The following is a 72,089-nucleotide window of genomic DNA, read 5'->3' on the forward strand; positions in this document are numbered from 1 at the left end:
GATGCATATGTTACATTATGAGTCGTGTTATTATATATATATTGTATTTGTACTTCGTTGTGGCAAAAATTTGGTGTAATAATGTAACATAAGAACCTTGGAATGTTGGTGTATTTAGACTCAAGACTTGACGTCGTTTCATTATTGTATAATTAATGTATCCAATATCAATATTAGCACTCATTTGAATATTCTAGATATTTTCAAATATGGGTGTTACAGCCCGTTTCGATTATTTATTTATTTTAATGAGTTTTAGATCATATTTATATGATTGGCATGATTTATATTAGATTTATGTGATTTATATGATTTTAGAGAAATTTATGAGACATTGTGACTTATTTTATTGTTTAATAAAATAAGATTCGAAAATAAAATAAATATTAAGTTGTGGGGTTATTTTGTGAATTTAGAAAGTTTAGTGGTAGAAAGAGGAATAAGATAAATTAGATGAGGGGTTATAAATAAGAGAAGTTAGGTTAGAAAGACATAGAACACGTACGATCAGTTTTTGGTGAAAAAGGGAGAAAAAGTCAAGAGAAGTGGAGAAGACCTAGAAGTGCTGCGATTTCTACTTTCTAAGGTAAGGGTGAGACTAACATTCAGTACTATTAAGTCTGTAATTTTGATAATTAGATTTAACATGTTGTAGGTTGAGTTTGTGAGAATTTGAGAATTAGGGTTTGAAGTCGTTATAGGTTGTTAGTTGAATAGGAGTCTATCAAATTCATGTCCAGTTGGTGTTCAGTTCATAGAATAATCATAGGTAGAGTTTTCTAGCAATTTTGGAATTTGGTTTGATGAGAAGCCCATAATCGGCCACTGAATTGTCAAAATCGGCCACCAATTTCTGATCTGAATTTCCAGTTTTAGTTCTGCAAAAATCGGCCCCGATTTGTCAAATCGGCCACCGATTTTCTGTCAGGCCAATCTAGAAAACATTCACATTTTTCACCCTTTTTCGTTTTGAATTTGCCTTCGGTGTAAACACGAAAGTTTTAGATAATTGTGTTAGCTTTCTAATGGTCTTGGTTTGGCTCAAAAATGATTTTTAGATTTTGAGTTATGATGAAAATACTCCAAGTGGGTCTTAGTAAAACTTTATGAAAATTCAGCATAACTATTTCAAAGTTAAACCAAAACGTATGGATTGCCTCCAAACTTCAAAGCTTGTGTACTATGAGTTCAATTAAGGTGTTTAAGAGTATTTATCCTATGCTGTGATGAGTCTAACTAGTGGTAGGCTACCTTGAATTGTTGCCTTGCGAACCTTTCGCACGTGTAGTCATGAGACGACCTTGGGGTAGGAATGAAAGTTATTTATGATGTTAGAAGCTGTCCAGAAAACCTGAATTAAGATGATTAAGATGAATAGTAGTGAGATATTGTTATATATGCACTTTATGTATTGTTTACGATGCTTATGATGATGTGATTTATTCTTTAATGTTGATATGATATATAAGAGCTGTTTATATGCTGCATATGTTGCTGTTTTGCTGTTGTTGACCATTAATGTCATAAAGTTGTAAATGTCGGTCTAAGTTGTAAAGTTGTAAGATGTTGTCCAAATTATTGGAGTCATAAAAGATGTTCATGATGTTCAAGATGTTTAAGATGTAAGATATTGAGTCCATGCATACTCATTCATGTTGGGGGCTTGATGCCCTGGAGCTTTTGCTCAAATATGTTGGGGGCTTGATGCCCTCCTTTTTACGCTCAAATATGTTGGGGGCTTGATGCCCTAGAGCTTTTGCTCAAATATGTTGGGGGTTGATGCCCTAGAGCCTTTTTACGCTCAAATATGTTGGGGGCTTGATGCCCTGATTGGTACCACAAGCATTTGCATTGTCAAGATGATTTAAGATGTTAAGAGTTGCATAGTCGAGTTGAAGTTGCATAGTCGAGTCAAAGTCGTCAAGTTGTTAAAGATTAATTTACGAAGTTGATTATGAAGTTGATGTTGATGATTGATTATGAAGTTGATGTTGATGATTGATTATGAAGTTGATGATGATGATGTTTATGTTGTTAAATGTAATTGATGAATTATATGCTTAATATTGTTGTTTGTGAAATCTCACCCCTTCTGCTTGAAAATGTTGCTCTTCGTATGGGTAACTTGCAGGTAACCAAGATTAGTTGCGGTCGTGAGTGGACTCCTCACAAGTGTGTGTCTTAGGTGCTCTGATACGTAACGGGATGGGAATTTTGTTGTTGCTTTCTGTTCCTTACGTATTATTTTTGAAGTTTTCAAGAATTATTGTTATACTAAGATTTTATGAGATTTTATGTTGAGGCGGCCCTTGTGCCAAAGATTGTTTAAGATGTTGAACTATTCTGCTGCGAAGCTTTAAATATTATGTTGTTGGATTTTGAAGGATTAATATTTATTTATTCCGTTTATGATTTGATGAAAGAAATGTGACATTCCGTTTGTGTTGAGAAACTCTGATTTATTTTACGAAATTTTTATGTTGGGAAAACGGGGTGTTACAAGCCCCACTGGCTTTGAGAATTGGTGAGGAAGAGAATAGGAAGTAAAGTGTGGTTGAAAGCATGAACTATCTTCTCAAAGTCTGCCCCGCTTGAGCGAAATTGGTAAGTTAATCAACGCCGGAAGTGGAATGAATGAGGATCTGAGCACCCTCTCAGAAAGGTATGTCATTTTCAAATTTGTGCAAATTCTAACTTTGGTCTATTTTGTTACTTGAGGATAAGCAACATATTAAGTTTGGGGTTGTGATAATTTTTCAATAGTTAGTATTTTTACAGTCATTTTTAAGTAGTTTTAAGTTAAGTTGAATCAATTCAGAGTGTTTTTTGGAGTAAAACTGATATAAAAGAGGGTTTTGAAAATACTTGGTTGTGTTGGTTACTTTTGTTTCTAATTATATTTAACCGAACAAATTCTTGGAGTTTTTGTTCTCTATTTATTTTTGACAGGTTGAGTTGATAAAGTGAACTTAGTTTCGAGAAGTCATGAATGATTAATTCGCACGTAATCGATATTTTGAAGTATGAAAGACCGATGAGCAATGTTCAACATGAGGCAAATTTCCAGCAAGTGCATAACCATTTTCTATACCAGCTTTTTGTTGAAGTCAATGTTGTTTTGCATTGGTCAGCATATAGCATATATGATGTGTAATTGGCCTTCCTATCTTTCTACTCATGTGGTCCCCTTACACCAAAATTGGATACATTTGCATACACTATATGGGCCCACTCCACTACACTAGTTCAGCAAAGGAAAGGTCAACGTGAAGCAAGTGAGCAAAGCCCAAAAAAAAATCTGCACACGTGGAGGAGGAGCATTGGACATAGAAGGTGTGTATAAAGGCAAATAAAAGAAGAAAAGAAAAGAAAAGAAAAGGGTTGGAAAACGCAGAGGGAGATTGACGAGAACGATACACAAGGTTACAGTTGCAGTTTTGGGAAACCAATTGGAGGGTGATTCAACTGGCTTTGAACATCATTTAAATGCAATTTTATGTGTAATTCTCAATTCTCTTTTAGCTTTTGACAAATAGCTAATTTTCATGTTGTTGGGGATGAGTAGACCTATATGAATACTTTTGTCATGTGATTTGATTATGATTATTGATGAAACCTATTGACTTATTTTTCTCCATGCTTAATGCTTTTATTGATTGATCACCTTTAAATTGATTTACGGTTTATATTTTTATTGATTGATCACCTTTAAATTGATTTACGGTTTATATTGTGAAACGGAAGTGAAATTTATAAATGCTTTGAGATAAGAAATTCTTGCCTTTGTGATAATAGATGCAAACCCTTGAAACCACTTGTGAATTCTTGTTCATTCATGCTTAATTCTAATCTTAAATTCACTAAGGAATTAGGAGTTATTTTAGAATTAATGGTTCTGTCACTAAGGAATTAGGGCAAGAATAAATCAGAGAATTCGGTAATAATTCGATAAGTCGATTCAATAGTCATATTCAAGTTGTTGATAACTTAAGAAAGTCACCTAGCAAACCTCATCCCTGACAATTTTATTATTATAAAGTTCAAACCAATTTTATTCCGTTTAATTTTCATTATTGCTATCAAACAAATCTCGTACCTTTTTTGTTCAGTTAAGTTATAAATATCATTCGACATTATAACGCGATCCTCGAGTTCGACACTCAGTCTTACCGTTTTAAATTTACTACTTGAACGATTTCGTACACTTGCGAAAATCGCTATCAAGTTTTTGTGCATAAATAATTTTATTTCATCTAAATTAAAGGAAAACAAACAAAAGATGCGGGTACGATTCACAATATATTACATACCTTACTCGATCCACTTAAAATGAAACTATGTGTTGAAGGATACGAATAACGACAACCACACGTATATGACATGTTTCTTTCCTCTCAGCGATGGCGAATCCAACATTCTAATCGAGAACCAGATTTCGGAAGAATTTTCCTGGAGCTAAGTTGTAAACGACTTTTGTTTTGAGAGGGAAGATATTAATGTAGTTTTTGTGTATAGTTTTAAAAATACTTAACCGACCATGTAATAATAAAAAGATTTGATTGAATATACTTGAATCTCCCTTCATAATAGAAAAATAGGAATATACTTTAATATATATAACCAAAAAAGGAAAAGGATTTACGGATGGGAGAGAGAAAATGTATTGACAATGATGGCATGACTTGCTTATAAAATATTGCCTTCTGATTAGTTGGGAGTAGTGACAAATTTAAATTCATTAAAATGCAACGATATGGTAGAAGCACCCAATTTATATTCCTCATCGCAAATTTTCTTTGCTATTTTATCTCTATCTAACAATTTCTTGCTCCTTTTCATTATTTAAAAAATATTGCCTGTAAGCATAGATTGAAGAAATCTTGTAAAAAATAATGATATTTTTTTAAATGCTTAAAATTAACTTTTATCAAAATTTCATTTTTTTAATTAATTTTCATGATATTGTAAATTATCATTTTAATTAATTTATTAATGTTATATAAAATAGGAACAAATATTAATTTTATATATAGTTACATAATATAAAGCAAGTTTATACCAAAAAATAAAGTAATGTATAGCAAGTGCAATAGGACAATATTTAGGAGTACAAATATAATATGATGAGCTAAACTCTAATGCACAATTAATGCAGAATAGAACTATTAACCAACCATTAAATTTCTTACAAAACCAACCATCAAGTTAGGAAACGACAATTCACAACCAACCGATATTTTTAAGTAAGAAAACCTCAACCAAAAAACAATTTTAAGGTAGGAAGTGAATCTAATCATTGACATAAATCAATCCTTATCTGATTGTATGGATATCATCCATAATACGTAAATAAACTAAAAATAGAAAACTCATGTATGAAATTGTGCCTATAAAAAACTTGTATATTGACCCTAGATGATACATTCAATCATATGGTTTGGAAACTTCTTATTGCATGTTTGAAAAATATGTCTAATCCTAGGTTTAGTACATTTCTTACTGCATGTTTAGCATTATTGTGTACTTGTTCATTAGGAAACCCACTCAAGTGGGAATGGGCATCTGAACCAATGCAAGACACCTTACTAGGCAAAGGGACATTTACTGCATCTAAACTTTTAGATCAAAAGAATGTTACTGCTGGAGCTAGTGATTATTTATGGTACATGACCGAAGTAGTCGTAAATGACACAACCATTTAGGGGAAATCAAAACTGCAAGTGAATGCAGTAGGCCCTATTATTTATTCATATATTAATGGATTTTGGTGGGGGTGTATATGATGGTATCCCGAGTACACGTAGTTTCGTATATGAAGAGGATATTTCCTTGAAACGAGGTACCAATATTATAAGTTTATTAAGTGTTACACTTTGTAAATCAAATTGTAGTGGGTTCATTGATATGAAAGAAACTGGTATTGTTGGGGGTCATGTGAAACTCATTTCAATTGAATTTCCAGACAATGTTTTGGATTTATCAAAATCTACTTGGTCATACAAAGTTGGGATGAATGGTATGGCGAGAAAGTTCTATGATCCCAAATCTACCAATGGAGTTCCATGGAAAACACATAATGTTTCTACAGGAGTAGGCTTGGCAATGGGGCGGGGTGGGGACGGGTTTTACATTCCCCGTCCCCATACCCGATTGTCATGTACTTACCCGTTACCATACCCATACCCAATGGGGATGAGAAATTGAACCCCAACCCCGTCCCCAACGGGTTCGGGTATCCCCGCCCCATCCCCGTCCCCACATTGAATAATTTTTTTAATAAAAAAAAGAAGTTTTTTTGCAACCCTTAGAGAAATGTTGTAATGCATTGTTCAACAATATGCTCACTTTAACATTTGTTAGATCAATTGATTTAGTTGCCTCTTTAAATATCAATGGTAGTTTTTATAACACGACAATTATTAAACAAAATAACATGACATATTAACATAAAATAGTTTTCTGCATTCGGGAAGGGTTTGGGTGTGGGTTTGGGGTAGGTACCTATATACCCGTTACCCGTCCCATACCCGTGTTTTGGAATCGGGGAAAACCCAAACCCTTACCCATACCCAGTCAAAACGGGGAAAACCCGTCAAATTGGGTTTGGTTCGGGTGGGTAACCACGGGTATGGGTTTTGTTGCCATGCCTATACAGGAGTACCAATGACTTGGTACAAGACCACTTTCAAGACCCCTGAAGGGTCAAACCTTGTAGTCCTGGATTTGATAGGCCTTCAAAGAGGAAAAGCATGGGTTAATGGTCAAAGTATTGGAAGGTATCGGCTTGGTGAAAATTCATCTTTTAGGTATTACGCAGTGCCAAGGCCATTCTTTAATAAAGATGTAAACACGTTGGTCTTGTTTGAGGAATTGGGTCTGGGTGAAGGCCCTTTCAATGTGTCTGTCGACATAATCAGCTACGAATCCAGAAATTTCGTTAAGTGGGATCAAGGTTGCTCATCATGAATATTTATATAAAAATACATAAATTCATAACCAATAAATGATGACACCATTATATTTATGCAAAATAATTAGAGAAATGTTGACAGCTTAATATCGAATATTATGTATGTTATCAATCCATCATTAACAATATATATCTTCCATATGGTTGCGCATTTGACTATCGATAACGTTTTTAGTAGAGAAACTTCTTTCATCATTTGCACTCGCCACAAGCAACAATAATGCTAGCTTCAAAAGTAAGTGCAACATTGGATAACCAACATGTTTTCTACTTTTTCTCAACTTTATTGAAAGATCACTAATCCCATCACATTATAAAAGTAACCATAAATAATGAACATCCATGATATAATTTTCAATTTGATTGTTGAGTTCCTTGATCTCTGAAGAAGAAAATTATGACGGATGAAATCGATCCAATTTAATCAACTTCTCCTTCTCAAATGCAAAAATTAATATCTCGAATATAAGCTTCATATTACTAAGCAATTTGTCTTCCACTATCTGCTTCAATTTTCTTTATTATCTTTTTTGGAGCATTTCATCTTGGGTTTAACATCTCCCACTAGCTGCTTTGATTTTTTTAAAAAAACTTTTTTGGAAAATTTTATATTGGTTTTAAGGAAGAAGAAAAACAATGGTCTTTTTGCAATTTAAACCCCAAATGCCATTGTCAAAAGGAGAAAGACAAATGCCTTTACGAAAACAGAGATAACAATTATCCTTTTTTTTAAGTGCAGTACAAAGCAATAATAATTTAACAACTATAATACGTTCCTTCAAAAAAAAAACAACTATAATACGTATATACTACTCCTTTTGACTCAAATTATATGAATTGTGGTTTCTTTTTCTTCTCCTAAAACTGAAGTCACTGTTCAAAACCTGATAGATTTCAGTGTAACTCCCCGGATTTTCATCCAAGACATTAATTAAAATTATTCATTTATTTAGAAAATATGAGACTATATTTTTTTTTTCTTAACAAACTGTTTGAATAAAACTAATAGAAAGATAATCTATTAAAAAAATAAATCAATAGAAAATTACTCTTTAAGATAAATAATAGAGTTCAAAAATATTTTAAGAGTTACAATTACAAATTAATGAAAAGTAGTCTTCTTTTTCATTGAAAAACCCAATTTTCCCCGTAAGCGTTATATCACACATCAAGCTTCTTATTTAATCTTTGGTACCTACACCCTTATATAATTTATATTAATGTAAGGGTCAATTTCCTTATCCAAATTGATTCATACTCAAAGCACAAGAAACAACGCTCTAATATAGATAGCATAAAATCTTCTCGATCAAAAAGAAATAAAATTACACTCGAACCATATTTAAAAAAAAGAACTCAAATAAAATTATGCATGAGATGCATGCTCTTAAGTACTACATGATTCGGATATAAACAAGCCACACAGGCTAAAAACGAGCCACACAGGCTATGCATATGCTAGGAAATGCAAAATAAAACTCAGCCATTAAGGCAACCACACAATTAAATCTTTAACAAATTAATCTTTTTATTCTCAAACATCACAAAGCATGTAAAACAGAACAAAAATCGACACCACATTCTCATATATAAATTTCATAAATAAATCCAAACTTTAATAAATATATATTTTAATTATTATTATTATTTTTTCAAATGACAAGAGTTTCTACTACTATTTCATAACAATGATCATAGCACTTAGAAAGAACGTATGGGGAAAAAGCTCTTACCTTAGCCAATTCCTTCTCTAATAACACGACATTTTACCGTCGAATAAGGGAGAATACCGAAAGCTTAGTCGCACGAAATTGGAGGAAGTCTTAGAACTATTCTTATTTGGATTAACAAAACAGATGGTGATGAGTGAGGTTTTAAAATGTTTATGCCATATGAATATGAAATGACAGTCGAGAGATATTGCACAAAACTGGATGTCGCAGGGATTTAAAATGTAAGGCTTTAAGACAAGGGAGCTTCTATGAAGAAGTCGGGCAATTGACTTCTTCGGTGCAGTCGTTTAATTCAGCCAATCAGATTTTAAGTGATGACACGTCAGATGTAGAACAAACTCTAATACAGACCACTTGCTCCATATGTTCCACCATGGTCTTAACAGTTGGATTTACTTGGTCTCTATGTTATTGTGGTACACCATCTACACATGATTTTTCTTCTAGTACCAATTCTCTCTCCTCTTTATTTCCCTTTCTTTATTTATCCATATTCTGTCTCTTCCAAGTTTTTGTTAAATAACCATCTTCATCTTTCCTTTATCTTCTTCATCATATCTTCATCAACTTATTCATCATTTTCATGAGAGAAAAAAACCTAGAAGATTAAAAAAAAATGAAATTACATAATAAAAAAAAACATTACAGTTAAATACATTTCCATAAAAACTTCCAATTTCAATTCCTCTTTATTTCCCTTTCTTTATTTATTTATATTCTCTCTTTAAGATATTAACTAATTAATCAAGCAAAGAATGATACTGATATGCAAAGAAACATAATAAGGGAATTTAAGTTACTTGGCATTGTGTTTTTAGACCTGCAAAAAATGCATGGCTTAATCATTTTCTACCAACGTTCATACACTGCCCCTCAGAAGGTATTTTTTTCAAAATGCTACAGAGTACTTTTTAAAAAGCTTTAATTTATGTATGTTGTCAAACTTGGTACAATTAGATATTGGCACGACTATGAACATATAAGAATACTAATCGAATGATGTTTCTAATTGTTCATTTATCAAATCTGTTGGATAATTCTCAATGATTCCTGATCATCTATTTGGAAACCGTAATGAATCAATAGATATTTATCTGATCATCCTCAGGTTGTTAGTTGCAGATTGATTATTAAATTGGATTGAAATGTTTTTAAAAAAATGTTTTGGTGAGATTTTTAGTGTGGGAAATATAAACAGATAATTTAATTCTGTTACCCTTCATGATTAGTTGTGCGCATTTATTATGAATGCCATTGGTAAACTGAACTATCTCGGAGCACTGTGTATGATGTATTAATTCTGATATTGAGAATTGTATAATCTTTTTTTTTGGTTACAGTGTAATCTTTATTTTTTTGTAACACAGTGTAATTTTTATGAGAAATTCTTGCATGGTCTCTCACCTAACACCTCATATTTAGTCTCAACCAATGAAAATAAAACACATCATTTAAATTTAATGGAGGTGCACTTTCAATTGCATATCTTGTTAATGGCAACCACTTGAAAAAAATGGTTGAACATGATCTAGAGAGACCACAAAAAAGAAATGGTTGAACATGATCTAGAGAGACAACAAAAAAGAAATTGATTTTTTTATTTTACAGTTTTTTAAATTTAAATGATGTGTCCTATTTTCATTGGTTGAGACTAACTATGAGGTGTTAGGTGAGAGACCATGCAAGAATTTCTCAATCTTTATTTGTGCCTGCATCATGTAATATCCCGCCTGTCAGTATCGGAATATTACCAGTCAATCGTGTCAGAGGGTTATTTTTACGGAAAGAAAGTTTGATGGAAATGTTTATTAATGGCATAAGTCAGGTACGAGTTAAGTATCAATGTCAAGTTGAACGCGTCAAGACGAAGGGCATTTAAGTATTTACGTGCAAGGGAGTACATAAGTGTTTTTGGGGCCAAAATATTCATTTTTCACTTCTCTTTCTCTCTCTAGGTTTGAGAGAAAGAATTCTCTCCTCTCTCTCTAGGAGGCCGCCCCCTTTTTCCTCTCCCAATCCACTCAAACTCTTCCAAGATCACCAAGTGGTAAGCAAGCATGGATCAAAGAAGCTTTGGGAACAAGAAAACATCAAGAGGGAGAAGTTTAGCATGATTAGAGAAACTTGGAAGTTAGGGTTTGGGCTTGATCAAGATGGATCTAAGCTTGTTAGATGCTGCATATATCATGTGAGTTCTTAGATAGAACCCACCCTTCACTACTACAAAATATATATTTTACATCATGGGGGTTTTAGTTTTCACATCAGTCGCAAAATAACTGAAGGGAAACATACACACTGTGAGTTTTTACATCAGTTGATATATGCACATGAGGGGAATTCTTAGTAGCATGTACCATTTACATCAGTGGATATTTGGAATGAAGGGAAAAAAACGCGGTGGCATTTTCGCAATTTGAGCGAAAGCTTTGTCTATTTTTTTCACATCAGTGGTTTGAACGGACTGAAGGAAAAAACAAACTTTTACTTTGACCAATCCATTCATCTATCTAATTCACTTTCCCTTCCTCATTTTTCACTATCGTAATCTCCTTTCAATCTCACTCTCACCGTTCCAATTGCAATCATCGCAAGCTCACTCTCTCCTTTCAATCTCACTCTCAAGCTCACCAATATCGTTTCAATCTCAGTTCCCAATCTATCGTCCAAGCTCACCATCTATCGTTTCAATCTCAATTCCAATCACCAGCACAGCCTCACTTGGATTTTGTTAGGGTTCCAATCACCACCGTGAACCGCCACACTTCTCCGCCGTATCAATCATCACAAGGTACGTCTCCTCTGTTGCAAAATACATATCAAACCCTAATTTATTTTCTCGTCCCCAATTTCGTTTTTATTTCCGTACCTAGGACCCAATCTTTCATGAAATTCTCATAATTCTCTAATTGCTTGTTCAATTCACGTCGTAGATAGTAAAGTTGGTTAATTGATAAAAGGTGATTTTTTTAATAGAGAAATTTTTTCATAATTTTTGTTTTTTGAATGTTAATTGTTTTTCATTGTTCATGTTGTTTGATTCTGTACACTTAGAATCAACAAAAAGAGAAAGCGATGATATCAAATTCGCAAATTAGTTAGTTGAGTAAGATTAAATACATGATTTGGGAAGCAGCGGCAGTGAGAGTGAGAAAAGGCGAAGAGAGTACCTGATTCATTGATTCAATTAAGATACTAGCTAGAGTATAGAAGTAGTAGTTAAATAAAATGAATGAATTGAATTGAAATCTGCTTGCTTACATGTAGTAGTAATAATAATAATAATACAACAGAGGTGGTGGTGGAGGAGGAGATGTTGATGATACCAAGAAAACCCATAATCATCATCTTCTTCTTCTTGGAATTCATTTTGATGATAAGGAAAATGAGAAACTCATGTAGTAGCAGGACAGACACAGGGACGGGCGGTTTACACGATCAAAAACCGAATAACACACATACTTTAATTAATTAATTAATTAATATGCTTTTCATTTATATACCAAATGTATAAAGAAAACATTTTACCAAAAAAAGAGAGATTAAGAATGCATTATTGGTAATGTTGTAAACTCTTGAGTAACGAACCGAGTTTGATTCCTACTCAAAAAACACCATATCCACCTAAAACATCAAAAGAAAAGGAATGAAAAATTCATATTCTGAGATGGCCTCTAGCGCTCTGCTAGGGTTTGGCACAACTACTCATGAACTTTCCAAAGATGAAGAAGACTTGAAGGAGAGAAGCACAAAGAAGTTTAAGGAGGGAGATCAGAGTTCGAGGGAGGCAGATCAGAATACTGGTGACAAGGTTGAAGGCAACATCTCTTACAAGGACAAGGTTGTGGGATCTGTTGGAAGGGATGAGGCGATGATGGGTGAATCGGAAGAAGAGGAGGATGTAGGGAGTGATGAAGGTGGAAGGATAGTAATTGAAGAACAAGAGATTGGTAATTATGCCTGCCCAGCTTTTGTTCTGTCAAAGGAGGAAGAGAAAAGAATTTACCGTCCATGGAGGAGAGGAGTTATAGTGAAGCTTCTGGGGAGGAAGATCGGATACAAAGCTTTGGAGACTCGGTTGAAACAAATGTGGGTTAAGAAAGGAGTTATCAACATAATCGACTTGAGCAATGATTATTATCTTATTAATTTTACTAATGAAGATGATCACTATGCTGCACTGATGAATGGCCCATGGTTCATATATGATCATTATTTGACAGTGAAGGAATGGAGCCCCAACTTTCACCCACAAAGTGACACCATTCAAAAAGTTGCAGTGTGGGTGAGAATCTCCGGATTGCCGATTGAGTATTATGATTCTAAAGTACTCAGTTTCATTGGGAATCGGATTGGTAAAACAGTGAAAGTGGACAAAAATACGTTGATGCATGAACGGGGTAAGTATGCTCGTATTTGTGTGGAAGTGGATTTAACAAAGTCATTGTTAGCCATGTTCACCATTAAGGACAGGAAGTATAACGTGGAGTATGAAGGTCTTCATCATCTTTGTGTCAATTGCGGCAGATTTGGTCATTATAAAGAAGGTTGTCCGGATAAATCTATAGTTGTGGAAGAGGTTCAAGGCGGAGGAAAGGGAGATGGGAGCGTAGGGCTAGCTGGAAGTAATGTTGACGGGCCATGGATGGTGGTGCAAAAACAAAAAAGGGTTAGGAAAACAGCAACAGGGAGTGGAAACAAAGCTCCGGCGAGAATTAATTCTTCAGCACAAAATATGGGATCCCGTTTTGATTCTTTGCGTGATGATGGTATATCAGATGTGGAAGTATTAAATGGTGAATTTAATGGGAAGCCACATGAGCCAACAGCAAGTGGATATGTGGAAGGAGTAAGGAATGTAGCGGTTAAGAATGTGGGACAAAATAATGACAAAATCATTGTGCCTAGGAAGGAGATGCTAGAATTAAATGGAGAAAGGGGGATCAATATGAGTCAGAATTTAAATGGTACAAACAATCAGGAAAGAGGTGTGAAGACCACCAGGCTTGCAGCTCGTGGTACATTCAAAGGGAAAACAAGTGGCAAATCAAGTAATTCTATGAGATCAACTAGGGAGAAATTGGAGAATTTACAAGGAGCACATCAACTTGAAGAATTCTTGCGGCCACTTTTAAAAAAGGTGAATAGCAATGGAAGCTTAATTAAAAATGATGGTGTGGGCCCTCAAATGGGATTGGAAAGCTTTACCATGCCTAATGTGCCTCGACCCCCAGATGGTGAAAATACATTTCCTCCTAGTAGCAACTCTCTTATGCAACACGTTGGGAATAAGGAGCAAGAAGGAGGAGAAGAATTTCTAGATGCTAATGACCAAGGAATTGCTGGGTCTTCTGACTCTGAGATGGAAACAGTTCATGAAACTCCAGAGGGGGGCCAATGAGTTGAAACTTGTGTTGGCAGGTTTTATTTCTTTCTACTATAATTGTTATTATGAATTTACAAAGTAGAATTTTTGTGTGGAACTGCAGAGGTGCAGCCAGCACATCTTTTTTTCGATATTGCAAACAGTATGTGAGTACTTGGAATCCTGTAATGATGGTTATTATGGAGACTAGATGTGATCCTAAAAAATTGAAGAGAACCTTCAATTTACTAGGATATGATGGTTTTCATGCGACTGATACAGATGGATATTCAGGAGGTATTGTCGTGGTTTGGAAGGCTGACAAATTCATGGTGCAATTGGTTGATAAAAAATTTCAATTTTTGCATTTGAAGGTTAACTTTCCAAATAGTCGTGTATGGTATTTTTCTGCTGTTTATGCCAGCCCTCAAGAAGTAAATAGAAGTGCATTATGGCATGACTTAAAGATTATTGCAGCAAGTATGAATGAGCCATGGTTGTTAGCAGGTGATTTTAATGATATTTTGGGACCTCATGAGAAGAAAGGAGGAGCTTCGGTTTGTATGAGGAAGTGCATTAAATTCAAAGAACACATTGATGATTGTAAGTTGATGGATCTTGGGGCTGTTGGTTCAAAATTTACTTGGCGGGGTCCTCTGTATCATGGAGGGCAACATATCTACGAAAGATTTGATCGAGCATTGAGTAATGATTTGTGGCGTGTGGAGTTTCCTGATGGTCTTGTTAGAACACTTCCAAGATTGGATTTCTCAGACCACCATCCAATTTTAGTGTGTCCTATTGAAGCTTTGCATGTTATGGCTCCAAAACAATTTCGTTTTGAGAGTGCTTGGCTTATGGAAAATTCTTATTATGACATGTTGAAAGATAGTTGGGAAACTAATGGCTCGATAGTGAATAATTTGAAGAGTGTTGAACGAGGTATCAAGAGCTGGAAGTTTTCACATTTTGATAAAGTTCGTCATAAAAAGAGAGAACTTGAGGCGAGATTGGGTGGTATACAGCGGCGGATACATCTTGGCAGTCATTCGAGAGGATTGATTGTGCTAGAGAAAAAGTTGCAGCATGAATTGAACATTATTTTGAAAAAGGAAGAGTTGATGTGGTTCCAAAGGTCTCGTGCACGTTGGCTTACAGATGGTGATAGAAATACAAAATATTATCATGTGAAAACAATTGCTAGAAGGAGGAAGAATAATGTTATAATGCTTAGAGATGCAGCTGGACAATGGGTGGAGGATGCTGATCACGTGAAACTCATGGTTAATGACTTTTATAAGAAATTGTTTGCTTTGGAGAATGGTCAATGTGTTTGGCAGCAGTCAGAAGTAACCTTCCCTGAGTTGGCAAATGATTATATTGTTAAGTTGGGTGCTCCTGTTAGTGATGAAGAGATTAAGAAAGCCATGTTCAATATGAATCCTTGGAAGGCGCCGGGGCCGGATGGTTTTCCAGCCGGTTTCTTTCAAAAATCATGGGAGGTAGTTGGAAAAAATGTTTGTGATTTTGTTAGAGAGGTTTGGTTGAATCCAAGTCATATTGCCACAGTTAACCAAACAGATATATGCTTAATTCCCAAAGTCCAGCAACCGGAGTTCGTGAATCAATTCAGGCCTATCTCCTTGTGCAATACCATTTACAAGGTGGTAAGCAAAATTATCGTTGAACGTCTAAAAGAAGCCATTCCTTTTATTATTTCTCCATTTCAAACTGGTTTTGTACCGGGGAGAAATATTCATGAAAATATTGTGGTGGCTCAAGAAATGATACATAGTATGATCAAAATGAAAGGTCGTAAAGGATTCTTCGCTATTAAAGTTGATTTATCTAAAGCTTACGACAAGTTGAGTTGGGAGTTTATTTGGCGTATTCTTACGGAGCTGAAGCTGCCGGATAATATTGTGAATATTATTATGCATTCAGTGACTAGTGTGGAAACAAATGTGAAGTGGAATGGTGCAAGAACTGAATATTTTCGTCCTCAAAGAGGTATTCGACAAGGTGATCCCATCTCGCCGTATCTTTTTGTCATGTGTATCGATAAATTATCTCACCTTATTTCTCATGCTGTGGAAACTGGAGAATGGAAGGCGCTCAAAGCCGGAAGGAGAGGGCCAATTGTGTCGCATCTTATGTTTGCCGATGATTTGTTATTATTCGGCGAGGCTACTGAGGTTCAGATGCGGTGCGTTATTAGTATTGTGGAGAAGTTTTGTAGCTTATCGGGACAGGAGGTTAGTCAAGAGAAAACTAGTATTTTCTTTTCAAAAAATACTAGTAGATGTGTTAAAGATAAATTGTTACAATTGTCGGGATATCGTGAAACAAACTCTCTTGGAAAGTACCTTGGTGTTCCGTTACTTGGTAAAGCTCCAAAAAAAGAGGATTATAGTTATATTATTGATCAAGTGAGCATGAAGTTGACGAGTTGGAAAGCGAATCATCTCTCCTTTGCGGGAAGGGTGACTTTGGCTAAAAGTGTGATGGAGGCAATCCCGATATACCCAATGATGACTACAATTATTCCAAGAGCTTGTGTTGATGAGATTCAGCGAATGCAACGAAGGTTTATATGGGGAGATACCGATGAAAAGAGACGGTATCATGCTGTTGGGTGGGATACATTGACCAAGCCGAAAATTAGTGGAGGATTGGGGTTCAGAAGGCTAAATGTGATGAATAAGGCATGCATTCTGAAGTTGGGAAGGAAGTTACAAACTGGTTCTCAAGACCTTTGGTGTTCGGTTTTGTGGGGTAAATATCGTAGAGAAGCAGATCAAAATAGCGATATTGCTAGAAGTACTGATTCCCATCTGTGGAAGGCTATTGTGAAGCTGTGGCCAATGCTTGAGCAGTACAGTTTTTGGTCAGTAGGTAATGGCATGAGTGTGAACATTTGTAGTGATGCATGGATAGATAAAGGTTTTCGGATCAGAGATCTTGAGTTGGATGTTCCCGAACAACTGCAAGATGCTAAGGTTGTTGCTCTTCTAGATGAGTTTGGCATGTGGAATATGGAGCTGTTACATGGATGGTTGCCAACATACATTATCAACAAAATTGCAGCGCTGCCTCCTCCTAATGAGAGTGCTGGTGCAGATGTGCGTTATTGTATGGAGAATCCAATGGGTGAAATAGTGATAAAAGAAATGTACAATGACTTGTGTGATTTTAATGATGATTATGGTTATGATTTGCATTGGAAGAAGATCTGGAAGTTGCAGGTGCCCGAGAGGGTAAGATGTTTAGTTTGGTTTATGAAACATGAAAGACTTTTAACAAATTCTCATAAGAATATGATGGGTTTAGGTTCAGCTATGTGTGATTTTTGTGGAGATTTACCGGAAACTATCTTGCATGTGATGCGTGATTGTCCTTTAGTTATGCCGCTGTGGTTGAGTGTGGTTCATAATAATGCTAGAAGTGAGTTCTTTTCCTGTAATTTTCAGCAGTGGATTACAATGAATTTATGTTTGGAAGTGGGTTGGAATATTGAGGAAGGTTGGAGGAACTATTGGGCTATGGCTTGTCACTCTATTTGGAATTGGAAAAATAAGGAGAAACATAATGATAGTTATAGTAGACCTTATAACCCAGCTAGTGTTGTAAGGGGTAGTTTACGCAATTACCATTTGGCCGTTAATGCAATAGCAACTCAGAGAGAGAATCAGTCTCATGTGGTGTTACTTCGGTGGAGTCCTCCACCAGCGGGCTGGGTGAGATTGAACACAGATGGATCCTGTAGAGATGGGGGTCATATTGGTTGTGGTGGCATCATTAGAGGAAGCGATGGTGAGTGGTTGGGAGGTTTCTCCAAGTATATTGGAATAGGAAGTGCTTATTTGGCAGAATTATGGGGAGTGTTGGAAGGGCTCATGTATGCCAGAAGGTTGCAATTTCGATTTATTGAGTTGCATGTTGACTCCTTAGTTGTTGTGAAAGCCATCACTTCACATGGGCATGGTAGTTGGAGAGGGAGGTCGCTAGTTGACAAGATTCATCGCTTGCTTGCTCTTGATTGGGAAGTTGTTGTTCACCACTCTTACCGTGAAACAAACCAATGCGCAGACGCTTTGGCTAACTATGGTTGTTCGATGGATTCGGGGATCTGTTTCTTTGATGTATGTCCTAGCAATATTAGGCTTCTGTTACTTTCTGATTTGATGGGGAATTCTACCCCACGCGTGATATCGTTGTAATCTCTTTCCTTTGGGCTTAGGCCCTCATAGTTATCAAAAAAAAAAAAGAATGCATTATTGGTTGGATTTTTTTTCATTTACAATTTTGCTTATTTTTTAAACTATAATATTAATAAAGACAAAAAAAACATTTTTAACTAACAACCATACATGTTTACCTCTATCTATTAAACACTTCATTTTATATAAATTTTTCTATCTCTTTCTCTCTTTCAAGGCATCGAATATTTTGGATATTCATAAAGATCTCAAATTAATCATTATTTTGGTGGAAAAAATGTAGAGACGACCAATATGTTTATTATTAATATTCATCCATGAATCGAACTCATGTTCTCTTCAACCATTCGCTCTTAATCATTTTTTCAATATAGTTTGTTTTCAATTTTACTATCAATGATTTTTTTTCCCTTTTTTCTCTCACTTGGATATGTAAGCCTTCTTCTTCTTAACTTCTCTTCAAGGTTTCCATCCCTTCTGAGTTTTCTCCGATCGATTTTGTGTTATTTTGTGTTCCTTCGTAAGATCTGTTTGAAATCCATGTTATAGGTTTTGTATAGCTTAATTGTTTATACGCATGATTCCTGAACACAATCTTTTGTATGAACACAATCGTTGATACGAATCTGAACACAATTGTTTATACGCATGTTATATACGAATCTTTTGTTCATCGCAAAATTCATCAGATCCATACTCAAAACGTTGGTTATTATTTGTAATATATGATTCAATTCAATTTCTGGTGATAGATTCCGATTTATTTGAAACTTAAAACAATAATAATAAATTGTGCAATTTTAAATTTAAAACAAGCAAGGTTAGAAAATTGTGCTCTTAATTCATTTATTATTATTTTCCCTCATTTTATTTCAATTCACGAGTTTGCTTATTTCTGTGATATGGATTTGTATACCATTTTTTGAACGGAAAATTGTATATCTTTGTTGTGTGTTTTGAGTTCCATTTATGCTTTCAATTTGGCATCGCATGTTTCTGAGCTTTCCAATTTCCGGAAAAAAGTATTAATACGAACTCTTCATTGCTGAATAGAGTTAGAAACATGTGAGATATACAATGTGAGTTTTGTTCTTTCAACTAGATTTTATTACGCGCAAGAGTTAAAAATCGAATCTGTGACTATATACACACATGTTTTAAGTTCATCGACCAATCCGGTGTTTATATTTTAACATTATTATTTCTAACAGATAAGCATCTATGTACAATGTTTTTTTGCACTTATAGATCAGTGTCATGAAACACACACTTACACACACTCTTTTGTTCTTGTTCTAAAACACTCTCTCCCAGAAATAGAAAAAGAAAGAAAGAGAAAAACAGTGTGTTTGTTTCAGAACAGAATCTCCTTCACTGCACCTTTTTCCCTTGCTTTCTTCACCTTTTTCTTAAGGTCAGGTCCTCTTTTTATCACTATTTTTAATTAATCAATCACACTCATTATCATTATTTTTTATTATATTATTAAATATACTATATATTATTATATTATATGCTACAGAAAGCTTAGGAATTCAATGTGTATGTATGTAAATCCATGTGCTTACATACATTCTTCTCCACTACTACCATTCACACCACTGATTTCACTCCTAATCTTAGCCGTTAAGTTTATTTACACACTCCACATACCTTTTTCTTAACTACTTTCCTTTTTCAAGCTGAAAGTTTTTTTTTTTTTTTTATGACTCTAGTTTTCTTAAAGTTATTATTTTCAGCATTATCTCTCAAACAACTTATTCACTTTCTAAAGTAAGTTCACTGTACAAGATTAAAGAGTAAAAGGTTTTGCCGGTGATTGTGATAATTGTATCTGATAATTGGTTTATAGTCTCACTGTTGTCAATCACACTCTCCAATTAAGCATTCTGACATTTGTAATCTTTAATTCTGTATTGCAAGGCAATTTTGGCACCATCAATTTTGACTCTATCTATTCTTGTGCATATACTGTGAAGATCATGATGTTTAAGTTTCATTGTTTGACCATTGCCAATTATCATTATTATGGCTTAAAACACTTTCCCTTCCTCACTTTTGATTTCATTTTTGTAGATTTCGTTTAATTTGACCGTCCTTCTCAATTTACAAAAAATTCTTCTCGATCGAGCACTACCTGTACGAGAAAGGAGTATCAGTGATCTTCATCGTCCTTATATTCTCACATCAAGCAAGTATCAACTCAGATAAGGTTTGTGTTTTTTCTTCTTCTTACTTCACCATGTATGTTGGAGCAGTTACCCATGTTCAAGGAAATCGAATACCTTGTGTGTTTCAAGTATTGCTTACAAACTGTTCGACGTAATGTCTCTGTTACTAATTTAATTACTAAGAACAATCAATGCTCCATTTCTTTGAGTCCCACCATTGTTGTGCTTACAAAGTGTTCGACGTAATGTCATTGTAAACTTTGAATGTGAGCTATAACTGTTCTGTGCTTTCACGGGTAATTAAAATTCTTAGCACAACAGACAATGAACTTATGTGCTTGTTGTGTTAAAATGTGGGAGATGATGTCAAAGTTTAGTTGAAATTAGCAAATATGCCATGTCAAAGTTTATTTTGCATATTTTCAGTTTGGACAACATTCACTCATTCAAGATACGTATCCACCAGTCAAGGTTCACGACTTCGATGAAAGAGAATTTTTTTTTATTGGATTAGTTTGAAATTTGAAAAGAAAACTAGTAAAGATGTATCAATTTAGATTAGGAGCTCCATTGTGGTAGAAATTTGTTTCTTTACTTATTGGATTTTTGTACTGTGATCCTTACTCTTTGTTTTTGATTGTCACATTGTGAATCTCGGATGCTCCTTGATTGCTGATATTGTTTATTATTACGTGGCGATATCTAGCTCAATTCTCTCTTTTGGTTGATGCTGATGTTAGGGGATTTACTGCCCCACGTTTAGTTTGTCTTCTTTTTCAGGCTTCGACCCTATGTAATTAAAAAAAAAACTTAGCCACCATACTCAATGACAGTTTTTGCGTGTCATCTAAGAGATTTCTAGCTAGTAGTAATCTCGTACCTCTGCGTAAGTAGTTACGTAGCTTAAGCACCAAGTTTTTTACTTGGTCAAACTCCAAGTCTTCTAAGTTCTAATAGTTATGTAGGCATCGCAATTCCTTGATTCGGTATGTGTTCATTTTCAGTGCGTCAATATGGATCGTAGTTGGATGAGAGCTAATCGATTAAGTGAAGAGTTTGATAATGGAGTTGAAGAATTTCTAGAGTTTGCTGAACAAAATCTTCCAAACAATGATGGACTTTTCCCGTGTCCTTGTGTTTCTTGTGCGAATCGGGAGCCAAACATTACGAAGGAAGAAATAAGGGGCCATCTAGCTTGGAACGGGATTTGTCAAACTTATACACAATGGATATGGCACGGTGAAGCAATACTGCCAAGTGTATCCCAAAGAGAGAACGTTAGTGTAGATATGGATGATCGACTGGAAGACATGATACACGATATTGGAGAAGAATCTTTTAAGAGAGCGCATATGTACGATACTTTATGTAAAAACAAGGAAGAACCTTTGTATCCGGGATGCACAAAGTTTACACGTTTGTCAGCCATTTTAAAATTGTTTAATTTGAAGGCAAAAAATGGATGGAGTGATAAAAGTTTCACTGAATTAATTCGGTTGTTGACAGAAATGCTTCCGGAAGGTAACACAATGCCGAATCATTATTACGAGGCCAAACAAATATTGTGTCCGATGGGTATGGAGTATGTAAAAATACACGCATGCCCAAATGACTGCATCTTATATAGAAAAGAGTTTGAAAAACATGATCATTGTCCGAAGTGCAAGGTGTCACGCTACAAAAAGAAAGACGATGATTCTAGTGATGATGCGAGCACAAAGGGTCCTCCTGCCAAAGTGTTTTAGTACCTACCAATAATTTCAAGGTTCAAGAGATTGTTCTCTAATCCAAAGGACGCAAAGAACCTTAGATGGCATGCAGATGAGAGAAAACGTGACGGAAAAATTCGCCATGTAGCCGATTCTTTGCAATGGAAGAAAATCGATTCTTTGTTTTCAACTTTTGGCGAAGAGAAAAGAAACCTTAGACTTGGACTTGCTACTGATGGAATGAATCCATATGGTAATCTAAGTAGTAAACATACTTCATGGCCCGTTCTCTTGATAATTTACAACCTACCTCCGTGGTTGTGCATGAAGCGTAAATATATTATGTTATCGATGATGATTTCGGGCCCATATCAACCAGGTAATGACATAGATGTTTATCTAAGTCCATTGATTGATGATTTAAGACTGTTGTGGGAAGAAGGAGTTAATGCTCTTGACGCGTACTCCGGTGAACATTTCAATATGCGTGCCATGTTGTTTTGCACCATCAACGACTTTCCAGCATATGGTAATTTGAGTGGGTACACAGTTAAAGGGCATAAAGTGTGCCCTATATGCGAGGATGAAACATGTTTTCATCAACTGCATCATGGAAGCAAGACTGTTTATCTTGGGCATCGAAAATTTCTAAACCGTTATCATCCATATCGTAAGATGAGGAAAGCTTTCAATGGTAAACCTGAGTTTGGTTTTGCTCCAAAGCCCTTGACCGGAGAGGAAGTTTATCAACGACAACAAAATGTGGAGGTTAGCTTTGGAAAGCAAAAAAAGAAGCCTGTTGTGAAAAATATATGGAAAAAGAGGTCGGTGTTCTTTGAGCTTCCATATTGGTCTAGTCTTGATGTAAGACATTGTATTGATGTGATGCATGTAGAGAAAAATGTTTGTGATAGTATAGTTGGAACACTTCTCGACATTAAAGGCAAGACAAAAGATAGTTTAAATGCTCGTCTAGATTTGATGGAGATGGGTATAAGGCAGCAGTTAAATCCACAACAAAGAGGTAACAGAACATTTTTACCTCCAGCATGTCACACTTTGTCTAAGAAAGAGAAAAGAAGTTTTTGTGAGTGTTTACAAGGTATCAAAGTGCCGCAAGGTTACTCATCAAATATCAAGAGGCTTGTAGCAATGGATGATCTCAAGGTAACTGGCTTAAAATCTCATGACTCTCATGTTTTGATGCAACAATTACTACCGGTGGCTATTCGTGGAATATTGCCTAACAAAGTTAGGATAACTATAACTAAGCTGTGTTTATTCTTCAATGCAATATGTAGTAAAGTCATTGATCCATTGAAGTTAGACGAGTTGGAACATGAGGCTGCAATTATCTTATGTCAATTGGAGATGTATTTTCCTCCTTCATTTTTTGACATTATGGAACACTTGATTGTTCATTTGGTGAGGGAGATTAGACACTGTGGTCCAGTTTATTTAAGATGGATGTATCCGGTTGAGCGGTGCATGAAGATCTTGAAAGGGTATACGATGAATCTACACCGTCCAGAAGCATCAATTGTTGAAAGGTACATTGCAGAAGAAGGTATTGAGCATTGTTCAGACTATTTATCAAATGTGGATTCTATAGGAGTTCCCAAGTCTCGTCATGATGAAAGTTGTGAAGGTACGGGACAAGGTTTAAATGTTAAGACCATGTTTTGGGATGTGATCCATCCAGCACATTTGTTTATATTGAATAACACTGATGAAGTTCAACCTCACTTATCTACTCACAAAAATATTGTAAAGAGTATTTACCCAAAGATGAATGAGAAAGGGTTGTTAAGAGAGCATAATAAGAGTTTTTCCGATTGGTTTACAGAAAGATTTGCTAATGATGAAAGTGCCTCTGATACAATTAAATGGTTGGCACGTGCACGTAAGTTTAACATTATAACTTGGAGTGCATATGATATTAATAAAACTACATTTTATACAAAAGCAAAGGATGATAAAAGTACAATGCAAAATAGTGGGGTTATGGTTGTGGCTGAATCGATGCACTTCTCAAGTTCCAAAGATAAAAACCCTATAATGGCATCTACACCATACTATGGGGTAATTGAAGAGATTTGGGAGCTTGATTATACTTTATTTACAGTGCCTATATTTAAATGCAAATGGATTGATATTAACAATGGTGTAAGAATTGATGAATTAGGATATACACTAGTTGATCTTTCCAAGGCAGCTTATAGGGACGAACCCTTCATTATGGCATCCCAAGCAAAACAAGTGTTTTATGTCACGGATCCTTCTAACAAAAGGTGGTTAGTGGTTCTACAAACAAAAAATACTCATGGTAGTGATGAAACTCTTGATATCCCTGAGATTCCTTCTTCCTCAACAAATGTTACTACATCTATTGATGAGAACGAAGTAGACGATGTGCACGCTACTCGTTCGGATCATGAAGAAGGGATATGGGAGGACTAATAAGGTTTTAATTTTTATTAATAGCTCTGCCTCCTGTGCTAACTGGCTGCTGCCTTGCTGTTGTGCTGCTGTTTTCCCGTCCCAACAGTGTTGGTCTCGCCTGGGCAGCTTTGTTGTCCTGCTGTCTGCACAGGTCCAACAGCTAGTGCTGCTATCTGCGCCAGTCCTAGCAGCAATTTTGGGAGGTTTTTTGGGTTACAGGTTGCCTGTTTTGAGGCTCGGATATGGCACTGAATTTTGATGGTCCTTATTAGATTTCAGATTCATATCTTTTGCCATCTTTTGGGGTTGTGTGGTGTTTAGTCTTTGTTGTTTTTCTTCCGTTTCTTTTATGGTTGGTTGTTGGTGGTTTGTTTTTGCTGGGTGATGTAACGCTTATAGGCGGCATCTTGTAGTCCGTTTCTTTTGGTAAATGAATGCAATGAATTGAGTTAAATAGATACATGGCTGATTCAACCAACATTGAGTTAAAAATCTGTGTATGTGTACATGTTTTAAAATCTGTGTATGTTTTCCTTTTTTTGTCAACAGATACATGGCTGATTCAGCATTGAGTTAAAAATCTGTGTATGTGTACATGTTTTAAAATCTGTGTATGTTTTCCTTTTTTGTCAACAGATACATGGCTGATTCAACCAACATTCTTCTTTCGTCTAGTGAAATTCCAAAAAGAAATGTTAGAGGTGCCACCAAGATGAAAAATATGACCAAAGTTCTGAAATCCGGCATGAAACCAATGGTCAACTTTAATCTAGAAACTGGGAGGTGTTATGGTCCAAATTCTGCAGAGTTTAGGAGTTATGCAGCATTTCTTGCTCGAAGTAAGTGTAGTATTTTAATAGATGATTGGAGAGCGGTTGATGCAAGCACAAAAGATGCAATTTGGGTTGATCTTCAGGTATTATAGTTGTATTTTTAATTCAGCATTTACTATTTAATTATTGTATCTATTGATCTTTAGGTACTAACTCCAAATATTTGATGTATATAGAAGCATTTTGTTATTCCAGAAAGTGATGATCCAAAAAATGATCCATTGAAGAAAAGATGGATGGTGTTTTTGGGGGCGCGGTGGAACGGGTTTAAGGCACAACTCACATCGGAATATATTACACATACCAATCCCGAACGCCCTCCTCCGTATGTTACATATCCTTTTATTAAAGAACATATATGGAAGAGGTTCCTCGAGTCTCGAAATACCGATGAATTTAAGGTTTGTAGTAATTATATTTGATTTTTTATTGTACATTTTTTTAATTTAATCAAATCAATTTAGTAATGATTTTTTTTTTTATGATAGGCAAAAAGTCAAAAGGGTAGGGAGTGTGTGGCTAAAAATATTTATAGACATACATTATCTCGTGGAGGATATGAACTGCTTCAGGAGAAAATGATGAAGGAAAAGAGAAAAGTGCTAGAAGAATCAGGAGATGTAGATGATATATTAAGTGATGATCTAAGTCTATCTCCTCTGTCACGTCATGATACATGGAAGAGAGCAAGACAAAAGAAAGGGGGAGAGTATACATCAGAGGCTGCAAAAGTTGTTGCTGACAAAATTGTAAGTTAGTGATTTTATGTAACAATGATTAGTGTTCATAGTTAACATAAACTTCAAACTCAGGTTCTCTATAGCTTATGACAGAATAGTAGCTATATAATTGGTTGTGTGAAACAGAGTGTTTGCAACAAATTTTAATTCTTGACTGGTTCGGTAAACCTTCTCTGTAGTTTGAAAAGAATCACATTGTGTAGTACTTTTCGTAAAGTACCTTTCATTTATAAAAAGCTGAATTTACTGAATTTTATGTAGGATTCTCTAGTTGAAGAGACTGCCAAAGGCACCTTTGTTCCACAAGGACGTGACGATATCTTAACAAGGGAAATTGGGACGAAAGAGCATGGTGGTCGTGTTCGTGGTGTTGGACCTGGTTACACTCTGAGCAATTACTTTGGAAGGTCTTCACGCCTTACCCAAACCATAGATGTTAACCAGCATCTCTCACAACTTCAAACAAATCTGGAAAGACAACTTAAAGAAAAATTTGATGCACAATTTGAAGAAAAGATGGCCGTCGAACGTGAGTTGATGCAACAAGCATTTCTGGAAAAACTTAAGACTATTGGTTTCTCCCAAACCTTGCAAACAAATGAAGAAATTGAGCATAGTAGTCCTGAAAAAGTTGTTGTGCGTGGAAGCACAAAAGGTTCTTGTACCGCTGCACAAGAAAATTACAAGGAGGACTTGACCATCGACAATGTTCAAAAATTGTTGTGCATGATTTTGAGAAGTGAAGAAGATATACGCATACCATTAGAACATGAGCCAAATACCGCAAGGTTTTTTATTCCAGCAAGTTGTATTAGACAGTTGTTGGTGGTTAATGCTTGGCTTGACTTTTCTATTCTACAACTTTGGTGCACGTAAGTACATTTTCTTTTATACTATTATCAATATGGATTAATAGTATATCCACAATTCAATATTTAAGCGTTAATTTTAAATTTGTCTAGGTGTATGCATCGTCTCTGTATCTCGACAAATAGATCGAAAGTGTTTGGGATTTTGGACCTAGTATGCTTGGATTTTAATCCAAAAGATCATAATACTAAAACTAAAGTTCAGGGACACATACAAACTAGGTTGTGTGATTTGAACAAAGTGTGTTACTTAGCACCATATCTATATAAGTAAGTATATATTTAAATTATTTTTCTTATTTATCTTTGATAGCTTAAACCTTAATAATTGTTCTTCTACGTGTGCAGAAGACACTGGCAGTTAATAATTATTTGTCCCAAGGACAATAGTTTAGTTGTCCTTTGTTCAATGCACCAAGATATTAATGAAGCAATGATTAAGATTGTTTCAAAGTAAGTGTATATTTTACGTTGCATTTGATATATTACTTCCTACAACACTAAAATGTATAACTTTGATGATTTTTTTAATTTGGTTAACATATAGAGCTTTAGAGGTTCATCAACTTGCTCAGGGCAATAGAAAGAAGGTTAAATGGTTTCGTCCCAAAGTAAGTATGGTTCTTGTTTATCCTTAATTGTTCCCTGTATATTTTCCGTATGATTGTTTCTTGTATTAAAAGTGGAATGTGTTTGAAAACAAGACTAAACTCAAATTATTTAGAAAGGGTAGTCTGGTAAAGTAAAAAAATTCACTGAGGTAGCTAGACTTAGCTTGATTACATTGGAACAGTTGTCCCATACAGAACATAGTTAGATCTAGGATTCCATTACATGGACTCACATGCTTCTGCTTATAAAAAGCTGGAGAATATGTGCCTTTTTTACACTACTTAACCAATAATTCTTTTGTATAATACCTTCATGAATAGATACTGTTGTAAACTCAAGTCATTATAGAATGATAGATAATAAACTATTTTTTTATATGAACTAATCACTTTATAAAAATGGCCATTCATTTGTAGCCAAGAAAGCAACCTAATGGCAATGATTGTGGATACTATGTGATGAAGAATATGCTAGATATCATCTCTGCTAATATTACTAAGTCTTGGATGGAGGTATTTTAATTTTACGATAACATGTTTATACTATATGTATTGTCAAATATAAACATATCCTTATTAATATTAATTACTTATATTAACCTACACATTGTAGGTCTTCAATGATCCAACGCCATTAACTGATGATGACTTATATGATTTGCGAAACCAATGGGCAACTTGTTTTCTTGACTTGTATAAGGCTTAGGATTTACATGGTATGTTTCAAAGCCAATCTCATAATTTGACATTTGTAGAGAGTAGAATTTTGAACGGACTTGTATCTGTCTTAATGTGTGGTGGTTTTGGTGTGTCAAGTGCGTCTGCAGTTGAGATAACTTTTTCAATTGATTTTTTTTTTGTAGCTGAAAATTGATTCTGTTGTGGCTGAGATGAGACATTGCCGATGCTTACAAATGATATGAGATGAGATGCTTTTTGCAGCTGAAGTTTAGCGTATTTACGATGATGATTCTGTTGTGGATTATTTTTTGTTTGAAATTTCTACTTAAGTTGTTGGATTATTTCTACCTATATTGTATTCAGATGCCTCTTTTGTAGCTTGGAATATTGACGTGGAAAATTGAGGATTGATTATGTAATATCCAATTAGATAATATAACTCTTTTTTTGCATTAAAATTATCCATAATTTGTTTTCATTTTATTACTATAAAAAAAAAAACAGGGGTCAAGCTTATTTGATAAGCCATTTAAAAAAAATTAAAAAAAAAATTATTTCACTACAGTGGATTTGAAAAAACTGATGTGAAATATACGTATTTAACTTCAGTGTCGAACGTACAACTGATGTGAAAACTGTTGGGTTAATTTTCAAAGTGCGTCTATTACATCAGTGCAAGCGGACCTGATGTAGAAATTCAATATTTCACATCAGTTGCAACCTGATGTGAAAGGATACTGACTTACCACATCATATCGGTTTACATCGGTTACAAACTGATGTAAAAAGTCAATTCCAACTGATGTAAAAACTAATTTCTGTAGTAGTGCTTGGGATTATGTATTTGTTTTTGCAAGGAAAACATGTATTATGTTAATTTTAGGAAAATAAGAGTTATGTTCCCTTGTCTTTGATCTTGCTTTGTTCATGTTAAAATTGCCATGAAAGATGTTTTATAATGATATATAAGTTGCTGGATGTTCATAGTGCATTGCAGGATCGAATTGGACAAGTTTTGGGTCAAAATTGCAAAATTTGCACCACAGTCCCGAAGAAACTCGCTATTAGCTCAATTTTCGCTAATAGCGAAATTTCCCAGAAGAAAGTCGCTATTAGCTCAATTTTCGCTAATAGCGAAATTTCCAGAACCTGCCCAGAAAAAGTTAGCTAATAGCGAAATTCTCTGTTAGGCCCCTGCTTTCTTTTGGCTTGTTGGCCTATTTCATGGTCGATGGTGCATTCCAAAGCATGTCTTTCGATGTTTTATAACTATATAACCCCAAAACAACATCTAAGCAATGCACATAACATCAAATGATTCTTGAAATGAAAATCGTGGTAATCTTAACATGTATGGCAAGGTTGGCATAGAGAGTTTTAGCCGGATACTCGGGTAGAAAAGAATTAAGAAATGGATTAAAAGTAGAGCCTTGACATAGTTTGTCAAGAACTAGAATAGTTAGTAAAGAAATAGAATGCTAGACATGAGTAGTATGCTTGATTAGATGCGAAGTGATATAGAGTATTTCCTTCGTATAGAAGCTAGATTGCCATACGAGTATGGCAAGACGTGAATTGATTAGATGTCTCTTCACATAGAAAGTTAAGCAAGCATATAGTTTACCTCTAGTGGAATCGTTTAAGGATCCGAGGTAAAATAGATAGAATATATAGATTTAATACTCATGCATTCAAAGACTAAAGACTTTAATAAAGCTGTGAAGCGATTAGATATCTATTCACATAGAAAGCTTTAACAAGATGTAGTGTTCGTGTCTCTTGTGATCCACACTAGGCTGGATTCAAGGGGTTCTCCCAGGGGAATGGTTTAGCCGTAAGGGAGCCGCGCGTCACTGCAGGAGTGTCGTTGGTTATACCTTAGATAGGTTTCCATCGGTTAGATAGGGATTGCGCTCGGGGTTACTCCACCCGGGGCTTTCCGTAAAATGAACTCAGTTAATATTTGTTTGTTAAACGCTAACCTAATGAACCTGACTATGCATATTTATTAGACATATTTATGTTATGTCTTAGAGCCTTGACGTAGATCGTCAAGAATAAGTAGAGCCTTGGCGTAGATCGTCAAGAACTAGTATGATAGCAAGATAGAATATGTTGTTAGACACAATGTATGTATGCAATAGATCAAGTAAAGAAAGTTATACCGGTGACGATCATAGTTTTCCCCTAATCGTCCGGTTTAGATGCCGTGTCGTGAAGTAGTTAAGAAAGCCTTGATACGTAGAGTGTATTCTTGGCATTGCGGTTTTAGATTCCCCTTAACCGCCATGACACGTATAACAAGAGAAGCCTATAACAAGTTAAGATGAGAATATGACGGCCTTAGTATGCACGACCGTCTAAGTAAGCAAGTCCCCACACACGTATAATCAACCGGCAGGTTGTATTTTAGACACGTGGTGACCGTAGGTTTTCCCCGAGGTTACCTATAGCCTAGGATTAGGTAGAAATCACTGAGACATTATGTCTCATCCCAATCCTTATTTGTTTCAGATAAACAGGTTGGATTAGCAAGCTAGTAGTCGAATTAATGATTCAACAAGTGTTCGTTTGTACCCGCTGCAGGAAGAGATGGATATTCAAGGACGCATTTATTATACTTTAGGAAAGTTGAGTTTTGATTTATCGTACGAACGCATATTGTTGTAAAGATTTTCATTCGAAGTTTTAATGTTGTAATTTATTTTAATGTATCCAGTACTAAACTAATGCACATGCTAGACTTTCTAGATACGTCTAGTGTGGGTGTTACACATCATACCAAGGTAAAATAATTTTTTTTTAATAAAAACACTTATTAATGTTGATATTTTGAAATAGTCATGAGTTTTTTAAAATTTTATAATATCAGCTTTCTCGTATCGTTACATAATTTTTTTTTGGAGGGAATATCGTTGCATAAAATTTTTCTTCTTTTAAAAAATAAAATAATTTCTTCTGCAAATATAAGCACATTAAATTTGCAACAAGTGCTGTGCAAATATTAAACAATGTTTTACGTATAAAATTAAAAAATATTGAATAGAAGCATTGTATTAATGTTGGTATTTTTAAAAAGTTAATGGCTATTTGACAAAAAATATTACTAATGATCGCATTTTAAAAAGTAATTATGAGTTTTTAAAATTTTATAACATCGATATGTAAAATCTGCAACAGGTGCAGTGCAAATATTTAACGGTGTTTCCATATAAAATTAAAAATACTCCCTCCATTTCAAAATGACTGTCGCTTTAGCCAAAAAAATTTGTTTCAAAATGAATGTCACTTTCAGTTTTCAATGCAATAATAACTTTTTCTTTTCAATTGCACCCTCCAATTAATACTCTGCACACTACTTCCAAAGTATTACTTTTAAAACTAACCAATAGTTAATAAGGATAATTTGGTAAAATAACCATTATCTTTCTTTTAATCATTGCATTTCTTAATATGTGTGTAAACACCTAAAACGACACGCATTTTGAAACGGAGGGAGTATATAATAAGAACGCTTATTAATTTTGATATTTTGAAATAGTCATGAGTTTTCAAAATTTTATCATATTGACTTTCTAATATCGGTACATAAAAATTTTCTTCTTTCAAAAAAATAAATAAATTTCTTCTGGAGATATTTTTAAAATAATAATGAACTATTAAAATTTTATCTTCAGTGTAAGTCGATCTGACAAACTATCACATTTGAAACCTAGTCAACATGGAAGGACATTGATCCAACGATCAAAACGGACCAAACCGACTTAACGATGTCAAATATAATCAATCGGACCGTTGAATATGACCTTATTAGAATAAGAACAAAGTAGGAACTACAATTTCGGAAATCGGAATCTTCGGTGTAAGTCGATCTGATAAACTATTACATTTGAAACCTAGTCAACATGGAAGGACATTGCTCCAACGATCAAAACGGACCAAATCGACTAACGATATCAAATATAATCAATCGAACCGTTGAATATGACCTTATTGAAATAAGAACGAAGCACGAACTGGAATTTTGGAAATCGGAATCTTCGATGTAATTCGATCTGACAAACTATCACATTAGAAACCTAGTCAACATGGAAAGACATTGCTCCGATGATCAAAACGGACCCAACCGACTAACACTATCAAATATAATCAATCAGACCGTTGAATATGACCTTATTGAAATAAGAACGAGGCAAGAACTAGAATTTTGGAAATCACAATATTCGATGTAAATTGGAATATTCAAGACGGATTATCATTTATAAGTAAAAAGCAAATATTAGCGAGGGAAGTTTAGAGTGGAAAAACGTGAAATTCCTCTCTAATTTCGTCACTAAATTTTGCGACCAATGAATTTGTGAGAGATTTTATTTTTTCTGTCACTGCTTTCCCTCCCTAATTTTGCTTTTTTTAGTAGTGATAAATATGAATGAACGAAAATATTATCTGTAAATATGAATAAAAAACAAAAAACCCATAATAACATTTTTTTCCTTTATTATTTTCTAAATTTTCTAAAAAAATGATACATTATTTTTTTTAGGGGGGAAGATGATATGTATATTATTATTATATTATTATTGTGTAAATATTACATTTAAAAATAATGCGCTATTTTTGAAGAAAAAAATTTATGTGTGTTATGCCATTAATAAAAGAATATGTAATATATATATATATATATATATATATAATATTTCACTTTATTAGACAAATAAATACTTGGTGTGGTGGTTAGTCTTCTAATTATTTGCTTTTATGTATACGGTTCGAAACCTTGATCCTTCAATTTTTTTCAAATTCTGCTTTTTTTTCCTACTCAAAGGGAATTGTGCTTTTATCAGCATTTTTTCTTAAAGTAAAACAAAAATAAAAACAGAAGGGATTAGACGCGCATTTATCAGAATTAACTAGTATTAATGGCACATTTATCAGCATTTTTTGTTAAAAAAAATAAAAAATAAAAACAGCAGCAATCGAACTCTTGTCCTAAAACCATTTTATAATTCACTAAACCATTGCGACGCGTACAATTAACTTTGAATTTTTCTGCTCTTTTCTATTTATTATAACAAATCCGATTAAAGAAAAAGTCAATCGTCTTCAACCTCCAGCCGGGTCATTTTAACCCGGTTCAGACCCTCGAAATTAGAACGAAACAGAAACTGAAATTTCGAAAATCGAAATCTTCGATGTAAGTTGATCTGACAAAATATTGTTAAAAAAATCTATAACAAACTTTTGAGACAAAAGCTTCAATTGATTTTTTGCCACAAGTTTATTAAAAAAAAAAAAGCTTCAGATTATTCGATATACAAAAATCTTCAATTCCTAAAAAAAAAAAAAAAAACAAACGAAAGCTTCACAGGAATGGTAGTTATTGTTATATGTACTTCAAAAAAAATGTTGTTATAAATTTTTGGTAACTTCAAAAAAATGTTGTTATAAAAAAATATTGTTATATGGTCTTTTGGTAAAAAAACTAATGTAACTTGCACCTGAGTTGTAATATCCCGCCTGTCAGCATCGGTATATTACCCGTAATCGTGCCAGAGGAATTAAAATCATGGAAAAGTAAGTTAAAGGAAAATATTTTATGAGATGTCAGCTTTTTACGGGAAAAGTATCAGAGTTGTTTTTAACACGCTTGAGGCAAGGGCAAAATGGTAAATTCACGTGGAAAGGATATTTATATTGTTTTTGGGAGGAAAATATCTCATAACCCTTATCCTTTTCTCTCTCTTTCTCTATGTTGGCAAGAATTTCCCTCCTTCTCTCTCTCTTTTCCCACGCCCTTTCTCTCTTTCTTTCTCCAATCCTTCTCTAATTCTCCTTCCGTGGCAAGCATATTTTTCTTGTTCCTTCATGATCCTCTAACTTATGGAAGCTTAGTCTTCTTTGATCCTTTATCTTTCCTCTCAAGAAGTGATCTAAGATTCTAGGGTTTGGTCTTGATCAAGAAGCTAAGGCTTTAGTTTGTTGTTTTGGGAGCTTTTGTTGAATATGCTTCATGAGGTTGGTGAATAAAGCAAGAAACAACTATGGGCTTGGAATCAAGAGTTAGGGTTTGGAAGATGGTGAGTGAAGATGATGTTGAAGCTTGAGATTGTGCATGAAGTGGGTTCTTTATAGGCAAGAACCAAAGAGAAAGAAGCATATGAGGAATGGAATGTCATGAGCCAAGAATGCAAGAGAATCAAGCTAGGGTTTTGTTGCTTGAGCTTAGTGCTTGAAGGATTTCAAGTTTATGTTAAGGTGAGTTCCATAGATAGTTTTCCCACCCTTTGGGATCATGATTATGCCATGTTAGATTATTATGAAAACTATGAAAAAGTCTAGGGTTTTGTAAGATGATAGTTGCCCCTTTTCTTGCCATGCATACTAAACATTTTTATACTTGCCAAATGAATGTTTTACAAGTATTTTATGATCAAATATGTACCAATATGCTTAGAGACACTTGGTTTGAGGTTTTTGGGCTTAAAATACCATTTTACAAGATCTGGACTGTCATAACTCGCCACAGCGAGCTATTACTCTCCATGGCGAGCAAACACCACAGGAAGCATGTTTTGCTCGCCTCCTACTTGCCATGGCAAGCAGCACTCGCCACCAACTCGCCATGGCGAGCCGACAAGCACCAAAAAGTGCTGTTGGCTCGTTTCGGGCAGTTTTTGGCAGTTTTGCGCAAGGTTTTTTTCCCTGTGACTCTTTTATAAAAGTAAACCCCTCAAACCAAAGGTCCTAAATGATGATCAAAGAAAGCATGATTCTTATAATATGAAGCAAGTATTAAGCATGTTATTAAAGCATGGCATACGAGAGAATCATGTCATGAATGGGGTACCAAGTTATTCATTAAGCAAGGGAAAACTAGAGCCTCGACATAGTCGTCGAGAACTAGCAAGTTAGCATGAATTCCTAGAATGATAGGACGCGAAGTATATTATCTTCGCACATGAACAAGATTAAGATATAGCAAGCATGTTAAGTTGTGGTTTGATTAGTTAATCACTCCACCATTATTAAGAATGTACAAGCATGAACAATTATGATTTTACCGCTAATCGGATCGATCAAGGTTCCGAGGTAAACATGTAAGCATGAATAGGTTTAACCTACATGAACGACAAGACCATGATTAATATATGTAGGTGGCATGTCTCTTGCTATCTGATATGCGTTTGGCAAGTGCACCAAATACTATCGAAGTAGTAAAATATCGATCCCATGAGGACTGTTTTTAATCTCAATAATTCAACTACGTTGTATTTTAGGATGTATAAAAGTTATTTTAATTTGCCACTAGGCAGTAGATTGGTTTGATTGCATAAAAGTAATTGCTGAAAATAAAATTGGTTTTTAAGAATAAGAGAGAGATGAGTTTAAGTCTTTCGAATCATCGATGTTCCCCTAATTGTTATGTTGCACCTATTCGTATGAATGATCTTCTAATCCCACGATAGTTAACAAAATAGTCCTAATCAATCCCTTGAGTTAGAACCCTCTTCTCAAACTACAGCCCCTAATCCTTTAGGTGGTCTAATAATCTTTGAAGGTTTAAAGCACGTTAACCTAATATCACTAATAAACGATTATCCATTCCTAGACTAACCATGTTTATTAGAACAATTCAATAGGTCTAAGTCGAAAGCTATGGTCAGTAGTCATTCGTTCTCACAAAATCATATTTATATTTGATCAGGATATAAAAAGCATTAAGAACAATTGAATTGAATAAAGACTAGAATATCATTCACAATAAATAGAGTTTCACAACATAATGTATCAATTAGGGTTACAACGAATCATCTCAGACCTAACCTCTAATGGATTTAGCTACTCATAATAGTGTTTACAAATAACATAATCATTAGAGGTAATAAAACATACACAAAGTGGTTGAAGAATGAAGAAATCGTCCTCCGGGTCTTCCTTGCAGTTGTAAAATCGCACTTTGCTCTCTAGAATTCGTAACGCCTGTTTTCAGAATAGTCTTCAGCTTAAATAGGCAACAACTGCTCCTAAAACCGTGACACGATTTAAGTAAATCGTGACACGTTTCTGTCTTGTGCAACAAACCACCAAAATTAGGGTTTCCATAATCGTGTCACGTTTTAGCCATCGTGACACGTTTTCCTCAATGTCGAAACAATGCATTCTGTTTTGTGGAATCGTGGCACGTTTTTAACAAATCATGACACGTTTTGAATCTTTGCATATTCTTCAGTTTTCCTGCTTTCTTGCTGCTTAAGTTGCCTTGTGAACTCCAAAATGTGATGAAAATGACACTAAAAATATCGAATAATTGACTGTCATCACATCCCCAAACTTGAACCATTCCTTGTCCTCAAGGAATCTACTTGCAATATTGACAATCGACAGTAAAATAACAATTACCTGATCAAGCGATAGTACCCAAAAGTTCAGCACCTTACTGGCTAAAGATGAGCTAGTTTGACTTGTATGCATCCACCAATTCACAACGCCACGCAACAAATTGAAAAGGGTTCATACACAGTCGACATGCAATCTACATATTTCCATACGCTTGAAATCAAAATCTATGTCAATGCACACTTTGAGGTCTTTAAGGGTTATAACGGGGCTTAGGTGAAGGTGGGATACTATTTGGATAAGTAGGCTACACAAAATTTGAGTTAGGCATTCCTACGGAAGTTAAGCACAAAATTCAATCCATCATTCATACACCTTATGGAACAACAATTCTTGCAAAGGTACTAGAGAACACTTGTAACTATTGGGACAATCGAGTTTAAAGTTACTCGGATTTTCAATGTTTTGTCCCTTTTTCATTCTATTCTTTTCTTCTTTTTTTTTTCTTTTTTTTTATATATACACCATTTTTGTGTGTATTTTTCATGATAACGTTCTTTGTTCTCTAGTACCCCCAACCCCAAACTTAGTTGGTTGCAAATTTCAATAGCAACCCCAAACTTAATTATTTAGCAACATTCTACAATGCCTAACTCAGAAAAGCAATATGGGACAAGTCCTAAAAGTCTCTAAGCTTGTAATGTAGTTTGTCACCGAACAAAAAGTTCTAATCCTACCGGCTCAAATTTGCTAAGAAAAGGATAAAATTAACAATTAAAATCAGGGTAGGCTTCAAAAGGCTCACAGGACCAAGCACTTTTGCCTCAGTGTGCTAATGACAAAGATCAATCAACAATAGAGAAAAATTGCAAGTTCTAGAAATGTAAATGCATGAAATATTCTAATATAAGTAAATTGAAAAACAAAATTTGGCAATGAACCTTATGGCTGAGATTTCTGGGAGTTGTGACTACCTATCTTTACTGCCGTACACTTCGCCTTTGAAAACCAAGTCACTCCTCCTTTTGAACTTTTGGAATACCACTTGAACAACTATTTATTACTAAACTGTAAAAAGTCAACAAACAAGCAAATTCATCAATAATAAACAAGTTCAGATTCAATCACATAACAGGGGGATACAACTGAGTTATTCAAACATACTGACAATTGTCTGACTCAACAATAAAAATAAAATACTGAAAATAAAGACATAATAAAAAGGATGGGTTGCCTCCCACCAAGCGCTTTCTTTTACGTCATTGAGCTTGACGCTTCGACCACTGTTAGGGTGGCAAATATGTCAGAAAGAACACATCATCCTTCTTCTTCCTCTTGTTTGATAGGAATTCCATGAATTTGTAACAAAGTAGTAGATGCTCCCATGCACTCACAGTTAAACCTTTGGAATTTAAGCTCTCCCACCTTAGAGAAGGACATGCATCCATTTGCACACGAGTGATTTCCTTAACCCCTGTTTGTTCAGACTTCGGGAAAATGTCAGCACTCCTCACTTTTGAATTTTCTTCCACCACAACATTGTGACACTCAATCTCCATCTAAAACAATTTCCTCTGAGACTCATGTGCTTTCTCAACAAGATCACCACACCGAACATCAAACTTCTCAAATGAAATTTGATTTGACACCAAGAAATCATCTAAAATATTCTGAAGTTGAGTATTGTAATCGATGTTGATCACCTCTTTCTTCCCTTCACAATCACTACCTGGTTGATTCGCCTCATAATGACCACAACTCGAGATTTTGTTGTCCAAAATTTTGATCTTAAAAGATAGCATATATTTTTCATACTGCAACTTAGCAATCTCTTCTGTGTCATAGAGGAGTACCCTGTCTATCATAGCTGCAAAACTTGGATAAACTTTTTAGTAGCACAATACAATGAGAAGAAAAAGAAGAGCATAAATCCTTTTTTATATATATATACAAAAATATAAATGACAGAAATCCTAAATAAAAAACAAAATTGCCAAATTGAAATGACTCAACAGTCCCCGTCAACGGCGCCAAAAACTTGATAGGCGTTTGACAAGTGCACCAAATACTATCGAAGTAGTAAAATATCGATCCCACGAGGACTGTTTTTAATCTCAATAATTCAACTACGTTGTATTTTAGGATGTATAAAAGTTATTTTAATTTGCCACTAGGCAGTAGATTGGTTTGATTGCATAAAAGTAATTGCTGAAAATAAAATTGGTTTTTAAGAATAAGAGAGAGATGAGTTTAGGTCTTTCGAATCATCGATGTTCCCCTAATTGTTATGTTGCACCTATTCGTATGAATGATCTTCTAATCCCACGATAGTTAACAAAATAGTCCTAATCAATCCCTGGAGTTAGAACCCTCTTCTCAAACTACGGCCCCTAATCCCTTAGGTGGTCTAATAATCTTTGAAGGTTTAAAGCACGTTAACGATTATTTATTCCTAGACTAACCATGTTTATTAGAACAATTCAATAGGTCTAAGTCGAAAGCTATGGTCAGTAGTAATTCGTTCTCACAAAATCATATTTATTTTTGATCAGGATATAAAAAGCATTAAGAACAATTGAATTGAATAAAGACTAGAATATCATTCACAATAAATAGAGTTGCACAACATAATGTATCAATTAGGGTTACAACGAATCATCTCAGACCTAACCTCTAATGGATTTAGCTACTCATAATAGTGTTTACAAATAACATAATCATTAGAGGTAATAAAACATACACAAAATGGTTGAAGGATGAAGAAATCGTCCTCCGGGTCTTCCTTGCAGTTGCAAAATCGCACTTTGCTCTCTAGAATTTTAACGCCTGTTTTTAGAATAGTCTTCAGCTTAAATAGGCAACAACTGCTCCTAAAATCGTGGAACGATTTAAGTAAATCGTGACACGTTTCTGTCTTGTGCAACAAACCACCAAAATTAGGGTTTCCATAATCGTGTCACGTTTTAGCCATCGTGACACGTTTTCCTCAATGTCAAAACAATGCATTCTGTTTTGTGGAATCGTGGCACGTTTTGAATCTTTGCATATTCTTCAGTTTTCCTACTTTCTTGCTGCTTAAGTTGCCTTGTGAACTCTAAAATGTGATGAAAATGACACTAAAAATATCGAATAATTGACTGTCATCACTATCCACGCCAGGGGGATACAAGGGGTTCTCATTATGAGAACGATTCAAGCCGTAAGGGACCCGCATGTCACCGAGTAAACAAGACGTAGGTGCTTGTGACTCTTGTTATCCACATCAGGGGGATACGGGAGGTGCTCGACTCAAGGGGGAACGGTTCAAGCCATAAGGGACCTGCACGATACCGAGGGAGTCCGATGTACGTACATCGGTCATGTATGGGATTGTTCTTGGGGTTACTCCACCCGGGGCTCTCCGTAAAATGAATCAAGATAATAATTGTTTGTTCAACGCTAACATAATGAATGAATGAATGAACTTATGTACGACCATGCATGTTATATTTATGATTATGTAAGAAAGATTCCATGCATGATTAAGTTATGAGCAAGAGCATTAGATGCTACAAGCAAGTACAAGTCATGTATAGAACAAGTAAAGAACATGATACCGATGACGATATTAGGTTTCCCTTAATTTTCCGGTTTAGAATCGTGCCATGATCATGATATGTTTAGGCCTCGATACGTAGAGTGTATTCTTGGCAATGCGGTTTTAGATTCCCCCTCGACCGCCATGACACGTATAGGAAGTGAAGCCTATAACAAGTAATATAAGCCTATGACGGGTCTATCATTCACTACCGTCTAGGAAAGTATGACTACACACGTATAATCAACCGTCAGGTTGTATTGTAGACACGTGGTGACCGTAGGTTTCCCCTAAGGTTACCTATAGCCTAGGATTTAGGGGAACTCACTGAGACATTATGTCTCATCCCAATCCTTATTTGTTTCAGATAAACAGGTTGGACGACAAGCTAGTAGCCGAATGGATGTTTCAACAAGAGATCGTTCGTACCCGCAGCAGGATATTACAGATTTCAAGGACGTATTTATTATGTTTGTTGTAAATAATATTCATTCGAAGTTTTTATGTTGTAAATTTTTAATGTATCCAGTACTAAACTTAACGCACGTGCTAGACTTTCAAGATACGTCTAGTATGGGTGTTACATGAGTGTTTTTAGGTAGGTGTAAATTAGCTTCAATTCCTAAATTAAAATTATATATAATTTAACAAGTTTTTTTTTAGGGAATCTAACAAAATATATATAATTTGATTACATGCATATTATGTTAATATTATATTTAATAATGATGTTTTGAAAGGAAAAATATGTAGATATAACATTCTTACATATATAATATATTTCGATTCTAGACATAAAAAGATAGATGACACAATGATTACAATTGCGATTTTGTGCAATCATGTACATGGTTCAATTCATCCTGTCTTCAGACTCTTTTTTTTTTTTTTTTTTTTTTCTTTTTTTAACTTCATCTTCAACCTTCATACGGGTCAAGTTCGACCCGGTTGAAGACCAAAGTAACTCAAAACATGAAAACCACAAATTCATGCCATTTTAACACAGAAATTTGAGATTTAAACACAAATTCTTGAACAAAAAACTTTTTATTTGTGATTTCAACAACGGTCAGAGCACATAACCGAATACAATCCAATGATTTAAATTTATAGAAACTCAGAAATTCATCCCAGCAATCTTGTTCATCCGAAACCCATATAATTTTTTTTACAAACTAAAACTAATTATGAATTCGAACAAATTAAATATATAAAATTAACTTTAATTAATAGCATGCCAAAAACTAAATTCTCTTAAAGGTATTTTTTGATGGGTCTCAAAAAAGTTTTTTTTTTTAAAGAAGCTCTCGAAAAAGTATTTAAACACCCTTAAAATTGTAACAAAAAATAATAGCATACAAAATATGAAACTAAATTTTTTATTTTTGATAACTAACGTGGAAAAATGCAGTATCTAACACATACTGTAACAAATTGATCTAACAAATTATTCCTTCAGAAATCTAGTCAACTAGGAAGTACGCTTGTCCGACGACTGAAACGAGTTTAGGTCACAAACGGAAACAAATATAATCAATCAGACCGTTGAATATGAACTAAAGACTGAAACGAGTCTAGGTCACAAACGGAAACAAATATAATCAATCAGACTGTTGAATATGACCTAAATATAGTAAGAAGGAAGTAGGAACTGGAATTTTTCAGATCGATCTGATTGGTAAATTGATCTAACAAACTATCTCTTCAGAAACCTAATCAACATGAATGACATTGCAACTGTTAATCGGCAATCAAGATAGATTTCTGGATTGTTTTTAATTGGTGTAGTTCTTATAAATATGAATGATCGAAAATATTATTTTAGCAAGTTCTTTGATCAATAGAACTAATTTAAACATACATAATTAACTAAAATAATTTAAACACGTTAAACTACTAAAATTAATTAACCAACACATTCTTTCAAAAAAAAATAAATAAACCAACACATTAACAAACTTAAGTATGTCCCTAAAATAAAAACAAAATTAAGCATGTCAAACAACAAGCATATAATAATTTTATTCAGCCTCCTTCAAAAATAAAAATAAAAATCATTCAACATGATTTTAGTATATAGTGCAAACGCAACAAACATTTATCAATAAATTGGTTGTAGTTCATTGGTAATAATAATGCTTTGGTTGTTCCTTTGGTTGTACCTTGAGGTCCCAGGTTCGATACTCATACTTACTTAGCATGTAAGGTTGTACCTTGAGGTCCCAGGTTCGATACTCATACTTACTATTACTTACTTAGCATGTAAGGTTGTACCTTGAGGTCCCAGGTTCGATACTCATACTTACTAACTATTGCTAAAACTTGCATGTAAGGTTGTACTTTGAGGTCCCAGGTTCGATACTCATACTTACTATTACTAAACTCTTCGATACTCATACTTACTATTACAAAAACTTGCATACTGACTAACTATTACTAAAACTTGCATGTAAGGTTGTACTTTGAGGTCCCAGGTTCGATACTCATACTTACTATTACTACTTCTCCAGAAGAGGAATCTTGAAACTCAACTCTTAACTACATGAACATTGAGGTCCCAGGTTCGATACTCATACTTACTATTACTAAAACTTTTCGATACTCATACTTACTATTACTAAATACTAAAACTTGCATGTAAATTTATTTTAATCAGCGTTTTTTTATTAAACTATTACTAAAACTTGCATGTAAATTTATTTTAATCAGCGTTTTTTTTATTAAAGCATAACAAAAATTGAAACAACCCAAGACAACCCAAGTTTCGAACTCACGAACTTAAACCATTTTATTTTAAAATAAATTAAACCGCTACGACGCATGAAATCAATTGATAGTATTTTCGTTCTTTCATATTTATAAGAACATATTCGATTGAAAAAATGACATCTTCTTCAACCTCCAGCTGGGTCAATTTAACCCGCTACAGACCCTCGAAACCCGAAATAAAACCCGACGATTTATACCAATTTCAACGTCAAAAACAATGATTATGATTATATAAATCGTCACCGGATTTAACAACATAGATATGGAAAGTTTAATAACAGAGATCTAATTTTATGAGTATGGCCTCTAATTTTCTAAATTGTAGTTTGGGAAATATTCCTTTTGTGCATTTGGGGTTGCCGGTGGGTGTGAACCCGCGGAAGTTGTCCACGTGGGAACCGATGTTGGAAAAAATTAGTAGGAAGTTAAATTCATGGGGGAATAAATACATTAGTTTAGGGGGGCAAATTGTTCTCTTAAATTTGGTGTTGAGTTCCGTCCCTTTATTTTATCTTTCTTTTATGAAAATGCCGGTTAAGGTGGTGAGTCTTCAAAGGAATTTTCTTTGGGGAGGTGTGATGGGAGGTAGGAAAGTGTGTTGGGTTAAGTGGAGTAAGGTGTGTCATCCTAAAGGTAGGGGAGGTTTGGGCGTAAAGGATATTAAATTGATGAACATTAGTCTTTTAGCTAAGTGGAGGTGGAGGCTTCTTTGTGATCACGGATCTCTTTGGAAGCAGGTGTTGGTGGATAAGTATGGTAGTGGTGTGAATGGTTTGGTGGGAACTAGTGGTGGTAGTTCGATATCTTCGGCCTCACAATGGTGGAGAGACTTGGTTAATTTGGAGGGAGAGGGTGGTGTTACGTGGTTTAATAGCTCTATTGAGAGGAGGTTAGGCAATGGGTTAGATATTTGTTTTTGGAAGAATGGTTGGTTGCCTTGTGGTCCCCTTTGTGACCGTTATCCCCGATTGTATTCATTAACAACGAATACAGACATCAAGGTGGGGGAGGTGTGGAGAGAGGGCGGTGTTGGGAGGGAGTGGGGTTTTTTGTGGAGGAGAGAGTTGTTTGTTTGGGAGTTGGATCTAATGCAAGACCTTATAAATTGTTTACTAGGTGTGGTGGTTGGGGAGGGTAGGGACGTGTGGTGGTGGAAGCCCGGAGAGGGTGGTGTGTTTTCGGTGAAGACTTGCTACTTGGTTCTTGAGAAGTTGTGGATTGTTGAGGAGGAGACAAGTAGGGAGAATGAGGTTGTGTTTAACTACCTTTGGAAAAGTCCGGCACCTTCAAAGGTTTTGGCTTTCTCTTGGACTTTTCTTTTGGATAGAATCCCGACTCGTGATAATCTTGACAAGAGACGCTTGTTGGATGCCGAAGCATCAAGGTTGTGTTGTTATTGTGAGAGCACGGTTGAGACCTCTAGCATCTATTTTTGCATTGTCAAGTGACATTCAAGGTTTGGTTAAGGGTAATGAAGTGGTTTGAGATTTCTTTACTTTACTCCACCCAATTTGTTCATTCATCTAAATTGTTGGATAAATGAGGTGAGGGGTAAAAAACTTAAACGTAGAGCGGGTATCATTTGGCATGCAATGGTGTGAGTGATTTGGAACGCGAGGAATGATAGAATTTTCAACCACAAAGCGGTGGAGGTCGATGACATTGTTGAACAAATCAAAGTGTTGTCCTGACATTGGAGTATGAATAGTTTGAAAATTCCAACTTGTTTATTTTATGAATGGTGTTGGAATCCTAGGGAATGCTTAATTAGAGTACCTTGGTGATTTTTTGGGATGTATTTTATGTTGCTTTTGGTTCTTGGCTATGACTTTTGTTGCCGTTTGGGAGCACTTGCCTACGGCTGTGTTTTGGTTGTGTCTGTTTTGTAACAGTTTCGCTATCCTGTCCGACTCGTCTTGAGTGGATTTGGGTTATTTATATATATTTGGCTGTTCAAAAAAAAAAAAAAAAGAGATCTATAAATTTTAATTTATGGTGGTGGTGGCGTTGATGGTGGTGATTAAGCTTAAGTTCCTTTTTGAAGTGTTACGTGGCTATGATTTGATCCATATCTCTCTATAAAAGATTTATATGAAACATTTCATTACTACTAGTTTTGATTTCCAAGCTTTGTTGAATCTCTTGTGACAACAGATCAGCGCAATGTTTAGAATTGGAAAAGGTGAACTGGGGTATGAACAGTTCATCAAAGATCAGTCAAAAATTGAAATCATCATGCAAAACAATAAACAAATAAATAAACTGTGTTATGAATATATCTATTAGTGGATGTCCATCCATTACCCTTCCACATGCTTGTAACTCCCACTATCCATTACCATTCCACATACTTGTAGCTCCCACTATCCATTACCCTTCCACATGCTTGTAACTCCCACTAGTAAGTGGGTTGTAATATGATCATTCATGTACCTATATGTGTCCTATAAATAGGATCTACATCAAAATGTAATGACACACTTGTGAAGTAATGTAATATACTCTCTTCTTCTCTCTTTATCTAATTATCTCTACTCTTTTATACAATGCAACTCTTGATAATACTTTTGTTAATTTCATAACACGTTATCAGCACGATACTCTGATCAACTGAGGGTACGAAAGTTTATAGCCAATATGAAGGTAAGTTAATGTGATACTAAGAGGTAATATTGATACTTTCTTGTTTCTAATATTGATTTTTCATATTCTTGCTTGTAGTGACTGATAAGTCTCGGTTACCGAATTGAAATTCATTTTTTTTTTTATTATGATTAGTGTTTACTATATTCCATAGACTAACAAATTAATCATACGTTCTTCTTACCTGACTTTCTTGTTTAACTCTACACTAGTGTGTGTGTCTATATATATATATATATATATATATATATATATATATATATATATATATATATATATATATATGGGTTATGTTACAAGCCACCTTCATAAAAAGTAGTGTGGTGTCTTTTATCAAGTCACACCTCAAGGTGTGATTTTCACTTTTTTAGTTATAACTTTGATAAAAGACACCTTCATAAAAAGTAGTTGGTGTCTTTTAACAAATGCTCATAGAGTAACTTGATAAAAGACACCTTCACAAAAGGTGTCTTCTATCATAACCCTATATATATATATATATATATATATATATATATATATATATATATATATATATATATATATATATATTGCTTCTGTGCATTTGCATAATGAAGTAACATTTCAGTTTTAATTAAGTAATTTCGGTTCATATAAGTAACATTTCTCATACCAAATATTATTTTTTATGTATCATTATTTAGATTCAGTATTGCATTGGGATTAAAACTTGTTATTGAATTTTATCAATGACTTTTTTACTATTGTGGTGATACCTCGTAGCTTATCATTCTTTTTTGAATTTTCATAATATGATAGTGCTCACGTGACTCCAATTTGTAAAGACCAATTAAAGTCGCTTCAAAGAATAAATAAAAGGTGAATTAATATTCATAACCCCCGAAGGATTGCGTAAAGAATGAATTGGTCTTGATCATCATGTGTAATTTAAGTTCATGAAGAACTATTTTTATTAATATTAAAGCATCCCTGAATGATCACTCAAACTAGGAATTTTATCATTGTTTATGAAGATTTGAGATATGGTTCTAGAAGAACTAATGATTTAACATCAAACATTCATGAAAGAAATATAATTGTGATTTTTCTTTATCATTGTCGATAGATGTTTGTGGTTGAGTTCTTGAAGATGTTTATGAAGATTTGAGACATGGTTCTAGAAGAACTAATGATTTAACATCAAACATTCATGAAAGAAATAATTTTTCTTTATTCACAATTGAAATATATGAGATCTATTTGATCCTAGTATAAGTTATACCAAAAGAAATTAAAGAAAAAACTATTTATGCCCCTTGAGATGTATATAGTTCTTGAAGAACTGAATATTTAATATCAAGTATCCTCAAAGGATAGCAAAAATATTATGATCTTCTTTGATGTTGATAGATTTTTGGTTAAAGATAAAATCTATTTTATCTTTGTATTATTTTTTTAAAAAAAAAGTATTGAAGAGTTACACGTTGAGATTGTAATGTAGTTCTCGAAGAATTAATTTGTTATTTTAAGGATCCCTGAAGGATCGATCAAATAAAGCATTTTCTTGATCATTGTTTATAAAAATTTCGAATATAGCTCTTGAAGAACTAAGATTTAATATTAAATCATCCTTGAAGGATTGCAAAATTGTTATTTTACTTGCTTATTGTTCATAGAGGTTTGTGGAGTTCTTGACCACAATTCAAACATATAAGATCTATTTGATCTTAGTATAAATTCTATCAAAAGAATTGAAGGAAAAAAAATGTATTTATACCTCTTGAGTGTGCTCCTGAAGTAGCAAAATTGAAAAAATAATATCAAGAAAATTTTGAAAGATAAATCACATTTGTGATTGAACATAAGAGTAGTCATTGATTGAAATGATGAAGTCTCGCCTGATAAATTAAACATTATTTTTAGATTGAATCATCTATACTATTTGTTTCGTATAATCGATGTTGTGTTTATGGTAAATAATATAGTAGATATTTTCATCCATCTAGGCATTGAACATGTGAAGATAGTAAAATTCTATTATGATTATGATCTTTACTATATATGAGATTTCCCACAAATGACCTTTATTTATTTGTAGCCAAGCCACATTACAATCCTAAAAGACCTTAGTGATCTATGCTTTTGTGCTTTTCAAGATGATAGTTGGATGGACACATAACCTGATCAGGATGTTAGCTGGATTGTCGGATGTGTGTTCAAATCCCTCATTCAATGAATTCATTTTGTTTTATTTACTTACAAAGAAGTGTGTTAGGCGTGGTTCATTGATAATTATGTTATTGACTTGAACTGCGTGACATGAATTTTGTTTTTATGACTTGTTTCACATTCATAGTGTATGCCTAGGTTAATGAGAAACTTCAAACTTGCTCGCACAACTCACAGTTGAATCATGTAATCTGAAATTTTTTCGAACCTTTGATTTATGTGTCTTGTGATTTAACTTTTATCCAAGTCTTGTAAATTGTCCTTCTTGAGTCTTTTGTCTGAGGAAAAACAAAGAGTTAAATTGGGGAGAGTTTGATAAGTTCTAGAAAGTAGTTAATTTCATGTTGTATTTTAGGCACTTTTGTTACTTGTTTCACAAGTTATCCTAGGAAAAGCCAAGATTAAATGAACAAATGACCAATTATTCTTTTTATATCTTACTCTATCCCATTGTGCAGGAAAATGGATGTCAAGACACTGAGCAAGAAATAAATCAACAAAATTATGCAAAGGTTAACTCGCCACAACGAGCAAAGGCGAGGTCAAGGCGAGCAGTTCCAGAAGGTTTTGATTTTCACAAGTCTATGCGTTGCCAAATCGAGGAGGAAGCGAGCTCACTCGCCATGGCGAGCTCACAACGAGCCTGCAGAGAGGAGTTACTGAGAACACCAATTTTGGGAAGTCCCTAGCATGCCACAGCGAGGCCATGGCGAATTTAAAGTGAAGAAGAAGGCGAGGAGTTACAAAAAGTTCAAAATCCAGGGAAACATGGGCTCACCACAGCGAGCCTAGTCTTCGCCATGGCGAGTGAAGGCGGTTTCAGACTCCTTGATTACGTGGCAGAAACCCACTGGTGAAGAAAGCTCCACTCGCCATAGAGAGCCTCATCTCGCCTGGCGAGTTGCCACTTATCAGAAAAAGTATTTAAACCTTTCTATAATTTTTCAGACATATCATGTTATTATTTTAGAGAGAGAATAGAGGCGAAAATATAGGAGAAACACAAAGCAAGAGTGTTAGGAAGTGGATTCATCAAGATTATTTGAGAAATCAAGATCTTGCATTGCAATTTCATATTTTCTTCCATTTTTGCAAGGCTACTATGACAATGAGTAGCTAAATCTCACCTGTTGGGATTATATGTAACTGATCAAGCACAATATGTATCTCTTTTTATCTTTCAATATATGATTCTAGTTTTTACTTGATATTGGTGTTATCCTTACTATTCATGTTTATGTATGATTTGAAATGATATTGAAAAATACATTTTGAATTAATCTAGATTTGGGATAACCATCTATCAAAGCTTAATGCTATCAGATCATTTAATAGATTAAGAAATCATCGATTAAACGATACAATCGAAGTCACAACATTATTTAGACATAAATGATGTTGTTGAGTGATATGTGATAATATCGATTAATCGCAAGAATCCATATATCAGATCATAAGGAAATATGCGAAGCTTGGTCAATGAAATCTAATCCTATCAGTTTAAGTCTTTATAAAATCTCATTTTAATTATCGCATTTTAGCTCGGTTTGATTTTATAACAAACAAACAAGTAAACCCTAACTTAAAATGATAATGTGTGTTGAACGGCTTGTAATATCGCACTAGTCCCTATGTAAACGATACTAAAATACTTACTTTTGATCGATAGAAAAATACTACATCATTAGTATGTGTTGATGCAAACTTGGACATTTCAACACTTTGAAGGAATTGCGCCCAAGGATTATTTGGATGGTTATAGGGAGGATCGACACCCCCATGATATAATGTTTGTAACAATGAAGGGTCTTGTTGTCACAATACCTTACACAATGCACCTGGACTGGATCATAACTACATATTGTATCTTCTATATGTACGACCATCACTGCGAAATACAAGACTTCATGAGCATCAACTTCTACTCAGGCTCGATCAGATACTGACCTCACATGGTCTGTTATCTGTCGAAGCGCGAGCTACGCTAGTCTGGATTTGTGCTAACCATTCCCAAACATCCAACTTAGTTTGCTTCACTAGTGATGACCCTACAATAGGTATATGAGGTATATACCAAATTCCTTATCGTGAGCTATCTGCTGAAGGATTTAGGACGTAATGTGCTTCATGGTATCGCGAAAGAATACAAATACAAGTGATAGTATTTCAAGATTTCACATCCTTATATGTTGCCCATCAAAGGAACTCACTGTAACAATTGAATTGGCTAATGGGATAAACCTATCTGCCATGACAAAAGCCTAGAGGATAATGATCATGGTTCTGATGTAAAGTTAAATTCCAATAACAAGGTTGTTGGTTTAATAGATGCATCTTAGCAAAAGAGAATTCTTAAGCATGATAATCAATCAATACAGTGACAATTAAACTCAAGTAACAAGATCATACTAGAAAGATCATTTATGATGTGTGATTGGCAGATTATGCAATGAATAAAATGTTCTCATGTGCAATTATCTTTCTTATAAATAAGTCACGGTGGCCAATGCCGTAGAAATTTTAAAGAATCCATACAAATGAAAACATATATAAACTCAGTACCCCTGTAAAAAATAAGCCAAAAATCAGTTTGGAAAATCCTTAGTACCTATGAATCACGGGCTCGAACACGGACTCGGACGCAAATCAAGTCGGCGAATCTTGTCGGAACCGCGAACACAGAGACATACCACAAAACCGCCACTTTTGTGCTTCACAGGTTAGTACCCTTATTAGAAATAAGCCAAAATCAGAATTATTGATAATGTTATCTATAAATTGTAAATAATGAAAAATAAATTAAAAATAGGAGAAGCAACCCAAAAAGGGGTAACGAAGGTAGAGAGAGAAGTACCAAAAAGTGAATCAAAACAAAGAGAGATCCATGGTGGTGGAGAAGCAAGCAGTGGAGAAGCAAGCTGCAACAAAGGGTTAATACTTGATTGACTATCACCAACGGAATCAAGAGAGGAGCTCGATTGGATTCGAAGGTAAGAGATGGGTTGGAAGGTTGAAGAAGGGTTCGATTGGGTGAGAGAGAGCGCTTGATTGAAGGAAGAGGAATAGATTGATCTGAGAAAGCTGCTGCCAGAAATTTTGAGGAATAGCTTGATCGAAGGAAGAAGGGTTAGGTAACGTGATTGGATTTGAGAGAGAGAGAGAGAGAGAGAGAGAAAAGGGGTTTAGACTTTAGAGAGTGAGTTCAGAGAAAGAATGGGTTTAGAGCGTGAGTTCACAGAGATAGAGTGAATTTGTTTTTTTTTTTTTTATCTAAAGTTGGTTTTATTAAAAAATAATGTTTTTTATTCTAAGTTCAGATCTCAAAAATGAAAAAGTACCGCTCATTTTTTTTCATTCCCGCTGCATATATTGGTAAGGGTCTTTTAAGGCACGGTTTTTTGGAATTGAAGTGGGCATGGTTATTATCCGTGGATAAACGGTGGCCTAAAATAGCATAGGCCATGGATTTTTGTTTGAAGTCATAAAATGCACTGTGTATTCAATTTTTAAGCCACAATTTCAAAATAGTGGCTTATACATGTTTTAAGCCATGCTTTTTTCGGCGTGGTCATGTTAAGTGTGGTGTAAACTCAAAAATGTTGTAGTGCATCCTGAAAACAGTCTCTTGTCTTAAAAACATGGTAATGTTGCGTACAATACACCGAAAATGGTGGGTCCTTTCCCTGAACCCTGTGTATGCGAGAGCTTTAGTGGAATAAGATGCCCTTTATATGTTGCTCGTACATGTTAGAGATCATCATATGCCACTTGTGCAAGAGGCCCTTGATGAAATTGTTGCTGGAGAGGATGGGGGGATGAAGTAGGTAGACATGGTTCTCCAGTTAGGTCGTATCAGTCATAGTCAAAGTGAAGTGGGTAAGTCCAATCTAGTAAAACTTGAAGCAGATCATAGTTGTGGCTCATGGGGACATGGTTTATTTCCAAAGGAGGAGGGGGTGCTAGAGTGGGCATGCTGCTACCGAACAATATATGTGTATTTTGCATGTCTTTTTATGAGTTATGTTTCGATTCGTATCATTTGACTATAGCCACTAAATCATTTGTTTTGGATATTTCACACAATTTGGATACAATGTATATAATTAGCATATGTTATGTTTTGTTTTAATTTTGATGTGAAATTAATATGGTTTGATTTGTGGTGAACAAATCTTGACTGCTATATGTTACTATGTATTATCCCTATAAATTGAGTTATATTGTTAGAAAAAGAAATTTTAAATGCTTAATTGTTCATCTGATCCCTTAACTCAATTCTTTATTTCAAAGTGGTCACATAACTATAAAACATCTCAATTTGGTCCCTTATCTCTACTTCCGTCAAACAAGTTAGTCTTCTCCGTTAGTTTTTTACAAAACCCGTTAACTCATTTCCATGTGTCATTTAGAATTGGTGATCAAGGGTTGAATTTGAAAAGCACACATAAAATACAATGGACTCACAACATATGATAACTTCTATTGCCATCTTCTTCCCTCTTCATCTTCCAACTTCATACCCAAAACAAAAAATAATAATTCAGCAACAATCTTCTTTCTCTGTGACTCTATTTCCATCGACAGAAACAACAACAATTTCTTCATCACCATCAACAACAACAACAACAACAACAACCTTTTCAACTACCACAAACATCTCAATATAAATTTCAACAACAACGATAAATTCTACAAACAACAGCAACAATAACAAAAACATCAAAAACATGCTTAACATCAAAATATTCATAAATTTAAAACCAAAAATAAAAGACGAAAACCTAGAAATAAAAACCTAGGAATAATAAAAATACAAAACTCCATCTTCATCGATCTGTTGCTAACAAAAATTAAAACCCAGAAATAATAAAACTCCACACTCAAGCCTCCTCGTGAGATAAAAATTCCCAGAAATAGAAGCTTCCTCATGAGATATAGATTCCCATAAATAGTAAGCTAATGATACAAATCTGACGTTAGAGAGAGAATTTGTGAAGGGAATAAATTGAAACCGATAATTTGAAGGTGTTTTTGCAGTTATGGATCGAATGAGAAGAAAATATGGAAGATAGAGAAAAAAGATGAAGTAGGGTATATGCTGTGGAGGGGTGTCCTTTAGATTTTTAGGGGTGTTTAGTGAATGTGCTATTGTTGGATTTTTTTTATTTTTATTTTTTTCTTCTAGGTATGAAGTATGGAAATCAAGAGGGAATAGGGTGAAGATTGTTGGTAAACTTTAATTTTAATTTTTAGGAAATTTTTTTTTTTAAAAAAGGAAAAACAATAAGAATTACCGTATGATGTAAATCCACGGTATGTCATGTGTGTTTTTTAAATTCAACCGTTGATCACCAATCTTAAATGACACGTAGAAAGGAGTTAATAAATTTTTTAAAATACTAACGAAGAGGACTAACTTGACGGAGGGAAGTAGAGATAAGAGACAAAATTGAGACATTTTATAATTATAAGACCATTTTAAAATAAAAAATTAAGTTGAGAGATCAGATAATCAATTAAGCCAATTTTAAACAAACAAGTCAAACAATCTTCTTGGTCCATAATTGCTATGAAACGAGGAACTTAAATTCACAATAAAAAAATAGCCACGCTGCAACTACGTGAGTCACGAGGGCTCTCATAGGTTTTGTTTTTTCCTCTATAATAATAGTACCAATATAGCATAAACAAATAATAACACTAGTGCGAGTTCCACGAGAGGTACTTAAAAATTAGTATTTGATTTCCAACTCCAATTAGTGTACTATATATATATAAATGAAAGTGCTTGGCTAGTAATTATAAGCCATATACAACTTTTGTAGTGAAAATTTCAAATTATTGAGTTACTATGACAACCTTCACACTTCACAAAGAAACAGTCCAATCATGGTTACCTCTAAGTAGACTTCACATATTTTTCCACTTCATATGTGTCTTGTTTCTCTTTTACTATCGTATCAACAATTTCATTATATCGTATCCATGGATTCTAATGACACTAGCTGAGCTTATTCTATCAGTTTTGTGGTTTTTCAACCAAGCATACCGATGGAGGCCGGTGAGTCGATCGGTGATGATCGAGAAATTACCGGCTGACGAGAAGTTACCGGGACTCGACATATTTGTGTGTACGATTGATCCCGAAAAAGAACCAACTGTTGAAGTTATGAACACTGTTGTTTCTGCTATTGCTATGGATTACCCTTCTAATAAGCTTTCTATTTATCTTTCTGATGATGGTGCTTCTGCTGTTACTCTTTTTGGGATTAAAGAGGCTACTCAATTTGCTAAAGTTTGGGTTCCCTTTTGTAAAAAATATGGTGTAAAGTCAAGGTGTCCTAAGGTTTTTTTCTCTCATATGGCTGAGGATGAACATGTTCTTAGGACACAAGAATTCGAGGCAGAGAGAGACCAGATTAAGGTATTTTATTTTATTTTTCTTTTCTAAGGTTTTTTTTCTCTTCTTTAAACAAGTGAGGTAGTAGTAGATACAATTAAATTCATCTCATGCTTTTATGTTCATTAATTGACGTAACAACATATTATTAATTACGTATGTAAAATAATTTTACACTGTTGTGTATTGCAATTAAACTCTTATAGTGTATATCCCATTATAAGATTTCATGTAGTTAGTTTTCTTTTCCTCCAAATTGTAACGCTCAAAAGAAGTGATCTAGATTCAAATCTAAAGTCTAAACAGATATAATTAATTAATGTTTGGATTCACATGACATGTTGGTTTTTACAATTTAACAGGTCAAGTACGAGAAAATGGAGAAAAATATTGAGAAATTCGGTTCCGACCCCAAAAATCTTCGTATGGTGACTGATAGACCTTCTCGGATCGAGGTAAATCCAATAAAGGACTAATAATCATTATATCCTCACAAATTACATTGAATAATTTAGTTTAATGAATAAAAATATGTTTTTGTTAATATATCTTATGTGTTAATATTCACACTAGTAGTTAACTATTTGTAATAGGTTGGTTAATTTTTTTTTTTTTTTTTGCCAAAGTGATTAACTATTTTTTAAATGTGGTCTAAGTAAATTGTAAACTAAGTGGTTAGTATATTTCAATTTTCTTTGACAACCGAATGCAAATTGTAAATTGTATGTGGTTTGACAATACAAAATGTGCATTTCATAATTCCTCAACTAATTAACGAATAAACTTTTATTGTTTGTTAAAGATTGGAAAAAAAAAGAAGGTTTTATTTATAATTTCTATTCATATAATTTGTTTATTTTATTTTAGATTATAAATGAGGAACCAGAAATTCCACGTGTTGTTTACGTGTCTCGTGAAAGAAGGCCATCACTTCCTCACAAATTCAAAGGAGGTGCCCTCAATACATTGGTGTGTACTTTTGATTTTAATTTATGCTTTTCTTTATATAATAATTTTTTATATTGTAGCAAAATTAATAAATTTCACACATTTTCTATTGTGGTTGCAGCTAAGAGTCTCAGGTTTAATCAGCAATGGACCTTATGTACTTGCAGTGGATTGTGATATGTATTGCAATGATCCATCTTCAGCCAAACAAGCCATGTGTTTCTTTCTTGATCCAGAAACCTCTAAATATATTGCATTTGTTCAATTCCCTCAAATGTTTCACAATCTTAGCAAAAAAGACATTTATGATAATCAATCTAGGACTGCTTTTAAGGTAAATCAACAAAATATTAATTAAGGTCTTCATTTAGTTTATGTTATTTTTTTCAATTTCTTATTTGTTTTTTATGTTTGATGATCATATAAATGATGGCATAATGCAATTTATTTCAGACAATGTGGCAAGGGATGGATGGTTTGAGAGGTCCGGGTCTTTCTGGCAGTGGTAATTACTTGAATAGAAGTGCATTATTATTTGGAAGTCCAATTCAAAAAGGTACATATTTCCTAATTATTATTTTGCAATCATATTAATATATTATATATTATAAATCCACACATTCATTTTTTGCAATCAGATTCTAATTACTATTTTCCACATTATTACTTGTCATGTAAATTATACTCAATGTCATAGAAAAAGTTAAAAAAAATAGTCTTGCTTGTAAATTCATATATACAATATGCTCACATCATATATAAATTTCTATTACATATTCTTACATCATTGTATAAAAATTCAAACCTCAAGTGTTCATCCGTGGATACTCTTTGAAACATGAAATCTGTCTTAATCTTGATGACCCATTAGGATCCAACACATCTAAACTTTTTGTAACAAAAAAATAATCCTGAAGCTATTAAGAGTCGTTGAATGATGTAGGATCTGAAAAATGTTACTATAATTGTAGACATCTTCATTTTACAAGTTTATTTTGTAGGTTTTGGTCACAACCAAATTTTAAGAGGAATAGTACATAACTAGGATATGAACAACACTACTATAAGAATAAAAATAAATGAAGGTTAAAGAAACTTTGACAGAGACTTGATTAAGGTTGACCTTTAAGCTGCTAGTAGATAATTTTTGCTAGGTGTACCTAAAATTAGGTTTTTAGTTGTCTCACTCTTGAGCTGATCTAGGTAAAATCTCTTAGAACTTGTGGTTGGTGTGCTTGGACCTAGCATAACCTCATAAAACTTACCTGTGAGGAGAGAATTGCACTTATAAACAGAACATATTTTGTTCGATTTGTGACTCTTTAACACACCCCTCATGACAAGAACTATTGACCTTGGTTCGTGGACATAAATGGTGGATGGCTGATAGCAGATAGCCCAACAGATCTTAACAGAAGCTCTGATACCATCTTAGAATTTGTGGTTAAGCCTAACATAACTACACAAAACTGACTTGTGAGGTGAAAATTGTCTTCACTTATAAACGGATCATATTTTGTCTAATGTAGGACTCTTTAACAAAATCAACCACATAAAAATTTGGACTATTTAATGATATGAGTGAAACTATCCACAACATTGAAGTTAGCATTTCTAGCTCACCAATATAAGAGTACTTTTCTTTTTATGATTGTAGATGACTATCTTCTTGATGCCCAAAACTACTTTGGGGAGTCTACCACATACATAGAATCACTCAAGGCCATCCGAGGACAACAAACCATCAAAAAGAATCTTTCAAAAGAGGAAATTTTGCGAGAAGCTCAAGTAGTTGCATCTTCTTCCTACGAATCAAACACACAATGGGGCACAGAAGTAAGTGTATTGATACATTTATCAAAATCTAGGGAGATACCAAGTAAATAGATATTTTAGTCCTTAAAATTGTAAAGATCGACAATATAATTCTTTAAATTAAGTCGCTCAAATTAAAAAATGTCAATCAATTTAGTTTGTTTCTCACATTTTTGCATCACAATTTTAAAAGTTTACACATAACATAACAAGGGTAGAACCTCTAAAATTATTATACAAAATTTGAGAAAATAACCGAATTGATTGATATTTTTCAATTTAAGTGACTATATTACTATTTCGTAAATTGAGGGGGTTAACTTGACGACTCTTCCAAATTCAATGACTAAAATGCCTATTTACTATCTATAGAACATGACTTCTATGTAGTCAAATGTGGAGTGGAAAAAGTTGCTCCCAAAAATATACCACATATAGTATTAAATTGATCTTAATTATATTACATGTTTGTGTAAATAAATGAATTGATGATTTTACTAAATGTAAATTTGAATTTTTATTGACAGATAGGATTCTCATATGGCATCTTACTAGAGAGTACTATCACTGGCTATCTTTTGCACTGCAGAGGATGGAAATCAGCTTACCTTTACCCAAAAACACCATGTTTCTTAGGGTGTGCACCAACTGATATCAAAGAAGGCATGCTTCAATTGGTGAAGTGGTTGTCTGAACTTTGCTTGTTTGCTGTCTCTAAATACAGCCCTTTTACTTATGGATTTTCAAGAATGTCTGCTATTCACAACTTCACTTATTGCTTCATGTCTATGTCATCCATATATGCTATTGGATTCATACTTTATGGCATTGTACCTCAAGTCTGCTTCTTGAAAGGAATATCTGTGTTTCCAAAGGTAAAACATATATTCAATTCTTTTTACGTCTATTTAAAATTGCGATTGTGGTTATGCTGCGAACGTTTACATTGTGGTAAAATGCGGCCGATGCAATTGTGTTTGCAAACCGCAATTTAAAACCATGAATTTTATTATGATTGGACCTGCTTGGTTTGAAAAAATAAGTTGTGTCAATTTATTATGATCACTTTTAATTGCAAAATTGTCTATGCTACAATGGACCATTGGTAAATTGGAGGTCGGGTGGCACGTAAGTAAAGATTGATCAATGATTGTTTTGTCATAATTGAAATTCGAATTCTCCTGGACGATTTGTCTTTAACTAGAGTTTATTAACCACTTGACCTCAATCACTTGGTTTTTACATGAAACGGTGAAACATTTATTGTTTCATATATAAATTAAAAAAAAAAAAGAGAGAATTTTGCAATTAAAAGTGAAATTTGAAAAATAAAAATAGGGACAGATTTTTTAAATATTAAAGAAAACTTAGATTTTCTCTTTATATTTTTTATCATATACTCATATAGTAAGTAAATTTTTGTCCTGGTTTTATAATTTAACATGTTTTAATTTACTGTTGTTACAGGTCACAGACCCTTGGTTTGCAGTGTTTGCATTCTTATATGTTGCCACACAAATTCAACATTTGATAGAGGTCATTTCTGGTGATGGCTCAGTGTCAATGTGGTGGGATGAACAAAGAATTTGGATTCTGAAATCAGTTACTAGTTTGTTTGCAATGACAGAGGCAGTTAAGAAATGGTTAGGATTGAACAAGAAGAAATTCAACTTGTCAAACAAAGCACTTGACACAGATAAAGAGAAAATCAAGAAATATGAACAAGGTAGGTTTGATTTTCAAGGTGCAGCTTTGTACATGTCTCCAATGGTTGTGTTACTCATAGTGAACACTATTTGCTTCTTTGGTGGTTTATGGAGACTATTCAATACAAGAGATTTTGAAGACATGTTTGGTCAACTTTTCCTAGTTAGCTATGTAATGGCTCTTAGTTATCCAATTTTTGAGGGGATTATAACTATGAAAAGTAAGAGTGCGTAATGATCTTTCAATACTAAATAGTTAGACTTCTTCAAGAGTCTAAAATGCACCACTATTTGTATCTTAAACTGAAATCTCCATTGTTATGTTTAGATTAATAAAATAGCTAGTTTGTCTATGACTATGTCCCTTCATATTTCTAATAAGCGGTGTAGTATAATTGTTAGATTATAAACTTGATTTGATCATTGGAGTAATTAAGTGTTAGACTCAATTAGCTAATAAGTGGCGTAGTCTAAGGGTGTGTTTGATTTAATTACAATACAGTAAGTACCGGACAATACATAACTATATTGGAAAGAAATAGAGACATTATATTTTTATGTTGGAAAATAAACAAGGTATTTTGTCATTTTTATAATTTGTGTTTTGGACAAAAAGTTGTCCCATGATTTAGTGAGGGACAAAAAAATTATGTGTTTGTTGAGTCTCTTGCTACCTGTTTTGTCCAATCAAATGATCTGATTCTGAATCAAACCGAGTAAAAAAAGTTGTGCAGTTCAATCATCTATATTTTAGCAAATCAATCGCACCCTAGATAAAGTTTTAGAGAGGTGTAGAAATTTATTGATAGTAGGGTTATAGTATTAAATGTATGTAGCAGAGAAAAATGTCTAGAACTCTATTGATGTGTGTAAACTATTATCATATGATTTGTTTTGTTTTTTTATTTTTTTTTTGAAAGAGACTGTGTGTATTTGATTTATAGACAACTTTAATTAAATAAATAAAATACAAAATGGAATCAATTATTAAAATAGTATTGCACTTGAGACCATATACAACTTTCTTGAGTTTATACTTTATACATCTTCTTCTTCACTTTATTCTAATAGCCAAGAGGTTTATCTACATATACATCTTCCATAAGCTCACCATGAAGAAAATCACTTTTCACATCTAATTGATAGTCATTGCTAGATGTTATAGCAAGAGTAGTTTTTATGGTATATCATCTAGCCACCGGAGCAAACACCTTATTGTAGTCAATTCCATGATGCTGAGAGTATCCTTTAGCTAAGAGCCTGGACTTATGCTTTTCAATCTCTCCTTTTTCGTTGTACTTTCTTTTGTAGATTCATGTATCATTGTTCTCTATAAATTCAATCTCCTGATCCATAGGTTTCCTCAAAGAAATCTGCTAAAACTTCAGATAGGTTTGACTAACTGTTACGTGAATTGAATTTTCATTTCTCAATACTATTGATAGAAGGCTTTATATAGCAAGTGTTTATGATAGAGGTTTAACTAACTGGTTTACTTGTGTGACAAGTAACCTCTAAAACTAACCTCCCTAGCTAACTAACCATATTCAAAACAATGATATATGTCTGACTGTAATATAGCTGATTGCGACAGACCGATCCTCAACAACCAATACGGTGGAGTTCTAGGACCTCGTAGTGGACGGAGGCAAAACTTCCACGATCTTACGATGGTTGGTGGTGGTGCTATTATTGATAATAAACAAATAAATAAATAATTGAAGACAAATTACTTATTTTTAATATAATGTAAAAAGTAAGTTTGAGATAAAAAAAAAAAAAAAATTTAGGTGAACTTTGAGAGAGACTTGTTGCTCTAGGTTGAACTTCCCCCCGGCATATAAGGCAAACTTTGAAGCTTATATAAGATACATGTAAACTCATATGAGCAAAATATACATGTTTGATTATATATATTAATATTTTTCTTTCCCTTCTCTATACGTTTTGAAATGTGCCGCCCTCCCTCTATATCCAAATCGCTGCCTTTAAGATGCAGAAGGTGGGGGTTGGTGGTGCGACGATGGGTAAGCCATCCACATCGCCTCTTATCCCTGTTCTCTCGACGGTGGTTCATCAGAAGTCCAGGTTCTAGGCGCACCCTATTTTGGTCTGGCGGTAGCGCTAGCGGTTTGGGCTCGTTCAAATCGCACCGTCGTGACTGGGTTCTTGAAGTTCTGTCATATGCCCGACTTTGTTGGATCTTGTGTTATGGTTTTCTTATGTTTCAATTCCTTTTTGTTGCCGCCACGTGTGTGTTGTTGTCGGAAAATATGTTTCAGTGAGATTAGTTCATGTTTCAGTAAGATTCTGGTTGTTTCTTAAATGCGTATTTGGTTCTATTATAGGATTTTGTGTCCTTCGCCTCCAACGTTGTTGATGGTGCAAATCTGTTGAAAGGCGTGGGTTGTGTAACTGGATATGTTGTTTAAAGACTAACTGCACTGCCGTGTTGATTCGTCTGGATGTGGTTCGGATGTCTCTTCACTGCGGTCAGAGTTTATTATGCTCGAGAGGGGTTGTGATGCTTGTAACGCCCATTTTAATTATTTAATTATTTTAATGAGTTTTAGAATATAATTATATGATAGACGTGCTTTATATGATTTATGTGAATTATACGATTTTATGTGATTTATATGATTTTAGAGATGTTGTGACTTATTTTATTGTTAAATAAAATAAGATTTGAAAATAAAATAATTATTGAGATGTGGGGCTGTTTTATAAATTTAGAGAGTTTAGTGATTTAAGAGGAAATAGGAAAGAATAGTATAGGAGTTATAAATAAGGAAGTCTAGGTTAGAAAACATTTTTACGTTAAAAACGATTTTTGGAGAAGAGGAGAACAAGAGAAGAGAAGAACCTAAGAGAAAGGCTGCATCGATTTTGCTAAGGTAAGGGTGGGACTATCTTTCACTAATATTAAGTCTGTGAATCATTGAATTGCATCTAACATGTTTTGGGATTAGTTTGTGAGATCATGAGAATTAGGGTTTGAGTGAGAATTGTTGATTAAATGATGAAAAACTGTAGGATTGATGTAGAAACCATGTCCATATGATGTACAGTTCATAGATTAATCATTTAACAATGTCCTAATCAGTGTTTGAAATTTGGGTGGATGAAATTCAGGTTTTTCGTGTAAAATATCGATGTTAAGCGTTTTTGCAAATAAGTGACTATGTGAGGTTCTGGAAAATGATTTTGGAGTGGTTTAAACTTGAATTTTTCTGTAGATTATGATAGGGCTAAATGTCAGGAACGCGTAGGCGAAAACGGCATCGAAAATGGATTAACGGTTTGATTTTTATGCGCGAAAACGTGAAGGTTGAAAATCTGGTACGTGCCACGATGCAAGACCAACGTGCCACGATTTTGATCAGAATTTTAGATTTTTTGACTCTGGAAAAATCGTGCCACGATACGTGCCACGATCCTGTCAGACAAGAAACCTTAAAAATGCATTTTTCTTCAATCCAGTTGTTTCCAAACTTATTCCTAAGTGTATAAACTTATCCTAATCATCTAGGGGTATTTTCATGAAAGAAATAACCTGCTTTAAGGATCTAATGAGTTCTTGTGTTGCCTTGCCTTGAATTAGGTAATTATGAGACGAACTTAGGATTTCTCAAGTGAACCTTAGTAGAATATTGAACTAATGCTTGATAGCTTATAAGAGGCCTATGTTTATGTTTAAGTGATTAATGTTATTAATGATGTGATATTGTTATACATGCACTACATGTGTTATTCACGATGCTTGTGTTGATGCAATGTTTAAGATGTTGTTGTTTATCGTTTGATATTGATATAATATGATGCTGATGTGATATGAGTTAATATGTGCTGCAAATGTTGTTGTTGATCTTTATTAAGATGTAAATGTCGGTCTAAGTCATGAAGTTATAAGATGTCCATGAAATTTCTAAGATGTAAGATGTTGAGTCCATGCATACTCATTTAAATGGGAATGTGTGGACTCTAAATAGTCGTTATTGCCTGTTGCTGGTGTTGCAGGGAGTTGATGGTATGCGATCCGATTTCATGTTGACAATTGTTTCATTCGCCAAATTATACACGTGTTTGGTCCTTACAAACTTTGTTTGTTATAATTGATTAGGGTTGAATCCATTGTGTGTTGTTCTTTTTGATGTATTACCTGTTAGGGTTGACTCATATGGATTGTCTGGGTCGGATTTTATGTCCCCCCAATTTTTATATAATTTTTCCTTCTTTTAAAAATATCTTTGAGCGGCAAAAGATTAAAGTAGGATACCAACTTAATTGGACACTATTCTTTTTCATATCATTTTGCTCTTGCCTTATAATAAAAAATATTATATATATTTTTCATAAGCTTACATCGTTGTTTCTTAAGTTTATAGCGTTTTTTGACAAATTAATTCAAGTAGCATTTTTTTTTGACAATTCAAGTAGCATTTTAACTTATAACTTCTCATTTTACCCTTAATTCAATATTATCTCATCAGTTTTACTCATATAATAGATTATCTTTATAATTTTGAATACTAGCGTATTATAGTTGGTAAAAAAAAAAAACTTGTGTATTATTGTTTTATACAAAATTAATATTTATTAATTATACACTAAATGACAAATTCATCTTATAAATAAATCATATTGTTTTAAATGCTTGTGCAGATGTGCTAGCAAAGTTGGGAGCTAATAACGTAGATCTTTTAATTATGCTCCAAACGCCTCCTTCTAGTTTGTCATTCGCTTTGCTAGCTGATGCTCTTGGGGTGTCCTTTGTAAGGATGTAATCCCTTTTTTTTTCTTTTCTTTTTTCTTCTTTTTCTTTTCTCATGTAACCAAAAAAAAATTAACTTTTATAATGTTTTTCAATTTTATTTTAAATATTATGTTTATAGTTTTTATTTTACAAAATATTAATATTTCATGATACTGTAAATTATTATTTTTTATTTCTTAATGTTACATAAAATCATAAAAAAAATTAATATTACATATAATTACATAATGTATAACAAGTTTGTACCCAAAAATAATAAAATAATGTATAGAAAGTGCAATAGGACTAGTTTTAGAAGTATAAATAAAATATGACTAAGCTCTATTCCGGCACATTTTATGTTTGGTAGAACTTTGTGGTTCAGTTAATATAATCTCATTTCTTTGGTTACATATATAATTTTATTTTGGCATGTTAAAAAGCACCACTATATTTCTTAAAAAACCAACCATCAGATTAGGAATTGACTATTCACAACCAACCGATATTTTTAACTAAGAAAATTTCAACCAAAATACCATTTTAAGGTAGGAAGGGAATCTAATTATAGACATAAATTAATCCTTATCCGATTGTATGGATATTATCCATAATATACAAATAAACTAAAAATAGAAAACCCAAGTATGAAATTGTGCCTAGAAAAACTTGTACATTGACCATAGATGATATATCAAGTCCTAGGATTTGGAAATTTCTTATTGCATGGTAAAAAAATATGTCTAATCCTACGTTTGGGACATTTCTTATTGCATGCTTAGCATTGTTGTGCACTTGTTCATCAGCAACAATTGTTGAATATGATTCAAGTGCAATTATTATTAATGGAGAACGAAAACTAATAATTTCTGGTGCAATTCACTACCCACGCAGCACTTCACAAATGTGGCCAGATCTTATTATGAAAGCAAAAGACGGTGGTCTTGATGCCATTGAAACCTATATATTTTGGGACCTTCACGAACCTGTTCGTCGCAAATATGATTTTTCTGGAAATCTAGATTTCATCAAGTTTCTAAAAATTGCCCAAGAACAAGGGCTTTATGTTGTGCTTAGAATTGGTCCTTATGTTTGTGCTGAATGGAACTATGGAGGTTTCCCGATGTGGTTACATAACATGCCAGGGATTCAACTAAGGACCGACAATGCAGTTTTTAAGGAGGAAATGAAAATATTTACAACAAAGATTGTAACCATGTGCAAGGAAGCTGGATTGTTTGCACCACAAGGAGGACCAATTATTTTGGCTCAAATTGAGAATGAATATGGAGATGTCATAAGTCATTATGGAGAAGCTGGGAATTCATACATTAAATGGTGTGCCGAAATGGCTTTAGCTCAAAATATTGGTGTCCCATGGATCATGTGCAAGCAAAAAAATGCTCCAGCCACTATGATCGACACATGCAATGGCTATTATTGTGACACTTTCAAGCCAAACAATCCTAAAAGCCCTAAAATATTTACAGAGAATTGGGTTGGCTGGTTCCAAAAATGGGGTGAAAGGAGGCCACATAGAACAGCTGAAGATTCAGCATTTTCAGTTGCACGTTTCTTTCAAAATGGTGGTGCCCTCCAAAACTACTACATGTTTCATGGAGGAACAAATTTTGGACGAACCGCGGGTGGCCCGTTTATCATTACAGCATATGACTATGATGCACCACTTGATGAATATGGTAACTTAAATGAACCAAAATATGGACATCTTAAAAGACTCCATGCTGCCATAAAGTTAGGAGAGAAGGTTCTCACCAATGGCACTGCTACTTGGGAGAGTCATGGAGATTCTTTATGGATGACTACATATACAAATAAGGGCACTGGACAAAAATTTTGTTTCTTGAGTAATTCACATACCTCTAAAGATGCTGAAGTTGATTTACAACAAGATGGAAAGTATTATGTTCCTGCTTGGTCAATGTCTCTTCTCCAAGACTGCAACAAGGAAGTTTACAATACTGCAAAGATTGAAGCACAAACAAATATTTATATAAAGCAACTAGATCAAAAATTAGGAAACTCGCCCGAGTGGTCATGGACATCCGACCCAATGGAAGACACTTTTCAAGGCAAAGGGACATTTACTGCATCTCAACTTTTAGATCAAAAGAGTGTTACCGTTGGTGCTAGTGATTACTTGTGGTACATGACCGAAGTTGTCGTAAATGATACAAACACTTGGGGGAAAGCAAAGGTGCAAGTGAATACAACAGGTCATATTCTTTATTTATTTATTAATGGATTTTTGAAGGGTACACAACATGGTACCGTTAGTCAACCTGGTTTTATATATGAAGGGAACATCTCTTTAAATCAAGGTACCAATATTATAAATTTATTAAGTGTTACAGTTGGTCATGCAAATTACGGTGCTTTCTTTGACATACAAGAAACTGGCATTGTTGGGGGTCCTGTAAAACTCTTTTCAATCGAAAATCCAAACAATGTTTTGGATTTATCAAAATCTACTTGGTCATACAAAGTTGGGATAAATGGTATGGCTAAAAAGTTCTATGATCCCAAAACCACCATTGGAGTTCAATGGAAAACAAATAATGTTTCTATAGGAGTACCAATGACTTGGTATAAGACTACTTTCAAGACCCCTGATGGTACAAACCCCGTAGTCTTGGACTTGACAGGCCTTCAAAAAGGAGAAGCATGGGTTAATGGTCAAAGTATTGGTAGGTATTGGCCTGCAATGCTTGCTGAAAATAAAGGATGCAGTGACACATGTGATTATAGAGGAGAATATAATGCTGATAAATGTTTGAGTGGTTGTGGAGAACCATCTCAAAGGTTTTACCATGTGCCAAGGTCATTCTTAAATAATGATGTAAACACATTGGTTTTGTTTGAGGAAATGGGTTTTGGTGCAACCCCTTTCAATGTGTCTGTCCAAACAGTTACCGTTGGTTCTATATGTGCAACTGCAGATTATGGAAAAACCCTAGAATTGAAATGCCCAGAGGGAAAAACTATGTCAGAAATCCAATTTGCTAGTTATGGAGATCCAGAAGGAAGTTGTGGGTCATTCAAAGTAGGTGATTGGGAATCACGTTATAGTAATACAGTGGTTGAAAAAGCATGTATTGGAAAACAATCATGTTCAATCAATGTGACAATTTCTACATTTCGACTAAAAAAAGGTGGCACGAATGGCCAGCTAGCTGTGCAACTCTCTTGTGGTGGCTCTAATCCTGAAGATAATCGTGTACAGAGTGTTCGTGCATAGTGCTACATGTTAAATTCATGTGACAATTCATGTTTTACTTTAATTTTTATTAATTAAATTTCAAACGATCAACCCACTTTTTTAATCATCTTCATAGATTCATTTTTTTAGTTTCAACTAGAACTTTGACCCGGGCATTGTAGGGGACAATTATGTTATGAAGTTATTTATTTTAACAAATAAATATATTTGTAAATTTAAATAATTAAATACTATGAATAAACAAAATTTATTTTTCGAAAAGCCAAACAAATTTTATTAAAATGAAAAGGTACCATAAATACTAACGAAAGCATATACAAAGATGAGGATTGTTTGAGGCAACAATTAATATTTACAACCACCCCTAAAGCTATGAACAATCATGTTGGCTTTTTATATTGTGTTAGCTGCATTTTGTTAAAACAAGATGTTGTAGCAAGATGTTGGACTAGATGTCCTAGACAAGTTAGTACAACATTTTATCTTAAGGTGAAATATTATGTTTTGCAATCTTAGAAGATTTGATTTATGCGTGAGATCATTGAAGATTTCATTGAAGATATGATTCACGTAGCTTGTGCTCCAAGAGGCATGTTGCTTCTAGAAGCAGCAAATGTCGGTTTAACCTTGTCGTGTTTTAGCATTCAATGTCCTAAACATTTTAGGAAACATTATATACGCTTCTAGAAGATTGTACCCGAAGACTCTTATGGATCAGTTGTATTGTATAGCCCGATTGTTCATCAAGCCCATGCATTCTCTGGCTATATAAAGGAAGTCTCAAACCTAAAGAAGACTACTGAAGCCGCAATTGTCAAAGTTTCATTTAGGGTATTAGTCTGTCAATTGTTACTTGTGAGCCACTCTTGTATCACCTTGATGCTTGAGCTGGACTGATAATTGAGTCGTACTTGTGAATCTCTCTAAGATTTTAAGCAAAGATAAGGTTTTGTTTATTGAAGTGTGTCTCCTTATTATAATCTTTATAATCACGGGTTGTGTAATTGAGAGGAAGTGAGATGAGATCTCATATCTAGGAGAGTCTTAGATAGAAATATCGCGGGTAGTGATTAGGTACGAAGGCAGTGGACTGGAGGTTGTTTACATAGGACTTCAAACTAATACTATTATTAGTGGATTTCCTTCCTAGCTTGGATGCCCCCAGATGTAGGTGACGTTGCACCGAACTAGGTTAACAAATACTCTGTGTTATTTCCTTCCTGCACTTTACTTTAAGTTGTTTATTGTGCTTAGTATTTGTTATCACATGTCCTGGACATTGCATTTAACATTCTTGGTGTCCTGGACATCGTATATGATATATGTCCCCTACGTGCCAGAATTTCAATTGCATCAGAGCAGACACCCTGTTTTGTTTAATGGGTGAGCTCCATGGTAGATAAATTCTGGTATTATGGAAAGCTCAAAGGAAGGAGGATTCATTAACATACCACCTATTTTGGATGGTACTAACTATGACTATTGGAAGGCTCATATGGTGGTTATCCTTAAGTCTATCGATAGCAAAACTTGGAAAGTTGTCATTAAAGGTTGGGAACATCCTGTTGTGATGGAGAAATATGGAAAGGCCACAAGTGCTTTAAAGCCAGAAGAAGACTGGTCCAAAGATGAAGATGAACTAGCTCTTGGAAACTCCAAAGTCTTGAATGCCTTATTCAATGCGGTTGACAAGAACATGTTCAGGTTAATAAACACTTGCATTGTGACTAACAATGCTTGGGAAATCCTCATAACCACTCATGAAGGCACCTCTAAAGTACGGATGAAGACTTCAACTTCTCACTACTAAGTTTGAGAATCTCATAATGAAATATGATGAATCCATTCAAGACTTTCACATGAGCATTCCTGATATTCCTAATACATCACTTTCACATGAGCATTCTTGATATTGATAATACATAAAGTGTTTTGGGAGAAAGGATATCTGAAGAGAAGCTGATTAGAAAAATTCTCTGATCTCTACCCAAGAAGTTTGAGGCACTAGAGTTTGTTTACTTGGTTTTGGTTCAATTGTCTCAATTGTCTTAAAGTTGTAAAACGGTATACGAACTTTGTCGAAAATGATCTTTAAGACCGAATACTCTGCAAATCTTTTGTGAATAGTTTAATATGATTATATGAAGATGTATGAATGATTGATAGGTGTTGAATATGATGTTTATTGTAACACCCCGTTTTCCCAACATAAAAATTTCACATATAAATCAGAGTCATTCAACATAAACGGAATGCTACACTTCTTAAAAATCATAAATGGAATAAATAACAATTCATCCTTCATAAATTGGTCAACATAAATATTCAAAAACTTCGCAGCGGATTTTAATTCAACAACATAATTAGTCTTGGCACGAAGGCCTCATCAAAACATCTCGTAATAATCCAAAAACTAAATCATAGTCGTGTAAAATCATAAGCAGTACGTAAGGAATAGAAAATAGCCACAAAAGTTCTCATCCCGTCACGTATCATAGCACCTAATGACACAGTGAGAGATAGCCACTCATGACAGCAATCAACAGCTACTTATTCCAAGCAGAAGGGGTGAAATTCACAAACAATAATGTTAAGCATATAATTCAACAATTATATTTAACAACATAAACATCGTCAACATATCATAACAATGGTCATGTAGCATCATTATCGTCATCATAATCAACATCAATATCAACTTCATAAATCAACTTAACAACTTGACTCGACAATGCAACTTAACTCGACTATGCAACTCCATCATTTTACTCATGCATGTGGTACCATTCTAGGGCATAAGCCCTTGTCGCTTTTGAGCATAAATATACTCCTAGGGCATGAGCCCTTGAGCAAAAGCTCCTAGGGCATGAGCCCTCGTCTTTAAATGAGTATGCATGGACTCAACATCTTACAACTTAGACAACATGAACGTCTTATATGACTCCAATAATTTGGATCAACATCTCACATCTTAGACCGACACATGCAGCTTTAATCAATAGTAAACAGCAACATGGCAGCACATTAATAATCTCAAGATATAACAATATCAAAATGTAATCATCGTCTCAAAACATCACTTATAATTCACATAATGCATATACGATTATATATATATATCATCAGTAACAACATTAAATCATCTTATAACAACTTCACAGATCATCGTTAATATTATATTCAAACATCAACAATTCATCATATAACATTGTATTCAAACGTCAACAATTCATCATGCAATTTGTAAAAACATAATAAATTATACATAACATATTTCCATGTCAAACCAAGGATACTAGAAAGATATCACAATTATCAACAACTTTCATGTTTATACCAAAGACCAATTTAAAACACAGACGTGTGAAAAAGACGCAAAAACATGAAACAGAGAATGCTGTCACCGTGCAATTTTGCTAAGACCTCCTCAGAGTATTTTCATCATAACTCAAAAACTAAAAGTCATTTCCACGTCAAACCAAAGCCACTGGAAAGCTAACAAAATTATCTAAAACTTTCATGTTTACACGCAAGGCCAATTCTGTACCGATCAATACCAGTTTTCGTTTCGAAATCGAAAAAGTTGTGCAGAAAGTCCATAAAAATTCACTGTGACCTACGTGCAGTAATTTGACCATAACTCAAGTTCTATAAATCATTTTGACATCAGACCAACGGCATTAGAAAACTAACATCCATACCTACAACTTTCGTGTTTACACCTAAGACCAATTCTGTACCGATCAATACCAGTTTCTATTTCAAAATTCGGGGCAGGGATAAGACAAAATCAGGAAAAGCAACTTATATTATTCAAATTTTACATTCATTGAAAATCGTCACAATCAACAACAACAACTCAACATAATTCATACCCAATTCATAATATGACATTAAAAACAACAATCATCAATAACCACAAATCAACAACAACATAACATAAATCATCAATATCACTCTTAACCCTAATTCTCTAATTCACAAAAACTAAACCTACAACATGTTAAATGAAATTTTCAGAATCATAGACTCAAGATTATTGAATGGTAGTCCCACCCTTACCTTAGATTGATTGATTGCAAGGATTCTACAGACTTCTCTTCTATGGTTCTTCTCTTTCTCTAGGTTTCTCCTCTTTCTCCCAAAAACAGTTTGCACGTAATCCTTATTTTCTAACTCTGACTCTCCTCTTTATATAAACCTTAACCTATTTATTTTCTCTTAATTCCAATTCTGCCACAAAGCCTCATTATTCAAAATAATTATATTTCTCCACTAAATATATACTTCCACTAAATATATTCTTCCACTAAATATATTTCTCTACTAAATATATTCTAATAAATAATAAAATAAAGTCACTCAATAAAATATCAACATATCACATAATTAAATAAATCATATAATTCGACTCTATCTCAAGAAAAATAATTAACAACAACAACTCAACATAATTCATACCCAATTCATAATATGACATTAACAACAACAATCATCAATAACCACAAATCAACAACAACATAACATAAATCATCAATATCACTCTTAACCTTAATTCTCCAATTCTCAAAAACTAAACCTACAACATGTTAAATGAAATCAGAGTGTTTATTCGTAAACGGAATGTCACATTTCATAAAAATCATAAATGGATTAAATAAATATTTATCCTTCAAAAATATTCAATATAAACATTCGGATTTAGTTCAACATCTAAAAATAGTCTTTGGCACCAAGGCCTCATTATAAAAGTCTCATAAATAGTCTAAAACATAATAACTGGTTCAATCCAACAACTTCATTATAATTCTCATAAATCAATACGTAAGGAATAGAATATAATGTCAAAACTCCCATCCCGTTACGTATCAGAGCACCTAAAGACACATAGTGAGAAGTCCACTCACGATCACACCTATTCTTGATTACCTGCAAGTTACCCATACGAAGAGCAACATTTTCAAGCAGAAGGGGTGAGATTTCTCAAACAATAATATTAAGCATATAACTCATTAATTACATTTAACAACATAAAACATCATATAATTCAACAATTATGTTTAAATACATAGATATCATCATATAACAGTCACAATCATCGTCACATAATACCATACAAATATTCCATCACTAGACACTTCGTTAAAACATCACAACTTGACCTTTGGACTCGACAATGCATCTAAATTCGACTATGCAACTCTTATCGTCTTAAACCATCTTGAATCTTCATGAAAATGCAAATGCATATGGTACCAATCTAGGGCATAAGCCTTCGTCGCTTATGAGCATAAATATACTCCTAGGGCATAAGCCCTCGTCGCTATTGAGCAAAAGCTCCTAGGGCATGAGCCCTCGTCTCT

General features: G+C 34.0%; 3 protein-coding genes, 1 long non-coding RNA gene and 2 pseudogenes across 8 annotated transcripts; all 6 read left to right on the forward strand.

The window, feature by feature from the left end:
* The first annotated feature begins 5,434 nt into the window (after window positions 1-5,434).
* Window positions 5,435-7,109, forward strand: LOC146934906 (beta-galactosidase-like; annotated as a pseudogene).
* Window positions 7,110-11,203: 4,094 nt separating this feature from the next.
* On the forward strand, window positions 11,204-28,802 carry LOC146934907 (uncharacterized). 3 transcript variants are annotated; one of them, XM_085750157.1, is made up of 12 exons: window positions 11,213-11,494; window positions 20,365-20,500; window positions 25,247-25,526; window positions 25,620-25,844; window positions 25,932-26,192; window positions 26,445-27,055; window positions 27,146-27,322; window positions 27,401-27,505; window positions 27,600-27,663; window positions 28,081-28,176; window positions 28,277-28,379; window positions 28,527-28,802. In XM_085750157.1, the coding sequence occupies exons 3-11, from the start codon at window positions 25,251-25,253 to the stop codon at window positions 28,367-28,369; spliced, it is 1,908 nt and encodes a 635-aa protein (XP_085606283.1). In that variant the 5' UTR covers window positions 11,213-11,494; window positions 20,365-20,500; window positions 25,247-25,250; the 3' UTR covers window positions 28,370-28,379; window positions 28,527-28,802. The 3 variants fall into 3 exon arrangements, with proteins under 3 accessions (XP_085606285.1, XP_085606283.1, XP_085606284.1); XM_085750159.1 differs by lacking the exon at window positions 25,247-25,526 and having other exon boundaries at window positions 11,204-11,494; XM_085750158.1 differs by lacking the exon at window positions 20,365-20,500 and having other exon boundaries at window positions 11,285-11,494.
* On the forward strand, window positions 21,473-24,703 carry LOC146934908 (uncharacterized). 2 transcript variants are annotated; one of them, XM_085750156.1, is made up of 2 exons: window positions 21,473-21,547; window positions 23,843-24,703. In XM_085750156.1, exons 1-2 carry the CDS (start codon window positions 21,473-21,475, stop codon window positions 24,626-24,628), a joined length of 861 nt encoding a protein of 286 aa, XP_085606282.1. In that variant the 3' UTR covers window positions 24,629-24,703. The 2 variants fall into 2 exon arrangements, with proteins under 2 accessions (XP_085606282.1, XP_085606281.1); XM_085750155.1 differs by lacking the exon at window positions 21,473-21,547 and having other exon boundaries at window positions 22,193-24,703.
* A 16,726-nt stretch (window positions 28,803-45,528) lies between the features above and the next one.
* Window positions 45,529-49,129, forward strand: LOC146934909 (uncharacterized). The gene is made up of 2 exons (XR_015033054.1): window positions 45,529-45,670; window positions 48,319-49,129. It is a non-coding gene; the product is annotated as an uncharacterized LOC146934909 (long non-coding RNA).
* Window positions 49,130-53,663: 4,534 nt separating this feature from the next.
* Window positions 53,664-59,082, forward strand: LOC146934910 (quillaic acid 3-O-glycosyltransferase CSL1-like). Its single transcript, XM_085750160.1, has 8 exons — window positions 53,664-54,284; window positions 54,623-54,715; window positions 55,128-55,229; window positions 55,330-55,542; window positions 55,662-55,764; window positions 56,866-57,044; window positions 57,551-57,898; window positions 58,491-59,082. The coding sequence occupies exons 1-8, from the start codon at window positions 53,712-53,714 to the stop codon at window positions 58,962-58,964; spliced, it is 2,085 nt and encodes a 694-aa protein (XP_085606286.1). The 5' UTR covers window positions 53,664-53,711; the 3' UTR covers window positions 58,965-59,082.
* Window positions 59,083-64,197: 5,115 nt separating this feature from the next.
* On the forward strand, window positions 64,198-66,816 carry LOC146934911 (beta-galactosidase 7 pseudogene; annotated as a pseudogene). Its single transcript, XR_015030071.1, has one exon. The product of XR_015030071.1 is annotated as a beta-galactosidase 7 pseudogene (transcript).
* The last annotated feature ends 5,273 nt before the right edge of the window (window positions 66,817-72,089 follow it).

The sequence above is a fragment of the Medicago sativa genome, chromosome 3 (genome assembly GCF_051527215.1).
Source record: "Medicago sativa cultivar Bolivia chromosome 3, Bolivia_mono, whole genome shotgun sequence".
Taxonomy (NCBI): domain Eukaryota; kingdom Viridiplantae; phylum Streptophyta; class Magnoliopsida; order Fabales; family Fabaceae; genus Medicago; species Medicago sativa.

What these genes read in the sequence shown, in the direction of transcription:
- LOC146934908 (XM_085750155.1), top strand. Translation starts at nt 22,409, where the DNA reads ATGAATCCATATGGTAATCTAAGTAGTAAACATACTTCATGGCCCGTT.
- LOC146934907 (XM_085750157.1), top strand. Translation starts at nt 25,251, where the DNA reads ATGGCTGATTCAACCAACATTCTTCTTTCGTCTAGTGAAATTCCAAAA. An exon ending in CAATTTGGGTTGATCTTCAG is followed by an intron (nt 25,527 to 25,619) that starts GTATTATAGTTG and finishes TGATGTATATAG; the next exon opens with AAGCATTTTGTTATTCCAGA. An exon ending in ATTCTACAACTTTGGTGCAC is followed by an intron (nt 27,056 to 27,145) that starts GTAAGTACATTT and finishes AAATTTGTCTAG; the next exon opens with GTGTATGCATCGTCTCTGTA.
- LOC146934910 (XM_085750160.1), top strand. Translation starts at nt 53,712, where the DNA reads ATGACAACCTTCACACTTCACAAAGAAACAGTCCAATCATGGTTACCT. An exon ending in ATAGACCTTCTCGGATCGAG is followed by an intron (nt 54,716 to 55,127) that starts GTAAATCCAATA and finishes ATTTTATTTTAG; the next exon opens with ATTATAAATGAGGAACCAGA. An exon ending in ACACACAATGGGGCACAGAA is followed by an intron (nt 57,045 to 57,550) that starts GTAAGTGTATTG and finishes TTTTATTGACAG; the next exon opens with ATAGGATTCTCATATGGCAT.